Below are 60,948 nucleotides of genomic sequence, written 5' to 3'. Positions count from 1 at the left end.
TGGGCCCCGGGTAAAACTTTTTTTACCCGAGCCCGGCGCGACCCAAATTATATATTAAATATATATTTTTTATTTTAATCAAATATATATTTATATATATTTAATATGGGTCAAGCCGGGCCGAGCCAAGCTCGGGCTTAGCAATTTTCTCTTGGGCCGGACTTGGACAAATTTTTAGGCCCATATTTCGGTCTGAGTTGAGCCCGGGCCTAGAAAATTGGCCTAAAATTTTGTCTGGACCCGGCCCGACCCATGATTACCTCTAGTAAGCAATATAAAAACTACACCATTTTAACTTATAGAGACATATAAGATATAAGAGTTTAAGGCCTATTAAGATAAAAATCAATTACAACCAAGATCCCATTAAAATAGCCTCATAAAAATGCTTTATAGATATCCACATAAAGTCCAAAATAAATCAAAGATTTTGTTATATAAGTTTTCAAAGCAATCAAGCTAATCTCTATAAAACAATGGATTCGATTTGCTTTGATTTGGATTGATCCATTCTTAAAAATTTTGTCACTTCACAATAAGAATATTCAAGTATGAGCCAACACACGTCCACAAGTTGTTACCCATATGAAATTGTTGAACAGATTCCCAACTGTAAAAGTGACAAATTATGTTGCTTATCGCCGTGTTAACCATAGTGGCTACTATCGTTGACATTGCATGAGCCATTGCTCACATGCTTGCCTCAACAATAAAACATCTATCAATGTTAATAAACTTTCCATATCTAGAGCACAAATCTAAGCTTCATTAAACAAATTCAATTCATTATGATCCACTAAAATCTCATCAAATTAATTATCAATTCATATAAGAATAAAAATGATTGAGATAATCTTCATAAAGCTAGCTCATATAATTTTGAATTGCGTATATCGATAGATAAAATAAGTAGATCATACAATAATCTTTGAGAAATTATCTTAATTTAATTTTTCCTCCGATAACAAACATAAAATTATTTGCACAAAATTCTAAAAAAGTACAAATAAATAACCAAGATCAAATATGCTAACAAATAAGACAAATTAAAATATAGCCCTAATTTTGACTTTTCAAAAATAAAATTGTAAAAATATAATTCACAACTTTTATTTTCATTTGACAAAATTGTGCATTAAACATGAAGTTCAAAACATATGAAGTGTGAAAAGCAATGCATAAATTCCATTGGCTGTTCGAGTATCTCACGGATAGCTCTCCAATTCTTAATGCGTTTAGGGTATCCTATCCGTTGATATATCATCAATTGACGTCTTAGATTCTCGAACAAAATATTAAAAATGCGCCAAACTTTAAATCAATGCCGCTTAAAAGAGCGAATCCTATTGGCCATCTTTCATCGCACATGGATCAGGACATCAAAAACTTAATAACCGTCGATAACCCATTCAATCTACGGCATATATTGACCTATTTAAAATATTTCCTAAACGCTCATTCCCGCTTCCCCTTTTATATATCCCCAGATTCACCCAATCGTTCCATCGAAAACCTTTTCCTTCAAAACATTCTTGCTTTCAAGCAATCTAAACACTTATTTTCTCATCAAATCGCTTTGACATATGGCTCGTACCAAGCAAACTGCTAGAAAATCAACCGGTGGGAAGGCTCCACGTAAGCAGCTAGCCACTAAAGCTGCTCGGAAGTCAGCACCGGCGACCGGAGGAGTGAAGAAGCCTCACCGTTTCAGACCAGGAACTGTGGCTCTTAGGGAAATCAGGAAGTACCAGAAGAGCACCGAGCTCTTGATCCGAAAGCTTCCATTCCAGAGGCTTGTGAGAGAAATCGCTCAAGATTTTAAGACTGATTTGAGATTCCAAAGCAGTGCCGTTGCCGCTCTTCAAGAGGCTGCTGAAGCTTACCTTGTCGGACTGTTCGAGGATACTAATCTGTGTGCTATTCATGCTAAGAGGGTTACCATTATGCCTAAAGATATCCAACTTGCTAGGAGGATTAGAGGAGAGAGAGCTTAGGTCTGTTAGTTTTTAGTTGATTGATTCCTAGAATTAGAAATCTGTACTTTCTGTTCATTTTGTTGTATTTGCAGTCTCTGCAAATCATTAATGAAATTCTGTGGAATTTTAACGGTTTCATGAAATTGGAACATATTCTTCAAATTGCGAGTTTCAACCGTATAAGTTTTGCTTGTTCTATTTCACATTTAATCTGGTGATTGTTTCTGAATCTTTCTGGTGAGGCGGTGTAGAGATGTGCAGCACACACACACATTGGGATAATTGCGGATTTCAAGTTCTATTGTTCCCCACAGCTGAAATCTGCTTTGTATCTGTTTTTCCAGCAGTCTGCCTTATCTTCCTTAATGCCTTCAAACATTTTCGAAGTCATTGGATTTAACATGTAATTTTTGTCCCAGCGGATTTCAAATTCTAACGTCATGATTAGTGAAATTTGTACCTTTAGTGCAAAATTTTTGTCATAATAATTTGTAATTTTTTGAATGAATTGAGTAAATAAAATAAAATTTTATTTGGACTAATAATATATTAAATGAATAATATGAATTTATTTACTTGTAATATTCATAATAATATTAAAATAAGTTTGAAAGGGTGAATGAAGATATCTTATTACACTTTATATTCATATTGATACACTTCTATTGTAATTTATGTTTATTAGTATTTATTATTATATGGAATTACAATTTATATTTATATTAAGTTACACGTTCACTATAGTTTTAATTATTAAAATGTATTAAAATAGAATATTTTAATTATTTCATACTAAATGAATAAAAAATATTTTATCAAATAAATAAAAATAATTAATTTGTATACTTAAAAATTATTATTCAACCTTAATTTAATTAATTAGCACTATTATTATTGCGGCATTGAAAAAAACTAGACATTGTATAAAAAATTTAAAATAATTACTTACAATAATTGAAAATTTAAATATATGAATAATTAAACTAAAATAATTAAACATTTAAATAAATAACGCATGAAACTTGTAAAATTTAAATTTTGACTTTTTAGTTTTAGGAGCATAATAAAGTATTATGTGAATGTGAAGAGCAATATGAACAAAAGGAAAAATGAAAAATGAATGAATTTCATTGGCTGTTTGAATGTCACGTGGATTGCTATCCAGTTCTCACCAGCTTTATTTGATCACACCCGTCCGGATATCTCATTAATGAACGGCTTAGATCGGCCCTCACAATCCCGAAATTAACAGCCGTCGATAATAATAAAATATACAGTTCATATTGGCCCAATTTAAAAAATTCCCGCTCCCCCAAATTCCCCTTTATATATCCCCTCCAAATTCTCTTATATACTTCATCGAAAATACTTTCTACAAATTATCCTTTTTCTTGCAATCCAAACAGCCAAATTCTCTTACTGTCGTATTAAATTGTTCAACAAATGGCTCGTACAAAGCAAACTGCTAGGAAATCAACCGGCGGCAAGGCTCCCCGTAAGCAGCTAGCCACGAAGGCTGCCCGGAAGTCAGCTCCGGCGACCGGAGGAGTGAAGAAGCCTCACCGTTTCAGGCCAGGAACTGTAGCTCTTAGGGAAATCAGGAAGTACCAGAAGAGCACCGAACTCTTGATCCGAAAGCTTCCGTTCCAGAGGCTTGTGAGAGAAATTGCTCAAGATTTCAAGACGGATTTGAGGTTCCAAAGCAGTGCCGTCGCCGCTCTTCAAGAGGCTGCCGAAGCTTATCTCGTCGGACTGTTCGAGGATACTAATCTGTGTGCTATTCATGCTAAGAGGGTTACAATCATGCCTAAAGATATCCAGCTTGCTAGGAGGATTAGAGGAGAGAGAGCTTAGGTCAGCTTGTTTTTAGTTGATTGATGCTTAGGATTTGAGATCTAAGCTTTTTGCTCATTTTATTGTCTTTGCAGTCTCTTCAAATGTTTGGTGTAAATCGATGAAAACTTAATGGATGCTTTACCATCATGAATCGTTTGTTCGCTGTTCTATAGCACAGCAAGTAGTCTTCGCTTCCATCAAACAGAATTGTACACTTGGTTAATTGGAATTTCTTCTCTCTTTTTCTTTTCTTTTTGCTATGAACTTAACCCGTAAAGTACAGTCTCCATTTCACCTATCATTGTATCAATCCAGTAGCTGGTCTTCAACTTCCTTTTTCCTAACAGAGTGTTCAAGAGTTCAAGATTAAAATAAATTTGATTCATAGATTTTTGTTATTGCCAAAATCAACACATGACATTGAGAAACGTGTTTGTAATTTGCAGTGTTGGATATACCTACGATATTTTAAGGGGGTTAAAATCAAGCTATTGAGAAATATGGTTGCTGATTACCGCCCAACGTATGTGGTGATGTATTAGATACAAGTGGAATGGGTGAAGAAAAGGCTCATTTAATCATCTCTTGCAATGTTAAATAATTGTACTTATCCGTAATTGTCGAGTTGCTATAAATAATGTTGTATTATTTGTAATTATATAAGAATTTGAATAGTCATTATAATTAGTGAGTTTTTATGTAACTGGAACACTCTATTACATTATACTTTTTGGTTCTCGAGGAAGATGAGAATTGAAGTAATTATATGCAAATTCAGTTATTTTATGATTTTTCAAAGGTTCGTATATGATTTACCTTTAAGAAAATATATATTATAAGCATGATCACATAAATATTTGGGACGAATATGATCAAAATTTTATAAATATATATTATAAATATTAAAAATTATACAATAAAAAATAATTTATGTGTATTTCATAAAGTTATAATAAAAAATAAATTATTTAAATTCTAAAAATGTTCTAAAGTTATGACAAAAAATATATTATAAAAAGTAATTTACGTCTTATAAAAGACTAAAAATGTTATAATATATTTTTTATATAAAGTTAAGACAAAAAAATATGTACATAAGTTATTTATGTGTTCATGCTATATATTATAAAAACAATATATTTATTTATAAAAAAAAATATTATAATTTTTTACCGTAGCTTATTCATAAAAAATAACTTCCAAAACTATGAAAAAAATATTATTTATAAGAAATATTATAAAAGTTATTGAACACTTTATAAAATATTTTTTTATCAAAGTTATATATGATAAATTTTATATTATTTTGATTTAATTTACATATTATTAGGGGCGAAACCAAAATTATTTTTTAGGGGTTGAAATTAAATCGTATATTTCTACAATAATAAAAATGTAATTTCACCATTTTAATATCTATATCTTTTAAAGGATTAAATCAAAATTTTTATCATTTTTAGGGAGGGCAAAGTGCAATTTTATCTTTACTAATTCAAATTTTTATAAATTTTAAAGGGGCCTAAATGAAAATTTTTCTATTTTAGGGAGGACGAGACCCTTGCCAGCCCCCTCGCACCTCCTGGATACTGTATGGTAGCTTTTTTGAAATTGGAATTTCCAGGAGATGAAGCATAGAGAAGGGGGTTTTCGAAAGGGGGAATGGGAAGGCCCCCTTTGGGGTGAGTTCCCTAAAAACAATATCTTGTTATTCTGTCGTTCCAGTTTGATTGCGTTTCAAACCATTGGAACACCATCCTACCCCCTACATATTATAAAAGGTTATAACCTAATATAAGTCTTTCTCCAAGTTAGGTTTGTATAAGTTTTTATAATTAAAGCTAGAGACTCTTTGCGTCTTATGTGTTAGATGCTAGTTATGTAAATACAAATGGCTTTCTTGCACCATATTGTGGGGTTACGATACTATTTAAAAGAAGGGAGCAAGACACAAGCACCAGAGGTGGCTTGCGAACTTTTTAATTTGAGACATTCAAAACTTCGAAATTTGGTAAAGAGGATATTTGTTATTCAGAAAATATATTTCTCATATAAACAAAATAACCTTGGTTAGTATAAAAATAATAAGGTTGGATAGTCTTACTGTGTTGCATACTTTATAACCCTTTTTGTAAGTGGAATTAGGATGATCCATACTTTAAAAAGTACATGAAAAAATGAGATCTTGATTATCTTAATGATACAAATACGTATTTAGATTCAAATGATGATAATGAACTTAGTCAATGAGCAACATATGATGATAAGGAGTAATAGAATATATGTTAAATGTTAAAGAGAGAATCATAAGGTGCAGTATGATAGTTGCTCACTTCATCCCTAAACCATGAGGTTGGGGATTAAATCTCTACTCATTGGGATGAAGCACATTTCATGACTAACTATTTACCTCTTCGAATATCATAGTTATGTTGCTTCGTTGGGTCACCACTCCTTAATGAGCACGTTGTCCACTGATGTATTATGTTATCATTGCAATTATTCTCATTATGTATGATTTTTGACCACTCAAATTATCTGCAACTCCTGGATTCTACAAAATTTATTAAAAATTGAATGTTGCGAATAGATGACAAAAATTTATTAAAATATTCAGTAATAAATTAATTAATGTGTTAGCCTGATAGTCAGGGTGTTTATTGCCCTAGGTATGGTTTGGGTTCAAGTTGCGCTAATCATATTGCTGTTTGGACTTTGCCCTCCTCTTAAAATTTACCAAAAAAAAAATCAATAATAAATGAAGTTTACAAAAATGAATATATAACCAACTATGCTATGTAATGTTAATTGACCATTATGATATTTAATAAAAGCTCAACTTAAAAAATAAAAAAGAAGGATATTTTTATTGAAATTAGTGTTATGTGTCAACCGTGGACCAATGTAGTTGGATAATGATGAGAATATTATTATTTTATAAATTAAATTATATTATTATTATGAGAGTGTTTTTATATATAAGTACATTTACACTAAATACTAATATAAATTTTTTTTATTAAGTTTGGTGTCATGAATCAACCGTGCACCAACTCAATTAGGTAATGACGAGAACATCTTCACATTATAAAGTAAATTATATTATTTTGTGGGTGTTTTTGTCAATTTATATAGAAAAATAGAAATATAAATACATGTAATAAGGTTTTAACCTGAATTTTTACCATTTTTAATATTTGTACTTTACCATTTAATCAAAACCTATTTTGTTATTTATATAAGTTCTTTTATATCTATTATATAATTATATGATTCATTAATATTGTGTGTGCCATAATCTAATAAATATTGTCAGAGGCGAATCCAGGGGGCTGGTAGGAGCCTCGGCCCCTAAAATAGAAAATTATTATTTTAGTCCTTTAAAAAATTTTAAAATTTTAAATTAATAAAGATAAAATTACACTTTGACCCCCCTAAAATTATGAAAATTTAATTTAATCATTTAAAAATTATAAAGATATAGACTATTAAAAATTAAAATTTCATTTCGGCCCCCTAAAATTTTTTTAGCTTCCTTGTATTTATATGTCAATTATCGGATAAGCATGATGAGCATATTTCTTTTGCTATGATAATAAAAAAACGACAGAAAAAAACAAAAGTTAAAATGTGTTATAAGTCCCTTTATTTTTTAGATTTAAAAAAATAGGTTTAATGATTAACATTGTTAATTTTTTTGTTAAATTCATATTAATTACGTCATTTTTTTAATTGCATGGATTTCAAGTGAGTTTTTTTTTTGAAATTTCAAAATATCAAACTAACAAATTTAATAAAAAAATAATAATGTTAATAGTTAGACCTGGATTCTAAAATCTAAAAGATAGAGGGACTAAATTCCTGAGAATAAAAATATGAGGACTAAATTTTAAATTTTCGAAAAGAACAGTGACTTATGTCATATTTTAACCAAAAATAAAATAAAGTATGTACTACTATGTGAATTGTGAATTGTGAAGTGTGAAGATGAATGGATAAATCCATTGGTTGTCCGGACATACCACGGATTGTTATGCAATGCTTACTGACTAATAGATCATATCCGTTAATATCTCCTCAGTGGACGGCTTAGATCCTCTTGCGCAATCGTCAACGAGAAGTTAAAAATGCGCCAAAACTTTAAAACCATGCCGCTTAAAAGCAATCCTATCGGCCAATTTCCATCGCTCCACAACTTAACAGCCGTCGGTAACCCATCAAATCTACGGTTCATATTACTCCATTTAAAATATTTCCTAATTACTGATTCCCGCGTTCCCCAAAATCCCCCTTTTTATATAGCCCCTTCAATTGCTCCCATCGAAAACATTTTCTTTCAAAATTCCTTCATCTTTCTTGCAATCCAAACACCCTTATTTTCTCATCAAATTGTTTAACAAATGGCTCGTACTAAGCAAACTGCGAGGAAATCAACCGGCGGCAAGGCCCCACGCAAGCAACTAGCCACGAAGGCTGCTCGGAAGTCAGCTCCGGCGACAGGAGGAGTGAAGAAGCCTCACCGTTTCAGGCCAGGAACTGTGGCTCTCAGGGAAATCAGGAAGTACCAGAAGAGCACCGAGCTCTTGATCAGAAAGCTTCCATTCCAGAGGCTTGTGAGAGAAATCGCTCAAGATTTCAAGACCGATTTAAGGTTCCAAAGCAGCGCTGTCGCCGCTCTTCAAGAAGCTGCCGAGGCTTATCTCGTCGGACTGTTTGAAGATACTAATCTATGTGCTATTCATGCTAAGAGGGTTACCATCATGCCTAAAGATATCCAGCTTGCCAGGAGGATCAGAGGCGAGAGAGCTTAGGTTAGTTTGTTTTAGTTGACTAATGCCTAGAATTAGAGATATATGCTTGTGTTCGTTTGGTTGTATTATCTTTCTCTGCAAGTGTTGGATTTAAATCGATCGAATTTTAATGGATGCTGTATAGTTTCATGATGTTTTCATGAAATTTGGTTAATGGAATGGCAACAGTTTCTTCATATTTTAAGGTTCACTTTATGAGAGTTGCTTTATATTCCAATTATTGTAAACATTGCCTCAAAATCCACCATGATCTTAACCACAATGTTTTGGTAATGACTAATGATTTTATTGTAAATTGTTGAAGACAAGAAAATATTAAGATAATTATGTGGAGTATATACAAATTTGAATCGAACAGGGATAAGTATACAAATTCCACCATGATCATAACCACAAGGTTTTGGTATAACCAAGATTTGTGTGATGTTATTTATACCATCCTAACTTCCATTGGAGATAAATAAGGAGATAATTATGGGGGATTAACTTGCGTTGTTGTGGGAGTTTTAATGTCTTTCATCCTTTTCATAATTTTCTGGCTGTCCAACAAATCAATTAAATTATTTATTGGCTAAAATCTAATTTACTATTTACAAGTATGAATAATTGCAATCCAACAATAATCCGAATTGTTAAGCCAAGAACTCACAAGACGTTCGAAAACAATTATATAAGGTATTCAAGATCATTCATTGTGATTGTCAGGTAATTTTGTTTTTCTAAATACTGAAGTAAGAAGTGTGAGTACAGGGTTAGCCTTTGCTGGTGGTGGTGCGAGACCAGTTTGGAGAGTTATGGAGCATATGGGATGATTTAATTTTGTTATGAAAAAGGGAGCATGATAAGGTTTTGATTCAAATAGATTATTTAGAGGTGGTTAAAACTATCCAAGAAGGTTACTCTGGGTCCTCGAATTTGGTTTTGCTTCGGCAGATTCAACAAATATTACAAAGTATAAATCATTAGGTGATAAGGCATGTGTCCAGAGTGTAATCAAGTTGCCGATCTCGTAATCAAAATGTCTTGTGTTGAGGAGAGTACGCAGATGGTCGAAAATGTGCCTAAAGAGCTAATCAACACTCTTGAGCAAAACAAATCTTGAGGTGTTTTTGTTCATTTTAGTTTAATACAATATTCTTATGTTATTTTCCAAAAAAAACAATTATATAAGGAGCTAATCAGCTGCCTACATATAGACCCTTTTCAAGTGATTATTTAACCGGTTTAGCACATACTTATCATCATCACTTTGAAAGCCCAATCTTACCTTCATAATTATCTTGAATTAATCTAATTCGGTTATTTGGTCGGTACTCAAATTTAATTCAATCGGAGGTCGATTAATAATTTTTTAAAATTTTAGTTATTGATTAATTCAGTTTAAAATTGAGTAATTAACCGAATTGAATAATATATATTATATATAAAATTTTATATTAGCAAGGTATTTTTTGAACTATTATTTTTTATATTAATCGAAATAAATAATGCATAATATATATCATACATTTTTTGAACTATTAAAAAAAGAACATTAACAATGTATTTTTTAGATTTTAAACATATTTTAATGAAAAGATAAATATATAAATTTTAGTTAATTGACCGAAATAATCGAAATATTTAAATTCGATAATGTATTTGAAATTTTTTTGATTCAAACGGTTAAATATTTTATATTTCAAATAATTTCATTAATGACAATTTAATTCAATTAATAATTGAAGAATTCCAAAACAATTTCTATATTCCCTGCAAACTTGCATGAGTGGCCGTCGCTCCCTTAAAATAGCACATTAGTTTTTATATCATATCTCTTTTTCCCCCTAATGTACCTGGAGAATTCCTTTATTGTAGGATTAAATCAAATTAATCTCATTAAATATAATACGGATTAAATTAAAATTTAAGAAAGTTAATATTTATTATTTAACAAAATACCGTTTTATAGACTTAATTTTTTGAAAGCTTGACTTTGTAAATGAAATATCTTACTCAAAATTAAACTGGAAGAGAAAAAAAAATTATATAATTTTCAAACAATAAATGTTAACACCATTACAGTTTAACTTTATTTGATTTATTTAATAATATAAAAATTAAAAACATCAACCTAATAATAAAGAGATTAAATTACTGTTTTTATTTGTTTAAAAAATTTAATAAATAGCTTACTTAAAAGATATTAATCTCTTTATCACCCAATGTATCTTTCCGGGACTATTTGTTGGATATGGTAAGGTTTGATGGGTGAAGTCATCCCTTGAAATCAAAGTGGTTATGGCTTGCCGAAAAGTAGGGCTGTAGAAGACGGGGAAAAGTGATCTAAATGATATTAAGAACTACTGGGATCACAATTATATGTGATTATTGTCAATGAAAGGGCCCTCGACGCTGGTGGTGGTGGTGGTTTGATTTTGCAAGCGATGTTATGCTTCTTACGCACAATCACGAGATCCCCTTTAAAGATACCCTCCTTTCATTTCACCATCTTTGATTCTCTATTCCCGTGGGTTGCGGGTTGCCAATGGCTCAGCTGCCCCTTTAACAACCCTTTGATGGTGGGAAATGGGGCCTACTGCACCTAACTTGACCTCCCCCCCCCCAACAAATCATATATCCCTTGACATTCAGACCCTCAGCTACCAAACAAAATCTCATCATACATGGGTGACCTTATCGACACGTTCCTTTGTCGATAATAACTTCGCCATGCTCCACCCTCTGCTCTGCAACCCTAAATGGAAAGCAGGGCAGATCAGAAAAAAGACTGTAAAATTTTCCTATTTTCCATATGACCCTTATCTATGTCCTGTCCCATGCAACTGCACATTGCTCTGCCACGCATATGACTTCACGTGCCTCTGCTGCTGCACATTGCCAATATAATGCACCAATTTCCATAAACACAATACCGGCCTCTGTTGGGAACCAAATGTTAATTTGATTAACAACACTATAATTTAATTATGATCGTCTTTTCTTTACTAATTTCATTAAGTTTTATATTATATTACTTATTATCGTTAAAAATAACATATTTTGTTGAACTTAACTTCTATATGAGTCCAAGTGATACCATGATAGACCAAAGTACAACCATGCGTCCTCTATTTTCATACAGATCATAGATCTCACTTGTTCAGGCATTAAAGGACATCTCTGAACTCTTTCTAAAGCTGATACAGAAAATCTTAATGATGCACCCACACTCAAAAATAATGATAAACAGTGTAATCCATTTGAACCTACTAAGGTACTATCTATTTGAACATTAACCTAAGATAATAAGTAGACCAAAAGAAGGTTGCAGACTCATGTTAAAGCACTAAAAGAGAGCATGGGAGAAACAAATAGCAGAGTTTAAAACATTCATATGTTTTTCAGTATTCAAACATAGACAAATTCAGACACAATTACTTATACAGTCACTCAAATTTAAAATTTAGTCCAAAGTCTACAAAAAAACACATAAAAAAGGGGTACATACTAAAAACCTCTGAAAGCAGTGCAGGCAAGGCTTAAGCATGCATATAGCTTGGTTTTTACTTCAACTTCACAACAGATTTTGACCAAATTCCTGAGAGAAGTAAAGAGAAAAAAAAAAACAAAGGCATAAATAAATCAACATTTTGTTCAATAAAGACAAAATCATTTTTTATAACACAAACTGGAATAATAAAGCAGCTGCCAGAGCGGTTGTGAAAGACTCACTAACATGTTGCTTTATTTACAAACACTAGTTATTATGGAAAGTTCGCTCAGAAAACACCCTCCGCCATGGTAGGGAAATCATCAAAGTTCCAAAGATCCATCGGGTTTCCACCATCCTGTGTTGCATCTCCATTGAGGAAAGCATCAATAGTGGCGTCCCAGTTTCCTTCAATAAATGGCGGCATTTGGAAGTATTTCATCTGGTTGTCCAAAGCCAACAGCTCGTCCGACAAGGTCTTCGCGGAGTTGTCTTCGGCAGGCATAACATTGTCGGAACTTGGTTTCAGCTTCTTGCTAGGGTTAGCATCCTCAAGAAACTCATCACCCTCTACAGAAGCTTCAAGAATGGATGATATTTCAGGAGTTTTGGCACCCTGTTCTCCCCAGCCATAGTCGGAACAATTGATCGAGTTACTTCCCTGGTCTGAATTGAAGTACAAGGGGGCATTATCTGATTGATTAAATCCAGCATCTATAGACGTAGGAACAGGGTCCACGTATGCGAACTGATTGACCGATGGCTTCTCTTCTACGAAACCCATGGTATCAAAGTATTCCTGCTCAGGCTGGTTCAAGTAATTGTAATTCTGGTTGAGATTTGGCTGAACAGGGCTCAAATTTGACTTGGAAAGTGGTTTCTGAGAATTTGTCTTGACTGCATGCTTTGGAGAGGTACGCGGAGTCTCGTTAGGGAAGTTCACCTTAGCTTTCTTACCACGAATTCTCCGTGCCTCAGCATCATAAGCTCTCGCAGCTTCTTCAGCAGTATTGAAAGTTCCTAACCAGACCCTAACCCCTTTCCTTGGGTCACGGATCTCAGCAGCCCATTTACCCCATGGGCGCTGCCGGATTCCACGATACTGGTTCTTCCTCTTTCTTTTCGCACATTTCTCAGCTTGACCATCGAACTGCATGGACTTTTCAGAGTTCGAACCTTCAATGATAGAGCACAAAAAGAAAAATTTAATATCGTACGGATACATGAACCATAAATAAACATTACTCATCCATGAAAAACTACAAATTACAACATAACTGTCACAAGGAAATATAATTTAGGACCTTTAACTGCAAGAAAATCATGAGAAAGGCCTTTTTAGTGACTACATCCCAGAAATTATTAATCCGGGCATCGATTCTCAAATTATATTTCGTCCATACCAATTAAAAAAATAAAAGAACATTGATCTCTCCTTTTGAAGATAGAAAACATCTCCTTCATATCAAGATCTCAAACAACATTTGACAAAAGGAAAGTAGTACAAATACAAGAAACCATACAGATCGGTCATAATGAATTATGAAACAATCAAAAGTTAATTTAAACAGAAATTTTACTAATTAATATTGAATAAAAGTTTATTTTTAACAGATTTATAGGTAAACAACAGAAAAGTTCAATTTTAATATAAATATATTTTTAATAAACAGAAAAAAAAAAGATTTCAACGTTCATTTTAACAATATTCAAAGAACAAAAACCCAGAATTACAAAATCAGGTGATATGTGCTTATAGAAAATCTCATTATTATTACAGATCTTCATTTACTCAAGTTGAAGAAGCTTTAAATTGCTAAAGCTTCATGATAAAACTTCTACTGGTACCTTTTTCATGTAATTTTTCGGCTTAAAACCAAAAATCCTAAAGGGCAAAAGGAAAATATTTGACTTTCTAAAGTAGATAAAGCAAAGAAATATGGCAAGGAAAAAAAAAGAGAATTAAAAAGGAAAAGCTTATATATATAACCAGAGAAACATCTAGAAAAAGCTGGAAAATAAAGAACATCTATAAAAAATAAAAAGCTTTAACAAAATTTCAACTGAAAATACTAGCCAAAGTATTCAAGAAGCCTAGTTCTATTTTATCAAATAACCAAATAAGCAAGGAAAATTCTACAATTAATCAATGATCTAACCCAATTAAACCTTCAAAATTTTCAGAGGAACAATAAAAATGGAAGATTAACAATGAAGGAAAAGGTTAATTTCTACCAAGACAAAAAAAGTAACACAAAATAACAAAAGTTGAAAAATCAAGAGAGGAAATCATTATTTACCATGAGATACAGCAGAAGCAGGTTTCGTTCTAGCGTTAAAAGAAAAGGGCTTTACATCAGCCAAAACATCATCAACATCATAATCATCTATATCAGATTCTTCATCTTTGAACTCCTGAAAGTCAGTCTCGAAATCATCGCCCAAGTCGATCACGGGCTTCGAGTATCTCTTACCCGACCCCTTCTTCAACCCGGATTTTTTCAGATCGGGCCACAAGAAATCGGCCGTCAATCGTCGCGACCGCGACGGCGGTATGAAATCGGAAATAATAGCACCTCCACACATGGTAGTACAAACAGAAAAAAGGAGTTCAGCACAAAAATTTTCAGAGAATTGAGCTTGAAATGACGATAAATTGCTACGAACAAGTAAACGATTCCTTTATCTTTTGGGTTGTTGGGTAGTGAAATAAATGGGTTGGTTTTTAGGGGATTTAGCGGGGCTAATAATGTGTATTTATATTTCTTGAGGAGGAAATAATGGAACCCTCATTTTACTTTTTCACCCTTGCTCCACTAATGAAATTACCCATTTTTTATTTTTTATTTTTAAATTTATTGTTTTTTTTAACAGAATATTATTTGTGCTGAATTATTTAAATTGAGTGAAAATTAATAATTTTAGAATTGAGTCATTACTTGATTAATTTATTATATTTAAAATTATATTATTGACACATAAAAATATGAAATACCAACATGTATATGCGATTGATGTTGATTGTAACTATGTATATTCTAGAATATTGTACTTTCCATATTAATGATAATTAAAGAAAAATATCCCCTACCATTTATTTTTTCAATTTCAAAATATTCAACATAAATTATTATTTTATAATATTGCTTTTAAAAAATAGTCTTTGTGAAGAATCAAATTGTAAGAGCTAATCAATCTTAATCATGGACCTAATTGTAATGATAAATTTTAATAGAAAAAAAAAGGCAAATATATTTTGTAATGATAAGATTAAAAGCTTCAAAACATGGGAACTCTTCTAATTCGTTGATGAGACCATTCTTTTTGCTTGTGTATGACACGTGAAGTTGTTTGCAATTGCAATAACATTATCTCTTTTTTTTTTCTATTGAACAACCAATATTTTTTCTATTAAAATTTTGATCTTTGATAGAATAATTAGACAGTAACATGTGACGTACCATACGTATCTTATGCTGATATACAAAGATTAAATTGATACAATTTTTAAGAAAATAACTAATTTGAGTTAAGAGAGTAAAATACAATCTAACTCTTCTTTCTTTTCGATAATTTTTCCTCTTCTTCTCTGAAAGGCAAGTAAATCTGAAATTTCAAAACTATACAAATTCCTATTAGGAGAAAAAAGAGAGAGGTATAAATCTAAATCTAAACATATCAATAAAACTAAAAAACATATCAGAAGGTTCTTGAGAAGTTCAAGTATATCTAAAACAAATAATATTTAACAAAATAGATCATAGCAATAGGAAAACTAAAAATCCCAGTTAAATTATATTTTAGCTTTAGTTCAACCGGTTCATATCAGTTACCAGTCCATTCGAGCGGTCCAGTCTAGTTCAAACAACACTATAAATAAGTAGGTATTTGATTTATGAAAAAACATTTCATACGTAGAGGGGAGTAATATAAAATTTAAAAATTAGGGATAAAATTAAAAATTTTGTGTTAAACTGACTTAAATTGAATTATTAATTTCTTGGAAGGACCAAAAGCTGTAAATTTTCATTTAGTTAAAACTTAAAAGAGACTAAATACAGCTGTTCACTTCAAGAGGGCCTAAAAATGCAATAATACCATCTAATTAAGGGGACACTCGTTTAGGATGTAAACTGTATGAAACTTAACAAAATTAAAAATTGTCACGTATTTTAAATACTAATTCTTTAACATATATATTACATAATTTCATTATAGATTTTGATTACATATATTCTATTTACTACGCATTTCACACAAGCATGACACCAAAAATTGAATTGATATAATGATTTTTTTGACCATCCAACAGGGGCAAAGCTAGAACAATTTTTTAGGGGCGAATACAATTTTGATTTTTTATAGTCTATATCTTTATAATTTTTAAAAGATTAAATCAAATTTTTATAATTTTAGAGGAGCTAAAGTGTAATTTTACCTTTATTAATTTAAAATTTAAATTTTTTTAAAGGGCCTAAATAATAATTTTCCAATTTAAGAGGGGTGGTGCCCTTGCCAGTTCACCTAAATTCACCTCTGCCGTTCAACTTATAAATTTTAGTTTTTTATTTAATTTCCGTCTCTTTAATTTTGAACTTATATTTTTTGTCAAAATAACTCAAAATGGATGGAAAAGTTAATTTTATTGACATAGCATACATGTGGATTCCACGTAAATAACACGTTAACATTTAATTAATTTTTAAAAAATATTTTTAACATTTATTATATTTTTAATAATTTTAAATTTTTAAAAAGAGTTTTACAAGTTCTTTGATTTTTTTAATTTTAAAAAATTAATTAAATACTGATATGTCATTCACATGTATACAATATCAACAAAATTTAAAAAAAATAGTTAAAATTTCTACTTATTTTAAGGTGACTTGCCAAAAAATGCAACACGAAATTTTAAAAGTGAAAAAAAGCAAAAGAAAAGAAAAACTATATAGAGGTTAAAGTGACATTTTATAAAATTGAAGGGCAAATAAATTATTATACCAATTTGAATTAACTATTGTTTATAAAGCAGCCGAGGCTGGTGTTTACCTAATGCGGGAGGAGTGTGTACGTTTCTTCAACAGATTTGACTCACTTCACGAGTTTTTCCACGCACCCTTCAACAATTCAAGCCTTCTTCATTGATTTTGCACATGGATGTATTGTTTAATAAATAGCTACATCATTCTCTCTTCTTCTTTTCTATCTACATCCAAACATTGAATTCCCATTATTTCCACTAAAAGTTGTTCATCTTTTTATCTCACACATATAAAGATTTGAAATTTATTATGAAATAGATACAAACCCATTTTTTATAAAAATTATTTTTCAACTTTTTTTTTAGCTTCACTAAATTATAGGTAAGTTTTTGTTTGGATTATATAATTAAAAAATTATAATTTAATTGCTGAATTATTCAAAAGTTTTAATTTAAATTATTAAATTATTCAAAAAAATTTATTAAAGTTATTGAGTTGTTAAATCTTTTTTTTAAGTTTCTTTGGTGAGTAGGGGTGAAACTAGGGGGCTGGTAGGCCTTTAAAATTTTAAAAATTTTAAATTAATAATGATAAAATTACACTTTGATCCCCTAAAATATAAAAATTTGATTTAATCCTTCAAATATTATAAAGATATAGGCTACTAAAATGGTGAAATTGCATTTTTACTATTGTAAAAATTACAATTTAATTTTAACCCCTAAAAAAATTATGGTTTCTCCCCTGCTAGTGAGCTCCAAGCAACAATTTGGCAATCGGTACGGAGGATCAGTACCCATCGATGAGTAGAAGAACATACCTTAGATCCAAGTCGATCTGAAGGTTAGTGTCGAAGATTAGAGAAAAAAGTTGTTTGAATTTTGGTTTACAGATTCGTAACGTCTAAAGATGTTTTATGAAAAAAACTGAACTATAGAAAAGAAGAGACAAGATACCTTTCAATTAGTGCAAGTAGTGCGAATAACGAGAGCCATGTACTATCGATTTTAACAGTCTAGTGACTTAAATGAAAACTTTTAAATAGTTTAATGACTAAATTATAACCCTTTTAAATTAAAATATCGAAACAAAAATTTATTCATAATTTAGTAACTAATGGTGTAAATTACAATTTATGTTAGTTTTTAATTCCGTAATCATAAATTTTTAAAAATTAAAAGCATACCATAAAATAAATAATTTATTTGTAAGAGTTGGCTCCAAAATTACACCAAATTTAATTTATACTTTATATAACAGAGGGTGTAATAAATAGTAATAGTTATGTTGTTGTGGTCTCTTCTCTCTTTTTATGTCACATTGAAAGTGATTCCCATTCGATACTGGCTTTAACTCAAATCTCTCTCAATTTTCATCACAGTTAACGCTGGCCTTTGTGCTTTTATTATACTTTGCTTTGATGATGATATGAAAAATGCACGTGGCACGCTGGAAATATGCTACCTGCCCACCACAACCCTGGTCTGCAACTTTACTTACCTTTACTTTTCCTTTTTGTTGTCTTTCAATAGAGCTTCCTCTTTCAAAATTGTCACCTTATATTGATTTCTCACTTCTAGATCAATCCTTATAACTTTAGAAAACGACTGTCAGAATTTAGTTTTACTTTTTTCGATGACAGACAGATAAAACATCCATCATTTTAATTGAGTTTAATTGAGTTTTACGAAATAAATAATAGTAAATATTTGATCGAATCGAATGAAAAAATTTTGAGTGAATTGAGTTCACGGGTCTTACTTCATCATCCTAATTCAATTTGAAATTTTTTCTAATTGAGTGGAGTGAAATGAAATTCGAGTTGAATTGAATCGAGTGAAATTGTTCGAATTAAATTAAAAAAATTAAACATGTTAAATGAAAATATTATTACAGTATAACTTATCTCATGTTAGAGCACATAAATTAATTAGCCCAAAATTATTATTTTAAAATTATAACTTTTTCTATATATTTTTTATAATTTTTAATTTAAAAAAATATAAAATTTGAAATTTTTATAAATATTTTGAATTATTGAAAATCATTTTAATTATTTTGTAATTTTTATTGAGAGAGAGACCAAATTGCTTGTTGGAATATTTTCAAATATTTATAGTATCCCAATAACTATAAATGAATGGGTGTAATTAATCAAAAGATAAAACTTTTGGTCATTGGTCAAAAGTTATATCATTTGATTTTTTAAAAAAGAATTATAACTATTCAAAAAATATTATTTAAATAGTTACAAAATTAAATGAATAATTATTATTATTTATTTATTTATAAAGACACCTATTGAAAGATGTCTCTATGAAGAGACATGAAAATTCCTATAAATAGGAATGGGATTTCATTTGGAAATCATATCAACAAATTCTAATATTATTTCTTCTCTTCCTTCATTTTCTAATATTATTAGATTATTCTATAAAGTATTGCTGCAGAAATCCTTTGTAGAAATTGAGTTTTTGTTATACATTACTCAGTGCATAGTGGACTATTCTCGTCAGTGCAAAACGCAAATAGTCATTGGCTTCATTGTATCCTCGAGGTTAATTTGCTTGGAACTCGTTTGCACACTGAAGATAAGTGGGGGCGAATATAACCTTAAAGATAGTGGCTTGATACACGCCTTGGAGCATGTCCTATTTCTTCTTTTTCTTTTCGAGTTCCGATCGTGTGTTCGAGTTTTTTCCTTACCGAAGTTTTGTACTAACAATTTTAAGGTTATATTTCATGATGATTACCACAACACATGAAAGTGGAACACTAAGGGGGTTGGCTTCCAACTTTGTTAAACTTGATCGTTTTGATGGTGGCAATTTTCGATGATGGCAGAAAAAGATGCACTTTTTGTTATTAACTTTGAAGATTGCTTATGTTTTGGATACTCCAAGACCTGAAGAGAATGCAAATGAATCTGTTGCTGCAACCCGAGAAAGACAAAAATGGGACAATGCTGATTACATGTGCATGGGCCACATATTGAATGGTTTATCTGATGGTTTGTTCGACACCTACCAAAACGACGTCACCGCTAAAGAATTATGGGACAAATTGGAGGCAAAATACATGACCCAAGATGTTACAAGTAAGAAATTTCTTGTCAGTCGTTTCAATAATTATCAAATGGTTGATGGTCGTTCTGTTATGGAATAATTTCGTGATATTGAAAAGATGCTGAATCAATTTAAGCAATATGATATGAAAATGGATGAAATGATTGTGGTATCCTCCATAATAGACAAACTTCCTCCATCTTGGAAAGACTTTAAAAGAAGTCTAAAACATAAGAAAGAGGAAATATCTCTTGAGGCTTTGGCAAATCATCTTCGTATTGAAGAAGAGTATCGAAAACAAGATCAGAACCTAAATTCTGAAAATGCCAAAGTACATGTTACGGAGGAAGTACAGACTACTAAACCATTCAAGAGAAAGTTCAATCAGACTGATAGAGCACCTAAGTTCAAAAATAAACAAAAGGGCTCATGCTATCATTGTGGAAAGCCGGGACATTTCAAGAATGAATGTCGATTTTTAAAGAAGAAATCATCTTCTAAGGCTGATAATAACGAAAAGTTCGTTGCAATGATATCTGAAATTAATATGGCACAAGATGATAATACATGGTGGATTGACACCGGAGCAACCAAACATGTGTGCAAAGACAAAAGCATGTTCACAAAGTTAACACAATGTGAAAATGACAATGTCTTGTACATGGGAAATTCTTCCACCGCAACAATTAAAGGCAAAGGGTCTGTTGAACTACAATTCACTTCTGGAAAGGTTTTAACCTTAAATGATGTATATTATGTACCAGAAGTTAGGAAAAATTTAGTGTCTGGAAGTCTGTTGAATAAGTTTGGTTTCAAACTTGTTTTTGAGGCAGATAAGTTTATTTTGTCTAAGGGAGGAATTTTTGTGGGAAAAGGGTATATGTATGAAAGCATGTTCAAACTTAATATTATTAATAAGAATAAAAATACTATTTCTGCTTATATGGTTGAATCATTTTGTTTGTGGGATTATAGATTAGGTCATTTGAATTATAGAAAATTGAATGACATGTATAAATTAGATTTAATTCCTGTTTTTAATAATAATATTGAAAAATGCAATACCTGTATGTTGACTAAAATTACAAGAAATCCTTTCCCTAAGGTTAAAAGGAAAACAAAATTGCTTGATATGATACATAGTGATTTATGTGACTTGCATAATACTCCTACATTAGGTGGAAAGAAATATTTTGTTACTTTTATTGATGATTGTTCTAGATATTGTTATGTATATTTATTGCATTCAAAAGATGAAGCGCTTGATAAATTTAAAGTTTTTAAATCTGAAGTTGAACTTCAGTGTGAATCATTTATCAAGTGCTTAAGATCGGATAGAGGTGGAGAATACTATAATCCAAGTTATTTTGAACTCACTGGAATTGTCCATCAAGTTTCAGCCCCTTACACACCACAACAAAATGGTGTAGCTGAAAGGAAAAATAGAGTATTGATTGAAATGGTAAATTCAATGTTATCATATTCAGGTCTTGGACAGGGTTTTTGGGGAGAAGCTGTTCTAACAGCTTGTCATATATTGAATAGAGTTCCTAATAAGGAAACTAAAATAACCCCCTATGAACAATGGAAGAAAAGGAAACCAAACCTTAATTATTTAAAGGTTTGGGGTTGTAGAGCTATTGTAAAAGTTCCAACACCTAAACGTAAAAAGTTAGGTGAAAGAGGAATTGAATGCATATTTATAGGTTATGCACATAATAGCAAGGCATATAGGTTCATAGTAATTGAACCAAATGATTCAATTTCAATTAATACGGTTATTGAATCAAGAGATGCTATTTTTGATGAAAATAGATTTAATTCTATATCAAGACAATTACAACCACAACAATTGATTCATTCTTCAAATGAGAATGAGATTCCATTGAAACAAATTGATAATAATGATGAATCTTGTCAAGAATTAAGAAGAAGTAAGAGGATTAAAAAGGTCAAAGATTTTGGACCAGATTTAATTATGTTTCTTGTAGAAGGAAAAGGTGAAAGTATATGCAATAAGATACCTTATTGTTATAATACCGAATCTGATCCTATTACATTTGAAGAAGCAGTGAAATCTCAAGACTCTGCTTTTTGGAAAGAAGCAATAAATGATGAAATGGATTCAATAATGGGAAATCAAACTTGGATCTTAGTTGATCTTCCACCAGGTTCCAAACCAATAGGTTGTAAATGGATCTTCAAAAAGAAAATGAAGGTCGATGGAACCATTGATAAATTTAAAGCAAGGTTGGTAGCAAAAGGTTTTACACAAAGACAATGTATTGATTACTTTGATACCTATGCTCCAGTAGCAAGAATTGCTACAATTAGACTATTAATATCACTTACCTCTATATATAATTTGGTTGTTCACCAAATAGATGTTAAAACTACATTTTTAAATGGTGAATTGGAAGAGGAAGTGTACATGGAGCAACCGGAAGGATTTGTTGTTCCAGGACAAGAGCATAAGGTATGTAAGCTTGTTAAATCTTTATATGGGCTTAAACAAGCACCAAAACAATGGCACCAAAAGTTTGACAAGGTTGTTTTAGCTAATGGCTATAAAATAAATGAATCTGATAAGTGCATATATAGTAAATTTGATAATGGAAAGGGTGTTATAATTTGCTTATATGTAGATGACATGCTCATTTTTGGCACGAATTTGGAACAAATAGAAAACACAAAGAATTTCTTGTCAAACAACTTTGCTATGAAGGATATGGGTGTAGCACATGTTATTTTTGGGATTAAAATAACCCTAGATGAAAGCACTATAGCTTTATCACAATCACATTACATTGAAAATGTGCTTAAAAAGTTTGATCTTTTCAACTGTATACCAGCATCTACACCCATGGATCCTCAATTAAAATTAGTATCTAATGCTGGTAGAAAAATTGATCAATTGAAATATGCAAGTCTAATTGGTTGTCTTATGTACATAATGACTTGTACAAGACCAGATATTGCATATGCTATTGGAAAATTGAGTAGATACACAAGTAATCCAAGTAGTTTGCATTGGCAAGCTTTAAATAGAGTACTTAGGTACTTAAAGAAAACTATTAACTATGGATTGTGTTATAATGGATATCCTCCAGTTTTAGAAGGGTATTCGGATGCTAGTTGGATTACAAGTTTGGAAGATCATGCATCTACTAGTGGGTGGATCTTCATTCTTGGTGGAGGAGTCATTTCTTGGGGTTCCAAGAAACAAACATGTATTACTGATTCCACCATGGCAGCAGAATTTATTGCATTAGCCGCTGCATCTAAAGAAGCAGAATGGTTAAGAAATTTGCTTTATGATGTACCTTTATGGCTTAAGCCAATTTCACCTATTTCTATCCGTTGTGATAGTGAGGCTACTCTAGCAAAGGCATATAGCCAAGTATATAATGGAAAGTCTAGACACATTGGATTAAGACATAGTTATGTCCGACAATTAATCTCTGATGGAGTGATCACTATTAATTATGTGAGGTCAAGTGAAAATTTGGCAGATCCTTTGACAAAAAGTCTTGCTAGAGATGCAGTAAAAAGGACCTCAAAAGGGATGGGACTCAAGCCTATTAATTAGAGTCACCCATAATGGAAACTCGACTCAACGCTTGGTATAACGTCAAGTCTTGAGTTCAATGAGACAAAGTACATCATTAGTATGTGACTGTTAGCACTATAAATAAATCCATCCTAAGATTAAAGTGCTAGGTACCCGTAATGATAAGGGAAGGATGAGTAATGTACTCTTAATGGACCCATAACATAAATATGTTAGAGTGTTATAATTACGGGAACACTTTTGATGGGATCTACCTATGTGAGTGGAAGTGTGGCCGCTTCTAAGAGCTTAAGGGCTTGGCTCTGACAGCACTCATGAAAAGAGGACATAGACTCATGGCTATAATAGTGTCCCTAGATACTATGCATTGACTGATGTTGAAATCATTGTGTGAGATGTGTTCAGTTAATCAAATGGAATAGTTGGTTCAAAGCTTAGTCTACCATACAATTTCGATTAACTTTAACATGTTTTCACTAAGTGAAGGTTCAATCGTAAGACACCTTTATTTATGCAAATTGATTTCCAAGAATATCAAAATCTAAATATTTTGAAAATGGGGGGAGATTGTTGGAATATTTTCAAATATTTATAGTATCCCAATAACTATAAATGAATGGGTGTAATTAATCAAAATATAAAACTTTTGGTCATTGGTCAAAAGTTATATCATTTGATTTTTTAAAAAAGAATTATAACTATTCAAAAAATATTATTTAAATAGTTACAAAATTAAATGAATAATTATTATTATTCATAAAGACACCTATTGAAAGATGTCTCTATGAAGAGACATGAAAATTCCTATAAATAGGAATGGGATTTCATTTGGAAATCATATCAACAAATTCTAATATTATTTCTTCTCTTCCTTCATTTCTAATATTATTAGATTATTCTATAAAGTATTGCTGCAGAAATCCTTTGTAGAAATTGAGTTAGTGTTATACATTACTCAGTGCATAGTGGACTATTCTCGTCAGTGCAAAACGCAAATAGTCATTGGCTTCATTGTATCCTCGAGGTTAATTTGCTTGGAACTCGTTTGCACACTGAAGATAAGTGGGGGCGAATATAACCTTAAAGATAGTGGCTTGATACACGCCTTGGAGCCTGTCCTATTTCTTCTTTTTCTTTTCGAGTTCCGATCGTGTGTTCGAGTTTTTTCCTTACCGGAGTTTTGTACTAACATTGCTAACTTTTAAAGTTATAGGGATCAAAAGGGTATTTACACCAATTTGTTATTCGAATTGTGAAATTCAACTCGACCCGAACTCGAAACTCAAATCAAGTTATTCAATTTGACTCGAATAACTCGATTCAATTAACTCGAAATTAGAATTTCTTTCTCGATTCGAATCGAGTTTTGCTCACCCCTATCTTGACGAGCTAGAAGGTCTTATTCATTCTCTAGCAGATGAGTGATTGTTTCATATTTGATCTGATTCATTGTTTTAATTTGTAATAATGAAATTCCATACTGATATAGAGATCTTTAAAATATAGAAGAATTTGTTAAACGTGTATTATCTTTACTTTATAACTCTCTTTGTTAATAAGAGCATGCGAATTTACATTTAAAAAAAAAAGGTGTTGTGAATTATTTAATATTTTTATATCATCCTAATTTATCGCATTTCCAGGGGATCTAAAATTTGGTTTTCTTATGAAAGCTTGTAACGTGCTCGGTTTTAGGATTTTAATGGAAAGAAACGTGATACACGAAAACTGTACTCACAACTTTCCCTTTTCAATATTTGATTTTGTTAAGCAATTAAAATTAAAATTATTAAAATTTAATAAAGTTGAAATTAGGTATTTAGAATATAAATTAAATTATAAATTTGAAATTAATAACAACGCATTATATATAAAAAATAAAAATAAAAATTATTTAAATTGTAAGTAAAAGAAAATTTAATTCACTGAATATATCAAATAAAAAATATAAAATGCATTCCAAATATTTATTATATTATTGTCATTTTTCTTGAGTTGGTATTGAATATCAATACAGATTAAAAGTTTAGTCGAAGTGATAAAGAAAATATTTTATAGAGGTTGGCGGCATGGATTTAAATATTAGTATTTGCAACTTTTTATTAATTTTGAGTAATAGGGAAAATACAAAAAATACCATTATAATAATATAACTTGTTTTAAGATATGCAAGGCGACTGAGTTTATGTCGAGTTTACTCGTGACATCAATTCAGTCACGTACGTAAATAATAGTATAGATACATATATAGGTTGAAAAATTCTTAAGTCTTTGTACTTTTTGTATATATAGAATTTAGTCCCTTTATTTTTATTTTCAGAAACTTAGTCCCTCTATTTTTTGGATTTAAAATTTTAAGTCTATTTGTTAAAATCATTAAATTCATTCTATTAAATTCTTTTGTGTGGCATTTTGAAATAATAAAAATACTCACTTGATAGCCATATAACAAAATACAAGACATTGTAATGGACAGAATTTAGCAAAAGATTTTCAACAGTATTAACATTTGGACCTAAATTTTTAAATTCAAAAAAAAATAGAAGTATTAAATTTCAAATATATGAAAAGTATAAGAACTTGAAGCATATTTTAATCTTATACATTTCGACCTATTTCGGCTCTCGGCTCTTTTAGATGAACAGGTCTCCCTTGCTTCGTTTTGATTTCCTCCGTATTGTATCACCGTATTAACATGAATAATTATAACCACAATAAACCGTTATAAAGCATGTTCGAATTGAAATCGAAATACATCTGAATCTAAATCGAAATAAATTAAAATAAAATCTGTTTAAACTAAAATAATACTGGTAAAATTTAAATCAAAATTCAAAATTTTCGGTAACCAACCTTTGTTAAGCACTCAAGCCTAAGCACATAAGTCAACAGGTGAAAAAGGAAAACATTGACTACAAACATATAATATAACCACATGTTTCCCCAAACTCATGTGATCATATTCTTCCATCTACTACCAACCCTAGATTCTTCCATTAATGGCCTCAATTTATTTATTATTTTCTGATATATTTCTTTTTATATAAGTGTAGCATCACGATTTTTAATTTTTAATTTTTGATGCAATGTCTATAATTACCCATAATCCCTCTTCAACCCGTAAATAAGAGAATAATACGCTTCAACACACTTAAACCCACATCCTCTTATACTAACAACAATACTAACATCAACTGAGCTAAGACTCAATCGTCAACCTCAATTTATATAACACACTTCAATTTAATGATTAATTTGTTTATTATCACATGCTATTATTAGTTATGGAAGAGTTGCATTAGTTAAGAGTAGAAGGGAAAGCTGTGTATTTTTGTTTAATCAGTTTATTCAATTTTTTTAAAAGCTTAATTTTTTTTTCATTTTCAGTATGTATATATAAATTTAAATTATGATCTCTTTCATCGAAAAGGGGACTCCAATTATATAAATTTAAATTTCATTCAATTTTTTTATTAAATTTCTAATACGGATTTTTTTTATTATGATTTCATTAACAGTTGTATGTAACAGATTGAATATTAATTCGATTGATATGGATATTGTTGTTAATACAGTAAGATGTGAATTTGAGTGTGCTAAAGTGTATTATCTCACTATTTATAGGTTAAGGAGGGGTTATGAATAGTTCTAGGTATTATCTAAAAATTTTTTATTTTTTAAGCAATTGTGTTTTATTTAATATTTTCCATTTAAAACAACCTTAATTTTTTTTATAAAGAGCTTGTATTTATAATTACAAAGAATATAATCTATGTAATAAAAAAACAAATATTTCATTGTACTGTCAGAATAATAATTAAAATATATCTAAATATAAATCGAAATAAATCTTATTTGCACATTATAAAATTTAAAAATTTATTTACTGTTAAAGGCGAATTTAGTTTATAATTTAATTGTTTAGCATTTTGATAAAAAGAGTTTTTGAGGAGATAAAATACTCATTCTGGACATTATTTTTTTAAAAAAAAAACATCTGACTGGTATTTAAACTTGTTAATATTATAATATCTCTTACTTTTAAGTACTGCATCAACGAACATCTACCGGGCAATCAAATAGTAGACCTAGGCAAAGCTTGTATTACATCATATAGTCCCCCCTTTTTTTATTGTTGAAATTATCTATTACCTATAATAGTGATTAATTCCTTTGTTGCAAGTGCCCTCTTAAAAAAATAATTGACCATTCATTTTCATAAACGAAAATCGAACCTTCCAGTATATGATTAACGGACAAAGTTAGCAACTATCTCACTATTTATAATTCAAATAGTTGGTCCATGTTTAACCCATTTCACTTCTAACACGTGCTGCATACTAGGAATACGTACCGATGGTCATAATTTGGTTATATGTGTGGTGTAATGTTCCTGGACTGCATTACACCACACGCATAAGCAAACTACGGGGAAACTTCCCACCAAATTTACCGCGGGGGACCCAAGAAGGTAAAAAAGAGGAGATGCATGCATCAGAATATACAAATTGAAATAAAACGACAAATCCAATTGACAAGTTTGAATATAAAATTTTATAAAGGAAAGAAAGAAAAGCAAAGGGACCCGCTGGCTGGCTAACCGCAAGCTCTTGAGTTTGGCCATATGCCACCATTTTCAAATTATTGCCATTATAATTGTTTATATTCCTTCTTTTACGGAGTTATTTTTTTTTATAACACTTGCCAATAAGTTCGATGTAATTTCGTTTTTAATCCCTCTTAAAACTTAAGACTTTAATTTTAACCAAATGGAAAATTTATATTCTTGACCTCTCCAAAAATCATTTATTCAATTTGGACTAGTTTTTTTTTAAAATATTTATTAACCTTTAATACAAAATTTCTAGCGTTCTCATCCTTATTTGATAGTGTTGCCAAAGATGGAAGGTCCAAAGTATGACTCTCATCTTGCGTAAATCATGTACAAATTGCCTCTAAGTTTATTTTGACTTAATTCAAGAGGTGGATCGTAATAGAGGCCAAGAGGAGCCTTCTCCTTCTCAAAATTTTGAAAATTTTCATTATGTTTTTTTAATATTTTTTAAAATTTTAATTATACATACCCTCACAAAACTTAGTCTCAAAATCTATCGCTGCTTAAATCGCACATGTGGATTCTTGATACACTCAAATTAGTAATTTATTGTATTATGTAGTGCTTAATTTCGATTATAATTTACTTGCTTTAATTACAATTATACTTGTAAACTTCATTTTTATTCCATTGACCCTTCTCTTTTGGGTTTTTTTAATGTAGAATAATTATCCAAAAATCGACGTCAAAATATTTAACTGAACTAATGAAAAAATTAACCTCAAATTTAAAAATAAAGGAATTAAAAATAGTAGGACTAAATCCAGAAAAAAAAAACATATAGTATTTGAAATATATATCTATTTTAGATTAGGATTTAACAGATTTATTCCTTCTAAATTTGTGTTAATAAAATTATAATTTTTTTAGATCCACCTAATCTATGATTATAATAAAATAATGGTTATTTAATTTCGGCAATTTGGAGATAATTAAATGATGACAACTTGCTTTCCTTTCCCCGCTATTGTTCACAATTATTGGTTGCCTCCAATTACCTGGGATTTCTCCCTTTAAATCCTAAACTAAGCTCAACCTTAATAATGTCTCACCACATCACAAATTTTCTATTTCTTTGCTTCTCAACCGTAAACAACACACTTATACTTGTAGAGTAATTCCGTTTCGATTATCATTATTGCAAGCATTTTAGATAAGATTGGTGATAGAATCAGTTAGGTCATCAATTCGTCAGTTCAACTTATTCAATTAAATAAATTATTGAAAATTTAAAAAAAATTAAAAAAAGTTAAAAAAATCCAGTTCAATCTGGACTGATACCTCAACTTACTCTAGTCTAATTAATCATTTGGTTATACCTCAACTTACTATCGAATGACTACACTGTGATAGAAGTAAACATGAATGGTATGTATGAAAGGTAAGATTGGCATGTGTTCTTAGTAAAGAATTATAGGCTTTGTATGCAACTTGGTTGAAAAAATCTTTAAAATAAAAAAAAATTAAATTTATATGACTAAAACAGAAACATGCTAATAATTAAGTGGAAAGTTTTTCCTTTAAACAAGTGGGTACCCACCAACGCAAATTGCATGCTATTAATTTTGTTTTAGAACCATATTCTTATTCTTAATTAGGTTGAAACAAGTGGGTTCACCCACCAACGCAAGTTGTTTAAATTCTTTATAATTAAGTGACTTAATCATAATTTCACATCAATCTTTAAAATATCTTCAATAACCGATACGACCTTAACTTTTGTATTTTATATAAAGAATGCGGAGTTCTACATATGTAAATTATGATTAATCCCTGTATTATGTGTAAATTATGGATTTAATACATATATTTTAATTTGGTCATTTTGAGTTTCTGTACTTTTCGAATTTTAAAATTTTAGTCTTAATCAAATTGTAATTGTTTAATGTTATTTCCAAAATCTTATACAATAAACATATTATTACACGTGTAATACTATATCAGATTTGCTATTTTCACATATTATTAAAAAAAACCATTTAATGAATTTAACAATCGTCGTTTCAGTCAAAAATAAAATTTCAAATTTTAAAATTTATAGAGACTATGAATGATCAAATTAGAGAACATAGAGTAAACCTACGACTTTATGTATAGTACTGAAATTTACCCAAAAGGTTTTAACAGAATTAGGGCTGAAATTTTAAAATTCAAAAAGTAAATGGAATTCGAAAGCAGAAAGATATAGAGAATAAATTCACACTTGTGCTACAAAAATTAATAGAGAAAATTGTTGTATTTAAATTTCAAATTTATAGTATATACATATAGAGGGGAGAATCTTTTACATTAGTGTAAAATTGAAATAATTTTGTTCACATTTATAATTTTTTGTGTGCTTAATATTTTAATAATATGATTGGCATATTCAATATATCATTCATATATATTATACATGTCAAGTTTTGAGTAAAATAAAAATGTCTAACTATTCATTTTATGTAAAAAAATCGATTATTATTTTTGAATAATCTCATTATAGGTTCTGATCATATCTGCTCTTATTGACACAATACCTTGAACTACCCACAGCCCCTCCTCAACCTAGAAGTAAGAGGATAATGTATTTCAAACTAATTTAAAATGTTAAATACATGAGAAGTGCAATTGTATGACAAATTCAATACTTGGATAGAAATGTGTAAAATTGCTTTAGTTTTACATTAGTGTAAGTAGATCTCTTCCTCTCTCTCTCTATATCACTAATGAGATTTTAGTTTAATAGGCTTGCATTTTGTACAAACCATGTATGATATCTCCAGACTTATTCTAATTTAACTCGCACCTTGTGTGGGTTATATCTAAATTAATTCTAGTTGCTATATGTGTGAATCTCTCTCTAAACCTCGCCCTAGGGAAGCTTCACCAACTCTGGGACCAACACAGCCCACTACCAATGCCTTGCCAAGTTGAGAGGCCTTGCTTAGTAGAGTTTCTCTTCACATTCAACACATTCAACACGTTGAACCTTGTCTTTCTAACCTCACAAAGTCAAGAGATCATGTTCGTTTCTTACATGGACGGCACATGAAACTCTATAAAGTCAATTCAAATATGATAGTCACTGAAAAACTCTCTAAGTTGCCTATCCTCACTTGAACATATGTAAAAAGCTGAGAATGGTTTGGCAGTCAATACCCCTTATCTTTAGCAATGAGGCAAGACAAGCTTCCCACAGTTCAACTATCCACACAGCATTTTCATCTTGTGAGCCATAACCTCCTCCAACATAATTTTATTTGTATCGTCCTTAATCTAGATCCGATTACATATGTACTGTAATGATATAATTTGAGTTATAATTAATGGAACGTAGATTATTTATGTTCATACTCATTGTCGTGAATTGATTAGCAACTTTAATAAGTAAAAAGATGATCAAATTGCGATTAATCTAATTAACTCCGACAAGACGTGGCCTACACGGTTCCCGTTGACAAAATTAAGATTGATTAATAATTTTATAAAATTTTGACGTTAGGGATACACTGAACTTAGAATCCAAGTTGGCAACTGGTTTCAAAGCTTTGCCCATTAAAATTGCCTCCATTGACCAATTTGTACGGGATGAAATTCTAATTATATATCATAAAATATAAAAGTCTTGTTCTATTATAGTTTCTTTTATTTAAAAATGTTCCTGAGTTAGATTATTTATTCAAAATTTAACAAGCTTTGAGTAAAAATATTATGTTCGAAAAATAGACTTGAATAAAAAGATTCGCTTAAAATATAAGTTAAGTTTATGTTTAAACACTGAAAACTTAAGTCCAACTCTATTTTAAAATTTATAAATATTTTATATTATATAATTTAAAACTCATAAAAATCAAATTATAGTACTAAAAATGATTCATGCTAATAAATCAACATCACTTTCATCACATTTTAAAAACGATAAAAATAGGGAAGGAAATTTGAGTGTTAGTGTTAGGGTCAAAGACCTGATTAGAATAGTCATCCATCAGGTGTGAGATAGCAATGTCAATGACATGGAAATAGGGGGTCACATTTTCCTCCACTTCAACCTTATCTACCATCTAGATTGATAATACTATGGTAGTTTGTCAATTTTAACTTCAATTATAATTTATTAAATTTTATTTATTGTTATTATCGAAATTACTCAAATCAAATAGATGTTTAGATCCTAAAATTTCAACCTTTTTAATATTAATGCTATAAATATTGAACTCGAGGTTAAAGCAGATAAATTTTAAAATAAATTTATTTGAACTTTTTTTTTTCAAATTTTTTAGATAACAAAATAATTTGGGGATAAATGATTGTTTAAATTTTGTTTTTGAATTAAATTATCTGTAAAACAGACTAAATTAGGTGCAAGTTTTTTTTTTAATTTTGGAAATTAAAAGTAAAAAAAGAGAGGAGAAAATCAATCTAAAATTTCTAAATAATTAGTTTTCTTGTTTCAAACTTTTTTTTTTAAAAAAAAACATAGGCAAAAAACTAGGATTTGCAATTTCGTTAAAAAAACTTAATTTTTTTAATAATTAAAATTTCAGTTTAAGTGGAAAATGAAATCCTAAAGGAAAATATTTTACAAACACGGCTAAAATTAGGCCCAATTTTTTGAAAACGTCTTACCAATTTGGAATCAGTAACACATTTTCCCGTTCTCCCTTCTCTACACTCTCGTTCTGTCTTTCGTTCTCCCTTCTCCTCTCTACACCGATCGTAGGGCTCCTTGATCTGGTTTCGGGCTCCTTTCCCCCCATTGATTTCTTCTTCTTTTTATAAATTGATTTGGGGATTTTCATTACTGTGTGTTGTTTTTGTCTGAGATCTCTTGCTTTGGTTTTCTGCTAGTTTGGGTTCTCTCCTTTGCTCAGGCTTTCTACAAATTCCGCTCTTCCTCTCTTGCTCGGGTCGGGTTTTTGTTACCGTTATGTAGCCTGTGGTGTTTGGCTTGTCTTGGGCAGACTTTCTTTAAAAAGGTATATTTTCTTGTCCATAGTTTTGTGAATCGGTTTATGGGTTAGTTCCTTTATGTTCTTGGTTTCTTGCTCATATATTTGGTGGTTGGGAATAACTGAAAGATTTTGGCCCCTGGCTATGCTGAATGTCACCTCTGCTCTCACTGATCTGTGCCGACAGTCTTCTCTGGTTACCACTTACTGTGTCGTTGGTCGCAACTTAGATTTTAATCCATGCTTTTGATGTTCTAACAGCATCAAATGTAGTCAAATGTAGTTTAATCCATGGTTTTATCGTTGGTCGCAGTTTATTACTTATCTAGTTAGAAGTTAAATTTGTTAGTATTTGATGCTAGAGAAAATGGCTTCCTTTGATACTGGCAGGCTATGTTTCAATTCCTTCTTGTTCAGTTCAACATATATTGAATTTCTAGATTTAGCTTAATGGATACCTAGAGCTCTGTGTGAAGAATTAATGGCTAAAGGGCTATTGTTTGAACTGGTTATTTCTGGCTTTCATTGAATATTTTTTTTGAGTAAAAATGATATGGCAATTTGATTCCTATAGGAATTAAAGTCCTCTAGTTTACTTAATTTGTATGTTGAATGCATGTTAATGATTTATTTCCTGAAGACGTGTTTCTAAGAAGCTGAAGATGTGTTTATTTGCTGAAGTCCTATATGATAAAACAATTATTTTATTTGCTGAAGTCCTATATGAAGTCCTTAATTAAAGTCCTATATGATTTATTTGCTGAAGAGTGTCCTTCTGAAATCTGTATATGCTGAAATCTGAAATCTGTATTTGGTAAAGGTTCCCATGGAATTATTAGACTTTGAATTTTTAATAAGGATTTTACTGCATCATAGCTGCATCATAGTTCTATTACCTGCATTCCCCCATTTATGTTTCAATGCGCGAGAGAAATTCTGTCACTTTGTGTTCTATTACCTTGTCCTTGTGTCATCAACCTTTGGATCTTCATGGACTGAACTTGATTTAAAACTGGAGTTTTCACGTGAAGAAAAATAATTTTCTTTGCTGAAAGAAATTTTAAAGCTTGGTATACATGTAGTGGTGTCTGATGCATTTTCCTCCATATTTTTTGAAATTCCTGGAACTGCATTTAGAGACTTGGAAGCTGTTCTTTCTGGGTTTTTGGTACCTGAATTGCTTGTGGATGAAATACAAGAAATTGCTGCAGAGTGCTCTGATTCTTCCAAACTAGGCACTAACTTGAGGGACTCAAGCTTCTTTCTCAACAGTTTGAGCCTTTTCTCAGCTTTGTTCATTACTTTGGTCTCTTCTTTGAGTTTTTTCATATATATATATATATATGAAGCTTGTGTTGTTTCTTATGGGATAAATTTTCGTTTAGGGTTAATTTTATAGTACATCCTCAAACTATAATCTAGATTTTAAATTGGTCTCTATAAATTTTGTTTCATTAGGTCCTCAAAGTATACGTATTGTATCCAGTTAAGCCTTATCAACCTATTAGCTTAGATGAATTTCAAATTTCATGTTGATTATATTTAAAACATGCAGATCAAATATGTATTTACATACGTGCTTGTTGTATAGACAGTTTTTATTTGATGTGTTTATTATTGGTGTTGTATGTTTTTTTAATACATTATATTAAAGTTGTTAATGTGGTAGGTACACAAGTGTTTATAATTTGTGTATGTGTTTTTTTTTTAATTTTATAAGCAAATAATCATTGCAATATATGTAAAAATAGTTTAAAATATAAAAATTTATTAATATATATTATGTAAAAACAACAAAATCATTGCAAAACAATTTAAAATATAAAAATTTATTAATATATATATATATGTAAAAACAACTTTTCTGGAAAATATTTTCAAGAAATCTACCAAATAACAGAAAATATTTTACACAGACTCATCCAAACACCAAAAATATTTTTCAGTAAATCATTTTCCAGAAAAGTAAATTATTTTCTAAAAATTATTTTCCGGAAAATATTTTTACTGCCAAACAAACAGACCCTTATTATATTGAGTATCTGTATATTTCTGACTCCCACTCCCAATTCTGAGTAGCATAGCTGGTAAATATCTGTGTATATTTTCAAATTGATGATTTTTGCTGATATTAAGTTGCTCTGTAAACAGAAATCAGCGAACATTCCGTCCAAAAAAAAAGTGCACCTTCAGGAAGTAAGGTTGGTTACTCTTTTTTCTTAAATAAAATATAGTTAACACCGTCCATTGCCTTCTTGTTAGAAGTTGATGTGATTCATTCTTTTAAAATGTGCTTGAATCTTTTCATTGTTGATCTTATTTCCTTCGCCTGTTTGTTGGGAGAGTTCTGGACTCGTATTTCCAGTGTCCAAGGATCAAACCTTGGCAACTTCAACTATCAGAAAAAGGGAAGTTCTTGGGTGCGAGCATGCAATTTTAGCACTGGAAGTATGCTAGAAAGTGTCCAGAAAGAGAAACAAAATATTGCCAAGCACAACTTAACATCTAAGAATGCATCCAAGAGAAGAAGAAAAAATGCTCACTTTCCATTATTTCTATTTAATAAATTTTATTGCTTTTGGTGTCACTTATTAAAACAATAACTTTACGTTACCATGTTTTACTAAAAAATTCAGTCGCAAAGTTGAAATACTACAAACTTCAATGCTCCACTGATGGTTCTACAGCCCCACCTGTGGAACCCAGTCATAGATGTTAGAGGGCATTTTGTGCACATAATAAATGTGATAATTTGTTTTTCTAATTAGGGATCCACTTCTAAACATGGTTAGTATTGCTGTTCGGTTGTGCTTGATAATAATTGAATAGCCTTGTTGAGGTTTCTATCCAGTTCCTAGAGCTGGCTTCTCTATAGTGTCATTATATAAAATGCTTTCTGGACTTCATTCTGCTGTATTAGTTGTTTAGCAGAATTTGCAGTTCTCATCATAGTATTATCTTGACATAATGCAGGGTGCACAGCTTAAAAAGCACATTGATGCCACAGGATTTCTATTAAATACCAAACCAAACAAATTTCCTTTTTATTAGTAGTATTTAAAAAATTTATATACCCCCAATATATTTATTCCTTGCGTAGCCTTTTGTCGCCTTATTTATTAGTGGTATAACTATAAAGACAGTGAGTCTGCCAATAAGAGTGCCTTGATATTTGACTCGTTTGTTAGGGAAATAAAATGTTACATTACAAAGTCAGTTCTAGAAGACCCGTTTCAATTCAATCTCTACTGATCTTCAAACTCTTCAAAATCTCAATAGTCACACAAAGAAACAAACCCTCCTAAAAATCATGTCGGATGGTATCGCACGCAGTCGTTTTTTAAACTATATTATTGTTTTTTTTTGTGGTGATTTTGAAGGGTTTTGTGGCTAAACCTAAGACAAGGGCAGATGTGAGTGTTGATTTGATGGTTTGGCATTGTGTTATCCCCGACAAAAAAGGGGTCAGTCTACAAAAAAAATTCTTTTAATTAAAGTTTGGACCTTTGAAGTTTTCTTATGTTGTATGTAAGCCTAGGATTTACTTGCATTGAAATTTCCATGGTTGTTTATTAGTTAATCACAATTTTTTTAAACGTTTCAGACAGATTGGGAAGGTGGGTACTTTCCACTGACACTCAACTTTAGTGAGGAGTACCCAAGCAAACCCCCTAAATGCAAGTTCCCAAATGGATTCTTCCACCCTAATGTTTATCCTTCTGGAATTGTGTGTTTGTCTATCCTCAGCGAGCGTCGTGTAAGTAACTTCCACACCAATCTTTTTTTTATTTAAAATGCCATTTTTGCTAAAGCAAAAACCTTGTTTTTCCTGCAAGGGATGGAGACCCTCCATTACAGTGAAACAAATCCTAGTGGGGATTCAAGATTTGCTTGATCAACCCAATGCTACCGACGCTGCACAAACAGAGGGACATCAACTTTATGTATCGGTAAGTAACAAAAGTTTAGCCTTTACTTATTTCTATTGTTCTATAGTTTTGTTTTTCGATATGCGTTAATACAGAACCCAAATGAGTACCGGAAAAGAGTTCAACAACAAGTCTTGCAATATCCACAGTCTCTCTAGTCATATGCTACATCACCAGAACTGTTTACTGTTATATAAGTCGTATTACCGGATCGGTCTTTGCATATGTCAACTCGGCTCCATATTTGACGGGACTAACTTTTTACAAGGAAATTTGTTTGGTATTTAATAGAAATCCTGTGTTAGTTTGAAATTACCCACCTTTTTATATTATTTTTATATTATCTATTTAATTGGAGTAAATAGAATTACAGGCAACACAGGACTAAAATGTAATGATCTAAAGTTTCAAGGACCTGATATGCAAATTTACCATTTTGAGCAAAGAAAGTGAAATGGTGCCGCTGGCGGCACTAAACTTGAAAAGTGGCTAATTGCTTTATTAGCGCTCCTTATTTATTATTATTTTTATTCCCCTTCAACTCACTTTTTTATTTAATAAACAAGCCCTCAACCTATTTTTGTAGTTAAATAAGCTCTTAATCTATGATTTTTACTCATTAAAGCCCTTTGTTTTATTATTAAAGTAAATATATTTTACTAAAGTAAAACTATTTAAAAAAGTATAAACTAATTCGCATTTTATGTTTATGTGAATTTGATGAGAATAGCTTATTAAATAAAAAAATTTATGTTTATTAAAGGCTTATAGCTATAATAGTTCCTTAAGAAAAAAACCAAAAAAAGTTACTAAGCTCCTTGACTTATTTGAACTCAGTTGAGCCCTTATCATTAACCTGAAAAATTAATTAAGCTATTACATTAATAATTTTCACATTTCGTTACATTAACCATTAAAATCAATTGACGGACCAATTAGATGACGAAATATGACAGCCTGTGATTTAATCTTTCATATTTCCAATAAAAATCATAAAAATATCTATCTATAATATATATAAAAGCACGAGTCTTGAAAAAACTTTTGAACTGACAAAAAAATATCCTTTATTGTTAATTATATTACTAAACTACATTAGAATAATAATTTATTAATATTATTATATAATAATAAAAAGTAAGATTAATTAAAATAATAATATATTAATGTGAAATTAATTAATTTGGTCATATATTATAAAGGCTCTACTTAAAAAAATATATTATTAATTAATAAAACTATAAATCTATAAAATCATTGAATATAATTGGATGAATTTAAAATAATAAGAATTCAAGTTGTTTAATTAAATAAAAATATTTTTATATATAAATACTCTTTATAAATTTAAAAATAATTATAATTTAATAGAAGTTGTGAGAATTATATATTTCAAAATAATTATAATTTAAACTACAATTATTATTAAAAATATTGTGCTAATTTTAAAATAGAATTGTTATTTAAATAGAACTCTAAGCATAAAATATAGGAAAAAGACAAAAAAATTGTGATAATTATAATTATAATTTATTGTTATTAGTTAAAAAATTTGACGATGCTACTTTTATTAAAGTAAAGTAGAGTTATTATTTAATTAGAATTCTAAGTATCTTAATTATCACTTAACTAATATTAGATTTAATTAAAAAAGTAATAGAAATACCAGGCATGCTTTATTGAAAAACCAAAAGTAGTAATAAAACTGATCACCTATAAATGTAACCCAAATGGAAAAAATAAATTATAATTATAAACTATTCTCATCAAATTTAGTAAATTTATTTATTTAATAAATTATTCTCATCAAATTCACATAAACATAAAATGCGAATTAGTTTATACTTTTTTAAATAGCTTTACTTTAGGTAAAATATATTTACTTTAATAATAAAATAGAAGGCTTTTATGAGTAAAAATCATAGATTAAGAGCTTATTTAACTACAAAAATAGGTTGAGGGCTTGTTTATTAAATAAAAAAGTGAGTTGAAGAGGAATAAAAAATAATAATAAATAAGGAGGGCTAAGAAGATAATTAGCCACTTTTCAAATTTAGTGATGCCACACTGTTAGCGACACCATTTCACTTTCTTTGCTCAAAATGGTAAATTTGCATATCAGGTCCTTGAAACTTTAGATCATTACATTTTAGTCTTGTGCCGCTTGTGGCAGGCCCTCCACCAGTTTGGTGCCGCCTGTGGCAGGCCCTCCACCAGGCTGTCATGTTTTTTTTTGTATTATTTTGATAAATAAAAAAAATTAATATTATTTTGGTATTTTTTTATTTTTTTGTAATATTTTTGTAAAAGACTTAAAAAGGAACCCACCGGAAGTTGAGTGTCAGTGGAAAGTACTCACCTTCCCATTCTATCTGAAACATTTAAAAAAATTGTGATTAACTAATAAACAACCATAGAAATTTCAATGCAAGTAAATCCTAGGCTTACATACAACATAAGAAAACTTCAAAGGTCCAAACTTTGATTAAAAGAAATTTTTTTGTAGACTGACCCCTTTTTTGTCGGGGTCCCAGGGATTTAAATTGCGGTCGCGGTCGCGTTTTCGGTCGCATTGCGTTTATCGCGGTTGCGGACATAACGGATGCTATTGCGGTCATTGCAGGTATCGCGGTCGTGAATTTTACATTACTTATTGTGTATTGTGGGTATAGCGGGTTTCGGCAGTAGCGGTTTCGGACGGTGCCGTTACCGCTATATAACGGCCGCTATTTCGGTAACGGACCGCTATTTAAATCCCCGGTCGGGGATAACACAATGCCAAACCATCAAATCAACACTCCCATCTGCCCTTATCTCAAGTTTAGCCACAAAACCCTTCAAAATCACCACAAAAAAAAACTATAATATAGTTAAAAAAAAGAGTGAGAAGAGAAGAGAAGAATGTTGATACATGGGGATGATTTTTGCGCCAGGCTTTTCGTTCCTCTGCAAGACGACTACGTGCGATACCATACGACATGATTTTTGGGAGGGTTTGTTTCTTTGTGTGACTATTGAGATTTTGAAGAGTTTGAAGATCAGCAGAGATTGAATTGAAACGGGTCTTCTAGAACTGACTTTGTAATGTAACCTTTTAATTCCCTAACAAACGAGTCAAATATCAAGTCTTATTGGCGCACTCACTGTCTTTATAGTTATACCACTAATAAATAAGGCGAGGAAAGGCTACGCAAGGAATAAATATATTGGGGGCATATAAATTTTCTTTTTTGAGGTCTTCACCTGAACAAAGAAAAATCCAAGTCTCTCTCTCTCTAACCATGAGTCTCTTCGATCTGAGCAGGTGACCTCTAATTTGTAATTTCCACTTCTTTATATAATTTTCTCGTAAATTAGTTTATTATTTTCCTTCAATTTCTTTTTTTTTTCATTTATTATTTGCTATATTACGTTAAAAAATCGTGTCGGATCTGTTGTAATTCTATAGCTTTTTTGTGATTCAAGATCAGTTATCAACTTCTTTTTTTTTTGGGCTTCTATTTAAAGCTTTGATTAAAATTTTGGAAAAATTTTCATCTTTCTTACTAATTTTAAGCCTCGATTCTTTTTTTTTTTTTTTAACTGTGCTTGCAATCCAATTGTTTTCTAATCTTGGAGTCATTTGTGACGGTTTAACTATCGTCGTTAATTATTGTTCTTGCTGTGAAAGTTTCTAATCTTGGATGCATGTTGACCTAGTCTTTTATTTCTACGCAATTATTGGGTTCTTTTCTTCTTCTTCTTCTTCTTCTTCTTCTTCTGTCTGCTTACAATTAGTATGCAAATCAGGTAGTTTTCATGACTGGCATGATTAGAAAGGTCGAAAAAGTTATGCTAAATTATTGGTTTTTGACCTTAAAGATTAAATGGCCATTATTCACAAGGTTGAGCTTTGCATTTTGAAGCTGAACTTTATTGAGTAAGTTGCAAATTAGGTCTGTTGACAATTTGCAGCCATTTTTAGAAGGCTCGTGGTGGCAGAATGATAACAAAAATTGAATTAACTGGAGCGAAAGAAAAAAAGGAATGTCCAAATCTAGTCTAAGGCTAATTACTTTTCAGTTAGAGAAAGAGTCGATGCACAATTAATCTACTGAAGTTATGTGTTAGTTTTTATAATAAAAATATTAATTTGATATTTTGCTTGGATTGAACTCATTTGCGCTATGCTACTTTCTATCTTTAACTTAAATCCTAATATACTTGCTGTAAACATATAAAACTGAACACCTATGTTTGATGTTTCTAAAAGCCTGGTTTTGTAGGCCATAGTCTAACAAATTGGGCTTATTTAGATGCCCCAATTATCCAAATAAAACAAAACTGAAATTGATTACTTTATCTAATCTTCTGTTTTGTTGCCCGCAAATTGCTACTTTTGGTTTTAGCTTTAACCACAACCGAAACCTACTTTTCCCCTTTTGCTAAACAAAACCAGCTAGAAACCGTGTAATACTTAACCCCTTTCTTTCAGTGCTTGATTCTTTTCCAGCTATCTCCTGTTTGTTGCACGGTTAACATGGATTATTAGCTGAGTCACACATTTCTTTCAGTGATCGATACATACATGAATGCAATATGCGTGCATGCAAATCCACAAACATTACTGTATCTTCTCATGTTACTTCTTCCAAGGAAATGGGATATGTTTAGTATGGGAAGCCATTCATTTCGTTGGTGCAGATTCAACATCTACAGCTGCTGTCGGCTGATACACAATTATTCTCTCATTTCTGGTTTTTAGGACATCAAATACCTGCTAAGTGCTGACAACCTAAACATGCTCAAAACAAACACACAAAGTTGCTATTTTTACTTCATCACCCAACCGTAAATACATTCAATAGATTAAAGTGAAAGATTCTTTTTCCTTTTAGAAATCGATGTATCCATCCATCATTGACAGTTACTGGGAGCTCTTTAAAGAAGTAATCGATTAGGTACAAAATATACATGAATAAGGATCAAACTTCTCATGGTTAAGTAAAAGATTTAGATTTTAACAACTTTTTTCATTACCCTTTGGCATCTTCTCAACACATACAAGTTTTACAAAACATTCTTTGCTTCATAATTGCATTACAAGCCAACTCCACCAGCTTTTCTGATATAGAAAAACGCCAGCATAATTTCGTTACACAGAAAATTCTTAATAAAGCCCTATATAAAAAACAAGGTGACCGAAAATCCTAAATCTCAAAAACACTAACAATTTAACATACAGACAGAGTTATATAGGTTGCTGCATGGTCACAGTTAAGGGACTAGTAACTTCATGCTTCCCATCACTCCAAACTATTGAACCAGCTTGCATGCTAGTGCCACCAGGGGAGAGCTTCACTGCCATGGTTTGAACCCTTACAAGGAAGTTGAGTTTTTGGCCAACTCTTCTAAATACAAGCTGTTCCGGTTCAACCGTAACCACCGTGCCGCTCGGTGGTCGAATTGTAACTTTATAGATCGAATTCGGTTCACCGACATTAGTGACTCGTCTGATGAAATGTGTAGACATGTTACGCCTGCCATACTGTTGGAAAACGGCGGAGAGTGATGGGTAATTCAGGTTCCCAACATGGCCGGCTCGTTTTGCGCCGCTGCAATCGGCATTCTTCCTGGTGAGTACTCGGATGTTGTTGATCGTGTAATTGGAATTGCATAAGAAATCTATGTAATCCATTGTGGTGATATCGTAAACCAGTCCTGGATCCATAGCTTTAGAGGGGTGAACGTGACCGGATCCAAAATCTAACACGGTGGAAGTATTCCCATTGGATTCATCGAGCATGGTTTCGCCACGGTTGTCGACTGTATAAGCAGAGGTCATCAAAGCGGATTTTATGGCCGCGGGGCTCCATTCGGGGTGAGCCGCCTTCAACAATGCGGCCAACCCGGAAACATGGGGACAAGCCATTGATGTGCCCGAAAGAATGTTGAACTCAGTGTTTCGACTGTCTGATGAAACACCAGATGGACCAACTTTGTCGGGCCAGGCGGCGAGGATGTTCAATCCTGGAGCAATGACATCAGGTTTCAGAATTTCGGGAGTTTCAGGGTTAGGCCCTCGAGCAGAAAATGAAGCCACGACGGGAGCTGGTCGGACACCTAATCGAGTCCCTTTAAAGAGGATGGTGGCGGTGGCTGGTGACTTGGATTTAGAGGCGGAATCAATGTACCCCCTAATCTCATCCCCATTTGATGCACCAACGGCGGTCGCTGGCAAGACATGGCAATCGGCGACTAACCCTTCACCGTCGAAAACACCATTAGCTAAAATCATTCCAATTCCGCCGGCTTTTTTGACGACTTCCCCTTTAGCAGCTCTGGAATTAATCCCTCTATCACACACAACGATTTTACCTTTGACAAACACAGGATCCAGTGAACCTTCTAAGCATAAAGAAGATGAATAGCCATCACCACCACCGGTCCCGCCATATACCAACGGGTACATCCGGCCCGGAGATAAACCCGGCCCATTGTACACACTGACTCCAGGCACGACTTTCCCGTTTCCAAGCTTGACATCAGCTGGAAAATCCCTATCAATCGTCCCTGCACCGATCGTAGCCACCCAAGGAGCCACATTAGTAACGGTCAATCCACCAGGACCACCGTTTCCAGCTGAGGCAGACACAAATACCCCTGATCAGCAGCACTGAAAGCACCGATAGCAATGGCGTCAAGGTGATAGGGTACCACGACACCACCAACACTCAACGAAATCACATCAACCCCATCAGCTACGGCGGCGTCAAATGCGGCGAGAATATCAGAATCAAAACAACCGGCAGTCCAGCAAACTTTGTAAGCAGCAAGTCTCGCTTTAGGCGCCATCCCGGCAGCCACTCCTTTAGCATAACCTAATGTAGAAGCCGGAAATACGTACCTCCCAGCAGCAATGGAAGCAGTGTGAGTCCCATGACCGTCCGTATCTCGCGGGGAACGGAACTCGGAGGTTTCGTTCATTTTCCCATTACTTGCTTCGTACCCGCTGCAGAAAAACCTTGCTCCAATCAACTTTTTATTACAAGAACCGGGACCGAAATCTTTTGTCGTCACACATTGGCCTTTCCATTTAGAGGGAACAGGCCCCAAATCACGGTCGTTGAAGCTTTGACGCTCGGGCCAAATACCCGTGTCAAGGACTCCGATGACAAGATCCGACCCAAAGTCGGATTCTTTCAAAAGGCCGGCGCTGTCAGTGGTTTGGAGGCCAAGGAAGTGAGGAGAGCGCGTGGTGTGCAGGCGGCGGACTTGTTCGGGGATAACGGCGAGGATATGGGGAAGCGTTTGGAGATTGAGGGCGTCGGTGGGGGAAAGCTTAGCGGAGAAACCGTGGAAAACGGTGTCGTAAACATGGAGAACTTGGGCGGGAGTGGAAGGGGAAAGAACGGAGGCAAGGGAAGACTCGTACCAGTGCTTGTGAGTGGTGAAAATGGAAGGCTTGGCATCGTTTTGGACTCTAACGATGAAGGTTTTGTGATGATCCCTGGAAGCTGAAGAAGCTAAAGACAGTAAGGAAAGGAAGAAGAAAAGAAAGAAACCCATTGAAAAGGAAAGCAAGGATCTTTGAAGAGAGGGAAAATGGGTGAAGTGAAGTGAAGTGAGTGTGGATCAAAAATGGACATAAAAAGGAGAGAGATTTCAACTGTGTGGCAGCTGGAACCCTGGCCTCGACAGGACAAGGATTGTCATGTAATAGTATTATTATTCTGTAATTTGCAATATACGTAACTTAGAAAAAACCTTCAACCTTTGACCCATGCTATGTATTATGTAATATTTTCATTTATTCTAAAACAAAAATTTCCCAATGTTGTTCTTTTAAAATTAAATAAATAAAAATGCAATTTCTTTTTTGGAAATATGAAACTGAATGAAGGTTTTTTCTTAAATAATTTGGAAGAGATTTGTGTCACCCTTTAATTTTTTTATTTTCTTAATCAAGAAATTAATTTTTTTAGTAGTGTTTGTCTTATTATAACTATAGAATAGATTGTTTCTTTGTAACAGAGTTGTCACATGCTTTTCTTTGAAATGGTTTGCAATTTTTTATTCAAAAATGATTTGGAATGTTTTTTTTTTTAATTTCTTTTGTAGATATTTCTAATTTTCGATTTTCATCCCAGTATCATCATCATTTCTAGTTTTTATTTTTTTTGATATAATGCTTATTTATAGTTTTTCTTCAACCTTTTAAAAAAAGATAATACGCTTTAACACACTTAAACTCGTGCCCTTTTGTGTTATTAATAATGTCGATGCCAATTGAGTTCAATCGACAAATAATTTTTTTATGAATTTAATATTATATGCTTAATGCATATATTATATTTGTTTGTTTTTTTTAAATCCTTGACCATTATAAAAAGGAACACTTACACCATGTTTGGTTGTTCTCCCCTTATTCATTGAAGGTGATACTCATTCAATAAAATGACCATTATTTTCCTATTACTTGTCTTCCCGTAATAGTTATTCTTCGGTGACATTGAATAACAAAAAAAAAAATCCAGATTAGTCCTTTAAAACTTGGACTTAGAAAATATAAAAATAAAATATTTGAAATAATTTAATATAAAATATTTAATTTCAAAATATAATTTAAAAAATAAAAATATGTTACTATAATTTAATATAAAAATAATTGTATTAAAATATTATTAAATTATATATGATTATTTTTATTAAATTGTATTTAATAATAATTATATTAAAATATAATAATAATAACAATAATAATTATCTACTTAAAAAAATTTGTTAAGAGTACTTTGGTGATTTTATTATTATAATATCATTTCATTCAACCAAACATAAAAGTATTATTACAGTTGTATTCCATTTCATTCAACTAAATAGTTAAATTAATAATTACAACTTTTATGGAGACGAGGATGAGTAATATAAAGGGAATGATGTAACTATGGAAGGTGGTTTGGGACCATTTTTCACATGTCATCATGCAGGATGTTTGTGCCTTATGGTAAAATAATATAAAAAATCAACATTTTAAATTACTATCAAATTATTGCATCTGAAACTCTTCCAATAATTAATTAATTTCATAAAAATAGGAACTCATCAATTATTAAAAATGTTTGAAGAACATTCCCAACCAAACTTTTTTCTTCAACTTTATTATCATTTTCTTTACAAAGAAATAGGATTGCAATTTCATCGTATTTAGAGGACTTAATATTAATATATTTTATATTTGTTTAAGTACGAGTTTTAATTTTTCTTTAAATCAATTAATATTTATTAATAAGTAATCTTATTCATTTTAAGTCAATTTATATTATTTTTAATTTCATCTTACAATAAAATATTTTTTTGTGTTCACATTATAAATTTAAAATTTATGTTATGTGAATTAGTATATAAAAACAAAGAAATATATATTATTAATTAGGAAATAGGTTGAATCAGATAAATTCGAGCCTTAAATATTAGGGCTTAAGCCCCACTCATATTTTAAACCAAATTAATTTTTCATCTAAATTCATTTTTTTAAACTTAACATTTTTATTTAAATCCTCCTAATAAAATTTAAAGTTGAATGAATAATCCTACCTTTAAACAAATTTAATTATACTCAAATGTCTTAATTAATACATATTTTAACCTTAGTGTAGAAATAGTATGGATTGGATTACCTTTTGTTAACTTTTAATCATTGATGAGGCAGGTGGGAGCCATTTGATAAAGCATCGCATGGGGCTGTGAAATGATCAACGAGGCATCATCGGCGTTGCAGGAGGGCCAAAAATGGAGGGCGGGTGGGTCCATAGGCACAAAAACTAGATATAAAATAATAGTACAATGTAACCCATTAGTTATATTTTGAATTATAAGCCCCGATTGAAAACCCCTTCTTGTTGTAAAATGTTGCCCCCTTTTTAGTTTCAAATTATGCAAATCTCAACCAACCATGCAGACTAGTGGGGACTCACTTGTCTGCACTACACACATGCTTTCCATCTCAGATTTTCTGGTTCCAATTTCAAATCTTTCTAATATATACATACATATATAAAAAAAAAATTTGGTCAAAATTAGGATGTTGACAACTAATTAATTCCCTCGTTTCAAAAAGGTAAATAATTGGTCATAAAATGTATTTAATTTTCACGGGCAAGTATCAAACTCCTAATCTCATAGTTAATGAATGGAGTGAGCAACCATTACACAACACTTCATGATATATACATATATATTATAATGTGATGTTATATAAGGTGTTGGGCATATAATGGTGGTAGTTCATACCATGAATGATGCAGAGAGTCATTAAAGATGATGGTAACTCATACAGTAGGTGGTGCGGAGAGCCACTAAGGATGGGCGTTTATCTAAGTTGGGTTGATGTTTGAGCAAAATGTGGGTTGAAGAGTTGATCTCGTCCCTTTCTGATCTTGGAAAAATAGGTAATTATAGATTAAATAGGGTGAGTCTCATTGCAGAATTATCTCTTTGGTAGAGCCCATTTTAGACTTAAGTTAGGGTATGGTATGAGAATATCCTAATCTGACCATCTTTGGAGTTAGAGAGCTCAGAGAATTGGAAACATTAATGAATTTGGATATGATTTGACAACTGTCTTTAATGACATAGTGATGATGATTACTTCGATTATACTCTTTTTAAAGCGCATATTATTCATTCATGGCATGAGTAAAAGGTACCTTCACATAAGGGGTGTAACAATTACCCCAATTGATGAAAAGTTTATTAAGTAAGCTTATTGAGACAAAGTTTTTGTGGTGATGAGGTGTCATTTTTTGTCATAGGAGAAGCCTCTATTGTTTGAATTATTCCTAGGGTTATTTTGAAATTTTAAAATAATGTCTTTAATGGGTATGATTACTGGCTTTTGACATGGTGTCATTCTATTGGCCAATAGTTATGTTGCTTTAGGGACTTCTTTTTTCATATTTCTATTGTTTCCCAAGTTCAAATCTTTTCCTATAAATGAGAAGGGCGTTAGGAATTTTGAAGGGGATTTCACTTTTGCCTTTTATGAGAAAATTTTCTCCATTCGAGTGTTATTGCTTTCCAGTTTATATCACATTTAGAAGTTCGTCAAGTTTTTATGTTGGTAAGTTTCTTGTTGCAGTTTTTGTCCCTTTCTACTCCTTGTTATCTTTCTATTTTTTCCCCCGTTAGCTCTATATTTATCAATGGCGGGTCCTTAAAAAAACTTGTAAAGAGAAGAGAAAGATCCAAGATAAAGACATTCCTATCACCAATAATTATATCTCTTGCATGAACACCACTAGAGACATGCGACGAGTCCTTTTGCTCAGGAGGATTAAAGATCCCCACTATAGGTATAAGTTTTTTTTTTTTGCAATTACATGGCTAGAAGCACTCAACTCCTCAATATCAACATAATGATGTGCCTTCTCGTGTAAGGTGTATAGCTTTTTCGACAAGTGCTTTATCAACGCATATTTTAGATGCTCATGGTTTACTCTTATAGTGAAGGATTGAATCATCTAGTCTTCTATTAAACCCTTAATTCCTTTGTGGTGGCATCTGCTTGTTATACTCTTGCAAACTTTCACCTTTCTCGTGCCTGTTGTTAACAACATAGTGGCTGTTTTCGCACAATAATGTTAGTCGAGTGTTAACTTTCAACCTAGTCAGCTAGTTCATAAAATTACCTATGGAACTTGTTGAAAGCTTTAAGGGTGTGCCTGATTGGGTGGAAAAGTGGAGGGATGGGAGGAGGGGGTGAAAAGTGAAAAAATAAATAAATTTTGAGTATGTTTATTTGGGAAGAAAAGTAAGAGGAAAAAAAAATAGAAGATATAATCATTTTCCATCCTAATACATATAAACTAATCCCTCCAAGAGAAAATGAGAGAGAGGTATATGCTAGTTCAAAATTATATATTTTTGAAATATTTTATTTACTTTCCTTTTTTAACTGTACCAAGCAATGAAAACAATTTTGTTTTTTCTTTTTTCTTTTTCTATCTTTTTTACCAAACACACTTGTGAGAAGAAAAAAAAATATTTTCCATCCTTTCAGTTTTCTTTCCAGTCTACCAAGAAAAGCCTAAGTCCTAGCTTCTAGCATGCTCTCGTAACATCAAGGAAAACAACTTGCATTTGAGGGTGCTGAAGGCTCACATAATCCTTATGTAACAATGATATTTATGTAACTGATACCTTGGATCTTTCGTTCCTTTTTATGTCTCTTTTGGCGGTTTGAAGGAAATTAGAACCAATTCCATAGTGACCTGAGCAGTTACTAGATCATTTGCATATTAGACTAATGAAGCCTCTCTTGGTTTCACTAAAATTTGAGATTAATTCTTTTTGGGTTCGAAGTAGAGCTGTCCGTGGAACGAACTGAGGCATTATTCTAAAAGGAGTTTCATGCTTAGGATTGTTTTTGGGTCAACTTGGCACACCCAAAAAACCCATTAAATTAATAAAATATTTGTAATTGTTATTTTATATATTTTATATTAAATTTAAACTTCAAACCTGAATTTGGTCTAACTAAAAAATCTTGTCCAAATCTAATTCAAGTCGAGCTGTACAGACTACCCTATCTTTAAACAAGTTTAGTCAAAAAGACTACTTTAGTAATACCTTCCGAATATGCAACTTGAAATTCAAACTGAAAAAGCCTATAGCACTATAGGCAATGGGACATTGACGCCCTAATGAAATTGGAAACTAAGGATGGAGGGAGGAGTTTAAGAAGTGGGGTTTTTGCACAACTTTACATGCAAAATTGAAAAGATTGAATGGTGGTAGTAAAGGAAGTTGTAAATGTAGTATCCAAAGAAGGTCCTTGCATCTTCCCCATGCTTCTTTTCTTTCAATAATTATTGTCACCTAATCCGAGTTAATTAAATAATTGATTAAATCGTGCGTGCTCATATATAATATTAACAACTTAATCCACCATTTGTTTTTATGATTATATAGTAATAATAACTTATTACAATATGTAGGTTTCATGAGACATTGATTACAATTTGAAGACTTTATCTACCATAGAAAAATGACAACACATTGGTCAAAAGTTTCACATCAAATTTTTTATTCAAAATAAATGCATATGGCATTGGTCATCCATATTTATTTTTACTTAATTGTACAGGGAAAAAAGAGAAATATTTCATTCATTTTTTACGTGCATGTATTCTTTGTTCAAAAAGTCCATTCAAATTTTTATCCCATTCAAATCAGCAATAAAATCTTAGTACTATTCATAAAAAAATAAAAATTTTGAAGTTTGGGTATTGAAATTCGAGTTTTATAACGCATAATTATATATGAGTGAATATTTAGTCGATTCAAATCATTGATAAAACCTTAATATTATTTGGTTCTTGTCAATTCTTCATGTAATCTTTTTGGGTATTGAAGTTTGGGTATTCAATATTTTGATCCGACATATATTTATACTATATAAAAAGTTAAATTCGAATTTATTTTTCTAAAATAAATAGAATTGAAGTTAGTTTTATAAAGAATGGGGTCAAAACATGGAGTAGCAAATATGTAGGACAGGTTCGGCCCAATTTTGGCCCAAAATAGCCTTCTGTTAATTTTATTATTTTATTTTTAAAATTTTTTAAATGGGCATTAAAATAAATAGTAAGCTTGCAAGTCGGTTTCTTAGGACAAACAATTAGCAATGGTTGTTTCTTGTCGTATAAGTTAGGTTATTGAGTAAACTATAAAAACCCAATCAAGCTCACTGTTGAACTAACAATATGTCTCCCTTGGAGAAGACTTTTTTTCTCGGTCGCCATGGAAGACGTCGCAATGCTGATCACAACCGAGGCGAAGAAAGCGAGAAGCAGCCGAGGTCGTCAACGGATCGAAATCAAGAAACTGGAAGTGGAAAGCAAACGTCAAGTAACTTTCTCCAAACGAAGACAAGGGTTGTTCAAGAAAGCTAAAGAGCTTTCGACGTTGTGCGGGGCCGACGTTGGTGTCCTCACGATATCGAAATCCGGAAGAGTATACACCACCGATGATGTTGACATAGTCCTCGATCGACGTCTAGCTGAGTCATCACCCAGTCACGGCAATGATTCGGTGCGAAGGCAGAACGAAGTTGTGGAGCGACGTACTAATGCGGGGTTTGGGTTGGACGAGTTAATTGAGAACTTAGCGGTGGAGAAGCTGGTGGAGTATGTGGCGGCGCTTAAGGAGTTGAGAGAGAAAGCAGCTTTTAGATTGGAGGAGCTTAGCATCCAAGATTCTTCTTATTTATGGCCATTCGTTGCTGATCGAGAAGTGAATAAGGATGAATTTGTAAACAATTTCATGGCTGAAGTAAAAGATTATAATTAGGGTTTTTAAGTCTAGAATTGAATAATGCAATTGCAATATATATACAAGGACTAAATTGCGAAGTATGGTATTTGTATATATTATTTCTAATTATGAAACAATTTTAAGTTAGTCCCTTTAAATTATCAAAAATTAACTATTATATTTTATAAGGATAGATCTCATCTCAGAACTATACATAAACTGTGGTCTAATGTGTAATTTTATACATGAATTTTGATTTTGCACAATTTTATACACAAAATTTTGATTTGATCAAATTCTCATAAATTATTAACACAATTATTGATATAGCATCATTTTATGTTTATATATTGCATACACATATAATTATATTTATCCAATATAAAAATAAATAAATTATTTATTTATTTCTTTAAATGTGTATGATTGAATCAAAATTAAAATTTCATGCATGCATTTGAAACACAATCAAAGTTACATGTATATAATTATATCAAATCAAAGTTCATATATAATTTTGAGATGGCTTAATGACAATTTTGGCCACTAACGTTTGCATATTTTGTCAAAATGACCCTAATTGTATTTTTAAGCCTTTTTTGGCCATCAACCTTTAATTTTTTTTCAATATGCTTTTTTAATAGATTTAATAAATAAATTCAAGGTTTCAGTTTTTCTTTTCTTTCAAAAGTTTTCAATCTTTCATACGTTTACTGAGAAGTTTTTCTACTGATTTGATTTTTTTAGATAATTACATTTATTTACTTTAAATTAAGAGTTATTTTTTAAATTTAATGTATTATTGATTTTATTATTTTCCACATGTAATTATCTTATTGGGTTATCTAAGTAATAAATTATATCTCATTAACAATATTTCACATATGAAATTCCACATCCCCTGTTAACTTTCTTAAACGTATTTTCATTAAATCTGTTAGAAAAAGTAAATTGAAAAAAAGAATAAAGCTGGTTGATGATCAATAACCAAATTTGTCATTAAACCTTTTGAGATTTATCCCTATTTTATGAAATCTGATTAGGTAATATACATGAACTTATAAAGCTAATTTTTGATGGAACTGTTATTATTATTTTAGTTAGATTCTTACATATAAATTGCTATTTAACCATAAAATTTAACAATTTATCTAATTAAAATGTATGAGTGACTTCTTAATATTCGTAAATACAAAAATAAAATTCAAAATTCTTAATATAAAATTTCATTAAGTAGGAGGTTTTGGTATTACTTGCCACATCATTAATTTGTGGCATGTTGAGATAAAATTGGATAAAAATATTAGGAATTAAATTACATTTTATCATTTTTATTTAAAAATGGATAAATTAATCTTTATATAAATTAGTCCTTGTATGTCAGCATAAGATACACGTGGCATGTTATGTGTGGTTATTTCGTCAGTCACATCAGTTTTTAATAATAGAAATTGATGAAATTTTTAATAGAAAGAATCAATTTACTTTTTGATCATGTACAAGAGTTAATAAATTATTTTTTAAATAAAAAAACGATATTTTCTGTCTTAAAGTAGGTAGTGGTTTTGAAATGGCATCTGGAGGAGACGGTGGAAGCTACTATTGACAAACAAAATGGAAGTGATATATCTCTCTTTCAAACCCAGAAAGGAAAATGCCAACATACTGCCCTTTTCCTTTAGCTGGCATCGGATCTCTCTCTATCTCTCTCTCAAAACACACAAAAATCCACCAAACATAGTCAGCATTTCATGCTTATGATTTTTATTTTATTTTATTATTACATATATATATCGACTTTTTTTTATATCTTTTTTATTAGAGTTGTTATCCAAATTTTTATTAAAACAAAATATAAGTGACAAAATAGGTGATCCACGAGGACGAAGGCCGAGAATAAAGTGTTTTAATTTTATTACATTAATTTTATTAGATGTTGATTCGAATAAGGTTTTTTAAACCTATAAATAGACACCGTTTATACTCATTGTAATTATTCAAATTCAGCATTTTAAATTTTCTTTCCCTCTGCCCGTAGTTTTTTCTCCCAAAGGGTTTCTACGTAAAATCTATGTATTCTATTTTTCTCTCTTTTCTCATCATTATCAATGTTCTATTTTGACACTTATAATTACATTAAATTGAGATTAAATTTAGATTCGACCCGAATAAATTATCAAAATGAAATATAAAATTTCCTTAACAAGTTTTACGTTTGATATTTATATTTCCACATACATTTTTCTGATAACTTGTATTAACACGTAATTTAATATTTTTTTAGAAAAAAACTATGCATTCATATTAGACAAATATTTGCATTCGCACAATTACATCAAAACTAGATAATGGAATTGTGAACAAAATAAATGATAGTGATTGGCAATACTAAAAAGTGATATATAATAAACTTTTGAAGAAAAACAAAAATTATTAATATATTTATGGTTTAGTCATTCAACTTTAAAAATTTATAAATTGGTCACTAAACTATTTGAAAGTTTCCATTTAAGTCACTGTGACTGTTAAAATTATTGTTGTATGACCTTCTTTGTTCGCACTGCCTTAATCAATTGAAAGCTCTATTTCTCCTTCTCTTCTACAACACTAACCGTCAAACTGAAGTCCAAAAAATTTTCTTCTCTGATCTCCAACACTAACCGTTAAATCAACTTGGATCTAATGTATGTTCTAGTCATCGATGTATACTGATCCACCATACTGGTGGTCAAACTGTCACTTAGAACGCGCTAGCCGGTCTAACTTGAATAAAAACTTTTGAATGGTTAAGTGACCATTTTGTAAGTTTTGAAGTTGTGTGATCAAAGCGTAAATTTATTAATAGTTTAAATGACATTTATTAATAGTTTAAATGACATTGGATGTAGTTTATCCCCTTAGAATTTTTTTGTCAAATACCTTTTTATCCACTATTTTCCAATTTCTCATCTCAAAAAAATTAAGAAATAAAAAAAATATTTCTTCTCTTTAATTTATAGGTACGAAATCTCCCAAGGCATGCTAACAAAAATCCATTACATGACACCCTTTAATTTACTCGAAAATCTAATTGTAGTTACCAATTTATGGTATATATGAACTTCAAAAAATTATGATTCTATGAAACAATTGCCCAGGGCTTTTGGCTTTCATGAGTTGATGATTGGTTTCTCCGGCGAAGATCCTCTAGGAGGAGATGGACCTCTCGCCGGGCGGAGGCGGCGGCGCTACAATGCCTATAATGACCCCCTTTAGCAATCATTTGTTTAGTAGACTGTTCCAGTTTCCTCATTTCATCCATCAAAATTTGCTTTTCCCTACACTTTATGCTGCAAAAGCCTTGATCACCCCTGCATTTACGAAATTTTATATCAGAAATTAGCTTACAAAATCCCAAACTTTGCTCAATGAAACACCCAGAACTTAACCATATATGAATCAATATTTGTTACCTGTACATGTAAACTTCTTTATCTAGGCTCAAGTTCTTGCGGCATAAATGACATGATTTGAGAAAGCAAGAATCATCGGCCGGCGACCGGAGAAGGTGATGGTTTCGAGAGCCGGGAAGGCTGATTTTGAATGCGGGTTTAACGACCACGACATTAGATTTGACCAGTGAAGTCTGGGTAAGGATTCTAAGCCCAACAACAACTGATGAGCATGAGCTGATCTTGTTGCTAAGGTTTGCAGTATCTCGAGGCATTGGGTTGCTCTTTTCTTCCACCTTGAAAGGACTACTGTTAAGTTTCACAGCCATTGTTGTTTATTTGAACAATATAAGCAGAGAGAAGAAGAAGAAGATGATGAAGAGGCAATTTTGTGGGAATTTGAGGGATTTTCAGAAGGTGAAGGAGTGATGACTATTTAAAGGCACTTTTTTTAAAGATATATATTCTTTTTACTGTATGAGGGATATTTCTTTAGAAAAATATATTATTTGATATTTACATCAACATTGTAAAAATTAATATTTCATCAAATGTTTTGTCCTAATAGCAATATGATATTAAAAAAATAAAGAAATAATTATGTTGACTTATTTATAATTTGGGTAAATTCTTCCTATATCCTTATTTTTTATTTTTTTTTCTTTATAATAATTTACATATTAAATATAAAGTTATAAAATATTCTTTATTTCTTTTTGGAAAGTATATATGGCCCACCACGAAGAAGACCTTTTGGACTTTTACTTGTTTGTTTATTTTGAACCATTCACTTTGCCAAACATGGGAAATGTGCTCAAATAAATAATGTATTCCTTTATCTTTAATTATTATTTTATTTTGTTTTAGTAATTAATGTTTTTAGCATGGGAAAATTATTATTTTTAATATACGTAAATTAGAGTAATTGGTCGTTTCTTAACCACACGAAGAAAGAAGTTTAGGTAGCTCTATTTATTTCAACAATATTGAAAAAAAATATATTTAGCTTTTAATATTTAAGTTTTAGTTGAATTGTTTGAGGGAGGAGAGTGTAGAGATATAAGTAGAAGGAGAATTGAGGAAGAGAATGCAGAAGATCGTGTGTTGGTTCTATCATTTCCTTACAGGTGAGAGGCGTTTATATATAAATCGACTTAAAAGAACACGTGATTACTCTTGATACTTTGGTTGGTCCCTTCAAAGGTCCTAATTAGGTTGGTGATGTGATCGTGTTCAAGAAGTAGTGTATGTAAATGACAAGTGATTACTGTCTCATCGGTGTAATTAGCTTGTTAGAGGTCCTAAGTTCTGATTGAACACTAGCTTTGGCAAAGGCAGAGTTGAAGACATCAGGCTCTGGCGGATGTAGCTTGGTGGCAAAGGTATCATATGAAACAAGCTTAATTGTTACATTTTAATGACAATAACATAGCAGTTTATATGACAATCCACATGTATTTCATTGCTAATGTGGATAATCTTTTAAGAAATTGTATGAACTTTATTTTTTCTTTTTCTTTTTAATAATTGTTAAGAAGCACATGTGGAGTGCTGATGTGTGAAAATTCATTTCGCAAGTGTACATATCGAATCAAGTAATAAAGTGATAAGAAGATATCATTCCCATAATGACCAAATTCTAAGCTGATAAGTACAAACTATTCATTTTTTATCTTATCCGGATCAATAAAATAAATTCTAATTACTATCAAAATTAAACTAAGCTAACTATGAAATTTCAATTAAACTAAAATAATGAAAATCTATAAGTTTCTCAATCAATTTTAAAATCTTGGAACTCTAACTTCACCTATTTCAGTTAAGCAATTATCTCCCGTTCAATTTTCATTATATATAGTTATTGACCTAGGATTCAACGATATTAACTAGACTCTTCCAATATTTAGCTAAGTTAATCCCTCTTCCCCACTAGCTATATCCCCATTTTAGACAAGTTGGACAAAGTTACTACAGTCAAACCTATTGGGTTGATTAGGGTACCAACTATATCCCTATCCTAATAATAAATTAGCTCGTTCGTCGAAGCTACTAAAGTTAATCCTAATCTATTCAGCCGAAACCTAAATCTTAATATTCTCTTACAAGACATATCAAGATTATCGAATTAATGCAACTTGGTGATCAAGAAAGCGATTAAATAAGCACTTGACTAAATAATTAATTAACACAAATTGAAATAATTGAAGAGAAATAAATAATTATTTAAGAAATACGATCCATTATCATTCCAAGAAAATAGATTTTAGTTCATAATGATTTGAGAAAACCACACAAGAAGAAATTCAAAACAAACTTGCATTTGGAAAAAGTAAAAAGAAATAATCTAGAGAGAAAAATAATTATCAAACTAATGTTGGGCACTCTAGATCTCTTTTTCTTCTCGTATTTGCAAGCTTGAAGTTCCCCATGACTGGAGAGAGTTGTTTCTTAGCCTCCAAATTGATTCCTCCTATCTCCCCCCCTTTTTTTTTCTTCTTAAAATCACGTCATCCCTTATTTTTAAGGTTTTAACCGTTTCGTTCCACCAGATGTAGAATTGCGGTGGAGCAAATGGCTTGCTGTTTGAAAATTTTCAATTGAAGATTATGCTCCACCACACTGAAGTCTGGTGAAGGCGGAAGACTCTTCTTCAGTACTTTTTACTATGTACTCCAAGCCTTCTATTCTTCATTCAAAACTTACTATGTCGAGAAGAAAATAACAAGTAAATCCGAGTTAACTCTAAAAATGATAAAAATCAAATCAAATATAATTAAGTTTAAAAAATTATAAAATATAATAAAACAAACCTAAATGTTAAAATTATCTCCTAAAATGCTATAGAAACTATACTAACATAACTTTAAATATGAGAGCTATGAATTGTCGTGTAAGTTATCACGTTAGTACCGTTGAAATTTTAACAGTTCAATCAAATTTTATTTTCTATAAAAAACAATTTGACTAAAGTTTAAAAGTTGAGAACTAAAGGGATAGAAAAAAAATCAAAATGACAAAATGGGTAAATATTAGGGGCTAATTTATGATTATAGCTTTCTTCCAATAAACAATTATTCATATGAAAACATTTTTATGAAAGATTACAAATAAGTACATTCAAGATTAAAATTAATTAACTAAACCAAAACTCACACATTGAAACATAACGTGGTGAGATTGGAAGAGTTACCCATGATGAGTATTAAGCTTAGGTATTCAGAACGCAAGTCCTTGGCCTTTTTCAACTGCCTCAAAGCCTCATAGGAAAGCATTACAGAAACGAAAATGGGGGTAAAAAATCAATAAATTGAAACAATATGAATGCTTGATGGAGGTTGTTTTGTATTGGTCAAATGTGAGTAGAACTATCATTTAAGTATTTAATTGAATTAGTGTCATTTATTAATCGAGTCTGTTATAAAAAGTTGGTTCAATTTATAAAATAAAAAAATATTATTTTAATATAGAATCTACAAGATTACACACATATCTATGACTATGTAATTTTCAACATCTCAATTTTATCATTTGAAGTTCGTTTCGTTTTTTAATCAATTTTTAATAAATACATTTGTTATTTAATTGCGTTCATCCATATCCTAAGCATGCTATAATATAATATATTAAGTTGATATCATCCATCAATCAAATCGGAATTCAAATAGAAAATTATTAAGAAAAATTCATTCCTTTTTATAAAATAACAAATATTATTGTAAGTATTTTTATATTTTATATAAAATCTAGGTGGGATTTAAAACTAAAACATCATGATCTTTAATATTTTGCTTCACCATTTCAATTAAAACCCCTTTTAATTTTAGGCTTAAGGGTGTAAAAAGTCCTCAAAATTTTTCAAAAATAGCAATTAAGCCTCTACTCTCTCTCTCTCTCTCTCTCTCTTTGCACTCAATTGGGCACTTGAACTTTCAAAATGTATCAAAAAGGCCCTCAAACGTTTTTAAAAAAAGCAATTAAGCCCTTGCTTTTTTTTTTGCACTTAATTAAGTACTTGAACTGTCAAAATGTATTAAAAAGACCTTCAAACTTTAAAAAAAAAATTAAGCCGTTGTTTTTTTTTCTGCACTCAATGGAATACTTGAACTGTCAAAATGCATAAAAAAAAGCTCTTTGACCGTTAACTGTTAAAGTTAACTACCCCTAATTTTTTTCAATTAAAGCCACCCCATGTCATAACCACAACGTGACATATGACAAAAAAATAAAAAATAAAAAATCAATAAAAGCTATAAAAATTATTAAATTTTAATAAAAATATTAAAAATATATTAAAATTAGAAAAAAAATTATAAAATGCATCAAAAAAACCATTTAACCATTAACTTTAATCGTTGACTATTAAAGTTAATGACCCCCTGGTTTTTTTCTGTTAAAGCCATCACGTGTCGCAACCCAGCGTGACATGTGACGAAAAATGATAAAAAAAATTAATAAAAGTTATAGAAAAATTATAAAATGCTTCTTTTCGTATGATAATTTCTATATTTTTTTTACGAATTTTATATTTCTTTACATTTTTTTTATAATTTCTTACGACTTTATAAAACTTTATAATTTTTTCCTATATTTCTATATATTTTATACTTTTTTACGATTTTATAATTTTTTTTTCTAAATTTTAATAATTTTTAGATTATTTATTAAAATTTAATAATTTTTATTGATTTTTATTTTTTTTGTCATATGTCACGCCGGAGTTGTGACACATGGTGGCTTTAACTGAAAAAATTTAAGGACAGTTAAGTTTAACTGTTAACTATTAAAGTTAACAGTCAAAATACTTTTTTGATACATTTTAACAGTTTAAGTACTCAATGAAGTTTTTACACCCTTAAACCTTAATTTTATATCAAATTTTTTATAAATATATTTATTGCAAAAAAAATTCATCCTGGTAATTAAGTAGCACATTTGGTAAAATTATTTATTTAAGAGTTTAATTAAATTGATGCACTCATTAACACTGTGAAATTATTATAATTGGATATATAATAGATGAAAACATGTGATTTTTACTATTTCAAACTTTATTATTTTATTGGATATGCGATGATGTAATGTTAAACAGTTGAGGTATAATTGTGCCGTCCAACACTCTTGCGTAAATTGGGCAAACTTAATAAAAACGTGTTTCTTTCTTTGTTTTTGGGGGGACATCCAGAGTATAGGCTAAAATGTAGAAACTATAGTCACGTGAAATTTGAGAAATTAGAAATACTATACTTTAATGATTGTCCTTCACGGATCAAATTTGGGAAACTTCCAATAACAAAGTTAAAATTAGAACTAAAAAAATTATTCCCAAAAATACAGCGTCTCCAATGCGAGTCATATGTCACTGGTAGTGTAAATAATTTAAGTTTAGTAATATTATTTTTTAGCAAAGAATTTGCATTAATACGGACAACATGGACTGGGGAACTTTGTTCGCGGTTGTGTTGGAAATTAAGGGACACGAAATGCATACATTTTTAGAGGGGAGAACTGCAGCTCCCAAGAAGTATTAGCTCAAAGTGCCTCATGAGTACGGAATATTGTTGCGGCAAGAGGTGATCTTAGCCGGGGATTAAATTTTGAAGGCAAGTTAAATGGAGTTCACCACAGATGGTGCAGTCCAATTAAACTCTCGAAGGGCTACAGCAGGTGGGGTTCTAAGAGATCATAATGGTACTTGATTGTTGGGTTTTAGCAGAAGCATTAGTTGTACTACTGTGGATAATGCGGAAATGTGGGCGATTCTTGATGGGTTATGCTTCGCTTAGGAGCTGGGTTATAAGGGAGTAGTTGTGGACTGTGACAACATGTATGTAGTGTAGATGCTAACGTCAATGGGAAGTTTCCTTTAAGCACATATTTAGAGAGGCAAATTAAACTGCCAACTACATGGTGAAACTTTCATTGAGCAAAGATCCTGAATTTCAATATTGAATAGAGAAGCTAAATTTTAATAGTATGAAAAGTATAAAGACTGGGTGAATGATTAAACCAAGATATAATTTGTTTTTAGGAGAACTAATTG

General features: G+C 30.9%; 5 protein-coding genes and 2 pseudogenes across 7 annotated transcripts; 4 read left to right on the top strand and 3 right to left on the bottom strand.

Annotated features, from left to right (window-relative positions):
• Positions 1-1,485: 1,485 nt before the first annotated feature.
• On the top strand, positions 1,486-8,796 carry LOC107915234 (histone H3.v1-like; annotated as a pseudogene).
• Positions 3,288-3,959, top strand: LOC107913842 (histone H3.2). Its single transcript, XM_016842490.2, has one exon. It carries the CDS (start codon positions 3,420-3,422, stop codon positions 3,828-3,830), a length of 411 nt encoding a protein of 136 aa, XP_016697979.1. The 5' UTR covers positions 3,288-3,419; the 3' UTR covers positions 3,831-3,959.
• A 3,170-nt stretch (positions 8,797-11,966) lies between the features above and the next one.
• On the bottom strand, positions 11,967-14,921 carry LOC107913841 (ethylene-responsive transcription factor RAP2-12-like). Of its 3 annotated transcripts, none has more exons than XM_016842488.2 (3): positions 14,393-14,921; positions 12,339-13,268; positions 11,967-12,200 (listed from the first exon to the last, which is right to left on the bottom strand). In XM_016842488.2, the coding sequence occupies exons 1-2, from the start codon at positions 14,676-14,678 to the stop codon at positions 12,382-12,384; spliced, it is 1,173 nt and encodes a 390-aa protein (XP_016697977.1). In that variant the 5' UTR covers positions 14,679-14,921; the 3' UTR covers positions 11,967-12,200; positions 12,339-12,381.
• Positions 14,922-32,864: 17,943 nt separating this feature from the next.
• LOC121222339 (uncharacterized) lies at positions 32,865-42,342 on the top strand (the record flags this gene model as incomplete). Its single annotated transcript, XM_041102897.1, has 9 exons — positions 32,865-33,038; positions 33,153-33,280; positions 34,391-34,524; positions 35,405-35,454; positions 36,634-36,717; positions 36,858-37,010; positions 37,090-37,203; positions 39,717-39,805; positions 40,116-42,342. Coding segments are annotated over 9 exons (975 nt in total), but the record flags the coding sequence as incomplete, so codon positions are not given.
• On the bottom strand, positions 42,174-45,050 carry LOC107915232 (subtilisin-like protease SBT1.5; annotated as a pseudogene).
• Positions 45,051-50,964: 5,914 nt separating this feature from the next.
• On the top strand, positions 50,965-51,513 carry LOC107895739 (agamous-like MADS-box protein AGL62). The gene has a single exon (XM_016820972.2). The coding sequence runs from the start codon at positions 50,965-50,967 to the stop codon at positions 51,511-51,513; it is 549 nt and encodes a 182-aa protein (XP_016676461.2).
• Positions 51,514-54,445: 2,932 nt separating this feature from the next.
• Positions 54,446-55,337, bottom strand: LOC121222338 (FCS-Like Zinc finger 17). Its single transcript, XM_041102896.1, has 2 exons — positions 54,930-55,337; positions 54,446-54,827 (listed from the first exon to the last, which is right to left on the bottom strand). Exons 1-2 carry the CDS (start codon positions 55,235-55,237, stop codon positions 54,596-54,598), a joined length of 540 nt encoding a protein of 179 aa, XP_040958830.1. The 5' UTR covers positions 55,238-55,337; the 3' UTR covers positions 54,446-54,595.
• Positions 55,338-60,948: the final 5,611 nt, after the last annotated feature.

Source organism: Gossypium hirsutum, chromosome D10, assembly GCF_007990345.1.
Source record: "Gossypium hirsutum isolate 1008001.06 chromosome D10, Gossypium_hirsutum_v2.1, whole genome shotgun sequence".
In the NCBI taxonomy this organism is placed as follows: domain Eukaryota; kingdom Viridiplantae; phylum Streptophyta; class Magnoliopsida; order Malvales; family Malvaceae; genus Gossypium; species Gossypium hirsutum.
Note: the sequence above shows the minus strand (reverse complement) of the source record. Positions and strands in the feature narration are given on the sequence as shown.

Bases quoted from the DNA above. Each gene is read 5' to 3' on its own strand.
- LOC107913841 (XM_016842488.2), bottom strand. From the start codon at position 14,678: ATGTGTGGAGGTGCTATTATTTCCGATTTCATACCGCCGTCGCGGTCG. The intron at 13,269-14,392 runs GTAAATAATGAT...CTATCATTGAAG, and splicing joins TGCTTCTGCTGTATCTCATG to GTTCGAACTCTGAAAAGTCC.
- LOC107895739 (XM_016820972.2), top strand. From the start codon at position 50,965: ATGGAAGACGTCGCAATGCTGATCACAACCGAGGCGAAGAAAGCGAGA.
- LOC121222338 (XM_041102896.1), bottom strand. From the start codon at position 55,237: ATGGCTGTGAAACTTAACAGTAGTCCTTTCAAGGTGGAAGAAAAGAGC. The intron at 54,828-54,929 runs GTAACAAATATT...TCGTAAATGCAG, and splicing joins AAAGAAGTTTACATGTACAG to GGGTGATCAAGGCTTTTGCA.
- LOC107913842 (XM_016842490.2), top strand. From the start codon at position 3,420: ATGGCTCGTACAAAGCAAACTGCTAGGAAATCAACCGGCGGCAAGGCT.